The 72089-nt window shown below is 46.3% G+C and overlaps 2 protein-coding genes across 2 annotated transcripts; both read left to right on the top strand.

The window, feature by feature from the left end:
• The first annotated feature begins 26728 nt into the window (after positions 1 to 26728).
• On the top strand, positions 26729 to 28435 carry LOC136518918 (microtubule-binding protein TANGLED1-like). The gene is made up of 3 exons (XM_066512605.1): positions 26729 to 26922; positions 27024 to 27166; positions 27266 to 28435. Exons 1-3 carry the CDS (start codon positions 26818 to 26820, stop codon positions 28209 to 28211), a joined length of 1194 nt encoding a protein of 397 aa, XP_066368702.1. The 5' UTR covers positions 26729 to 26817; the 3' UTR covers positions 28212 to 28435.
• A 26492-nt stretch (positions 28436 to 54927) lies between these two features.
• LOC136518922 (microtubule-binding protein TANGLED1-like) lies at positions 54928 to 56636 on the top strand. Its single transcript, XM_066512608.1, is given in 4 exon segments — positions 54928 to 55122; positions 55224 to 55366; positions 55466 to 55526; positions 55528 to 56636. Coding segments are annotated over 4 exon segments (1194 nt in total). The 5' UTR covers positions 54928 to 55017; the 3' UTR covers positions 56413 to 56636.
• Positions 56637 to 72089: the final 15453 nt, after the last annotated feature.

The raw sequence follows: 72089 nt of genomic DNA, 5'->3' as shown, positions 1-72089 counted from the left end.
GCAATCAATCAAAGTTCATGAGCTTGCTCTCCCTACTTGTGTGCTTCTCTTGTCTAACAATTTTGATCCATCTCTTTTCTCCAATGTTGCTCCCTCTTTGTCCATGTCCATGTCCAACCTATATTTCTTTGAGCTTTCAATTTTCCCAAAGCTTTTATCTCTCCCCCTTGTTCAATCTCAATCTCAAAGCTATCATATCTTTGTACAATCTCTCCCCCTTTGTCATCAATTTCCATAAAAGGTGTGCTTCTCATTGATGCAAAGGTATGCATTTTGGGTAGATGGTTGAGGCTTGAATCTTGCATTTTTATAGACATTACTTGATTGTTGGAATGATGCCACTTGAAGATACCACTTGTAACTTGTACTACTTGTATCTTGTGTAGGACTTCTTGAGATACCACATATAGGATCTTTGATCTTGATATCAATTTGTGGTACATGTGCCCCTATGTGATAGCATGGGTCATCCATTTGATACACTTGAGCTCTTATAGGTGAGGGATGCATTCTTCATTTGATGATCACTTACAGTTGAGGATCACTTGTGGAACCATCATCTTGCATGGTTAATATTATGTGTAGATGTGATACCACTTGAAAGAATCTTCTAGTATGGAACCACTTGTTGGATTTTTCAATAAAAATTATTTCTTGAACATTTGCAATCTTTATGAGTGCCACTTATAGGATATCACTTGTGAGTTGATCTAGACATCATTGTGAATTTGATGAAATACTTGAGTCTAGATACCATTTGAAACAAACAAATTAGATATCCATTTGCATTATTGTCTTGTGCTTGTACTCTTGTTATTGATCATGAGCATCTAAGTTGACTTGATCTAAATTGATTTGCCTAAGCTTCCAAGTCCAGTTTGAACCAATGACAAGCTTCTTCACACCTCTTACAAGGGTTATCTTGCCAATATTGTACTTGTCACTTGTTAGCAATCCAAATTAAATCAAGTACTTGGGTTCACTAGCTCATTTACAAATTCATATACTAACCACTAGATCAATCAATCATTCAAGCAATAGTGGTAGGCTATGAATTTAAAACTTTTATTTGTTATGCATGATCCTATGAAGTATGTACTATATGCATTAATCGCATACTAGTAAGGGATGAAATGATCACGCACATTACAATGATACCTTTGCTATGTTGGAGTAGAGAATAGTCATATAGATTCTAATTTATTACTCCAATAGCAATGTGAAGTCCAATTTTAAGGTTCGTGGAGACCAATAGACACCATTTTGAATTCCATTCTTCACCCATATTAAATAAATACCACTTATGATCAAGTGCACTTTCTTGTTGTGGTTGGCTTGCTTCATCTTTTGATCAATTCTTGCATGAGAGCATCAATGTGAGAGTACCACTTGAAATATCATGATTAGCTCTCTTTTGGGTGTTGCTTGCTTTTCTTGATCAACCCTCAGTTGGGCACATTGAGGTAAGGTGACCCCAAGTGCGGCACTTGAAGCACTTCACATGCTTGAGCCTCTCTTCTTCTTTTATCTTCTTGAGCTTCTCAATGTTAGGGCAATCATTTGCAAGGTGTCCCGCTTCATGACACCGGTAGCACATGATATGAGAGAGCTTTTTTTGTTGTAGCTTCTTCATCTTTCTTTCTCTTTTTATTTCGCCCTTTGTCATCTTCTTCTTGAAGCCAAGGCCACACTTGTCACCATAGTTTCTTTGAGTCTTCAACATGTGCTTAAAGGTGACTTTTGAGTTGTAGCACCTCTCTAACTTGTTGCTCAATTTCTTCACTTCATTTTTGAGCTCATTGTTCTCCTTTAAAAGGTTAGTCTCATAAGACATAGAAGTATAACAAGCATCTATTTATGAAGAATATGGCATTTCTAATAAATCATCACAAGAGGTGGATACATGCTTCTTGCCTACATCACAAGGGTTAGCAACAATATGTGATTGATCAATTGAGATGAGGAGATCTCCTGCCTAGATACAACCACATTAGCAACTTTTGATTCACAGGTGAATCAATCCTTTACCATGATTGTATTGGATACATTTGATGAATTGACGCTGCACCATGATGTGTGTTCATTGTCATTTTTAGAAATACATATATGGATCAAAAAGAGTGTTAAAGACACATGGAAGGCATGGAGGATCAAAGAAGTTGATTGGGGGCCAAGTACAAGTATTTCCAACGTCCTCCACCAGGACACCACGTCACTTTTGGTCTAAGGAAAGAAATAGATCAAATCCAACACGTTTTAGGGCTGGATTCGGACTCTAGGATAGCTCCAACTTGTGATGTTCACCACGGTCGCATACGGACTCTGTTTTGGGCGTTCAAGTACTCCATGGAATCCTTATGAAGTCTACTTTCATATGGATTTGGACTCAGATCTATATCTTGTCTGAGGCGGCCGCAATGATCAAATTACTATCGAGAGGTTTTCTATCAAAGGTGTTGCGTCGCCTTATTTTGGCCCGATGGGCCATGTATCAAGTCGGGTCCATCAGGGGCGTGTCCTAGGGTTGGAGCATGATCCCAACACCCTAGTGGTCATCCTTCCACCTTCATATACCCCTTAGCTGCCACTAAGAACAGTTGGATTTTGTTTTGTTGAAAGTTTAGCCATTGCTACTTCCTTGTAGACGCATGTGTTGACTAGACTATCCGTTCTACTTGATTCAGAACCCCAACTTTATGAGTTTAGATTGGTTTTTCACCTCCATATTTGCAATTGAGTTGCTTGTTCTACATGTTCTTGCTTGTTTTACTTGTTCTTGCTTATTCCTCGATTGCTTACAGGAATTACCCTAGTGGTTTGGTTGATCGTGCTCCACAAGATCACGATGGCCATTGGAGGCGATGTATCGGTTGCTAAGGCACAGCATCCTTTGATGGCTGTAGTCGGGTCGTGAACGTCATCTCCATCCCCAAATCGAGTTATCCACCTTCTCTCATCGAAAGATCAGGATTCACCCTAGCGGGTTCATATTAGTTGGTATCAGAGCAAGGTTTATCGGTGAGAGACTTCGAATCCTTCGCTATTTTTAATTTTTCCTATAGTCCAGAAAAGCAAAAAAAATAGTAGATTAGTTTACCCACAATCCTATAAACCCTTTGAGCTTAATACTATTATGCTTAGTTAGGGCTTATTGAATGAACGGTTGCATCGTCGTGTCAAGTTGCTGGTCTTAGCGTCTAGTCGTTTAGAGTTTCGAGTTCTAGTCACGTTTGTGTCACCATCGTAGATTTGAGTTTATTTGTTTCTCTCCATGAATCAGAGTGGATTTCCAAATTCCTTTGTTTTGTTTACCACCATTACCCTAGCCACATCCTTGGAGGTTTCATCAACGTCCATACTTCCATCTCCAAAAAGGAAATCCAACAAGTTCAAAATAGAATTCGATTCGGAGTCCTCTTTTATCCTAAAAAGAAAAGCACCATATTTCCTTTGTCAGGAGATGTCCTCATCAATGAGCTCTCACTAGTTTTAGTTTTCCATTAGAAATCTCCTTAGTGAGAAAAGCATGGTCTTGTACCAAGTTATCATGAGCAACACTAAGTTCCTCATAAGTCAATTTTAGCTCCTCATATGAACAAGTAGTAACATAAAGTAGATGCTTTTGTTGTTCACATGTGTTCTTTAGAAAAGAGTTTTTAATTTTCAATTTCTCGATTTTAGCCATCTCTTTTTCTAAAGCTTTGATCATGCAACCATATCTATCTAGAAGCTCCTCATATAAATCAAGATCAATCACATTTGCATTAGATACCTTAGTGTCTCCTTGTGACATAAAGCAATGTGATGTAGTTGGAGAGCTTGAAACATCACTCTCATACCCCGAGCATGATCCATCATTATCACCATCAAGTGTGCATGGAGTAGCATCATTATTAGCATCACTTGTAGCATTATCATCAATCTTGTCAAGTGATCTTGTGGTATGATCATCATCATCACTTGACCATGAGGTGGAGCAATCTTCCACAATCACCAAGTCGTGGTCATGCTCAACACACTCATGCGCCTCCTTCTAGGGCTCATCATTATCAGAGATCATCCCATACTTCTCATTGAGATAACTCTAGATCTCATGGGTGGTCTTTATGTCAATGATCTCTCCAAATATGCTATCATCCAAAGATCTATACATAATGTCAATTGCTTGGGTGTCGAGATCTAGGCATTTATCTTGTGCTTGAGTTAGATTATTTTCATCCAACACATGAGAAAAGCCTACATCTACCATCCACCACATTTTAGGACAAATAAACTTAAAATTGCATATCATCCAATTTTTCTATAATGCAAAGTGTGTGCCATCAAAAATATGTGGACAATCAACATCTAGCCCATAAGTCACCATCCTCTTGGGTCGGTGAAGACTACAAATGAGAGACCTAGCTCCGATACCACTTAAAAGAATCTAGATGGCGACTAGAGGGGGGGTGAATAGTCATTATTAAAATCTAATCGCGCCGGCTAACTGAAACAAATGTGGAATTATAACAATCGATCTAGCCGAGACTATATCCCTCTATCAATGTTCTCTAGCACCTTGCAAAGATTCTAATTAAGCAACAAAGGTGCCGGGCTAGTGATGAGCCCATGGCTCCTCAATTTATTAGAGCTGGAGATGATCCATATTATTTAACCATGAAATTTGGTGCATTATCCTTTGATGTGAAGGGAAGATATATGATAAAAAAATATGCCCAGCAAGTACGTGTTTATTGGTGCTAACATACGTGAGGAAGTCAAGAAGTATGCTGCTACTTTGATGGGAAAGCATGTTGAGGCACTTTCAGATTATGGCTAGATTAAGTAACGTGACTACAGGCTACTGGATTATTTATTATTTCATTTAAGTACTTAGTCCGGCCAGATTGTTTTATCAGTCATAGTCTGGTTGATTACGGTTAGGTCTCCTAGTGTGTTCAGACGGGCCTGGTTGGGTCTCAGTCGTAGGTTGGTGGGTGACCTATGAGCCATATATCCTAGGGCCATGGCTCTTGTAAAGTTTAGATTGGATTTTATTCGTGGAGTTATTTCCCGTTGAGCCGCCGCTCATGAAACCCTAGAAGTTTACCGTTCCGGATCCCTGCGAGGATTTGTGTTGGTGTGTGCCCAAGGATTGATCCTTGGACTCGTGCTGGAATTGATTCAATTCCCCATCTTCTGATCGTGGTTCGTCGTGGCCGCGGGTGGAAGGATTATCCTAGGGTTTGGATTGCAACATCTCTTGTAAGCCTATCCCTTTATTATTAATAATACTGCTGCTCGTGTTTGTTTGGCTGAAGGAATTATTTGGATTATTTGTGCTACTCAGTCGTTACTGTTATTGTCCAATTCATCATATATATGTATACGTACTTCTTGAGTTGAGTCAGTATTGGACTCTTGTTCCATCTTTTGTGATTGGGATTATATTGGCTCTGTGAAACATTACTGCTGGCTGTTAGGATTTGACTGATCTAGTCACGAGGCACACTTCTAATTTAATTGGTGTTGATATATCTGATTTGAGGACGACCTACTTGTACTCTGTAACTTGCGGACTACCTATGCTAGCTTAACAGAGATTGTTGCAGCGACCTGTTCATACAAAAATTTAGATTGTATTAATTATTAATTTCTTGCACCATGAAAGACTGGGCAATTATTTGGATAGCGTAGGCGTGTCTACATCAATTGGTATCAGCTTCTAGGTTGCTCACTGTGCATTTGGATTTTCTTTTTCAATGGCTGATTTGAAATTACTCAAGAAAGTTAAATCTTTGCCAAAGCTATCTCTAGCATCTAGTCACCTAGAGTATTTTGATTAGGAAGAAAGTCTGTAGGATTTCTTCTAGGGTTGTCCACTCCAACAGTCAAAGATATATTATGCAGAAAAGACTTTAGCTAACGATGTTTTTTATTGGTGGATTAACTATGACAAACAATTTCCTTATTGGACATAGAGCGATATAAAGGTTGTGCTACAACGCCTATTTCGTTCTCCATTTTGGTCAAGGAAAATGGTAGATGAAGTGTATGGTTCCAAATCTCTAACCACCAAGCCAATTGATAGTTCTAAGAAACTGAAGAAAGTAGATTCTCAGTTGTTGCGGAAGGCTGTAGTGCCCGAACCGACAGTTATGCATGGGAGTGCTGATCTTTCTTCTACATCGGGGTTGTTTCCTAGTGCTTCTTCTTGTGATACTCAGTCTGAGCATAAAATTGATGATACAAATGATGGATTATCTATGATGGCAACTCAAATACATAGTGATGGTACTGTTACCACCGTGAAGGGGCAACGCTCCAGCATATTTAAGTCGGAATGCCCAATTAAGGATAAGGTATGCAAACTAATTATTGACGGTGGCAATTTCACTAATGTCATTAGCTCAGATGTTGTTCATGCTTTGTCTTTATCTACGTGGAGGCTTCCAACGCCGCGTTATATGCAGTGGATGAATCAAAGTGGTACACTAAAAATTACTCATAAGCTAGAGTTAAATTTTCAGTTGGAACATATATTGATACTGTGGATTGTGATGTTGCACCATTGACTGCATATCATTTGTTGTGGTTATGTGGGTCGACCATGGCAATTGACTGCATATCACCATTGATACTGTGGACTGTGGGTCGACCATGGCAATTTTATCTTGATGCTACTCATGGTGGTTGTTCTAATACTTATTCGTTTGTGCACAAGGGAGTTAATCATGTGTTCAAACCAATTCCTGAGAGTGCTATTAAGGCTAAGGTATTTGCTACTTCAAAAATGAAGAAAAAGGTTGCTGAAATTATCTCAAAGCCGAGGACGGCTTTGCTCCTAAAGGAAGAGAATGATGTGACTGTAAGTGCTAGAATTAATGCATCTAGGAATTTATGCAAGGATCCTAAAATTGTGGCTGGTAATCCTAAAATCCCTAGTAAGGGAGAAGAAGATATTGTGATGATTAATTATCTAGATAATGCTTCTAAAAGTTATTGCAATGGGTCTAAAATAGCAAAGACCGTTGCTAATAAATCGTCTTTGCAGTCTGGCTTTCTATCTACTTTTGAGAAGCTTGAAGGTGGGAAGAATGATGAAAATATAATCACTGCTGAAATGAGGAAGACACTTATGAATAATCCAAAGCCGAGGACGGCTTTGTTTCAAGGTGGAGAGGATGATGAGCCCATGGCTCCTCAATTTATTAGAGCTGGAGATGATCCATATTATTTAACCATGAAATTTGGTGCATTATCCTTTGATGTGAAGGGAAGATATATGATGAAAAATATGCCCAGCAAGTACGTGTTTATTGGTGCTAACATATGTGAGGAAGTCAAGAAGTATGCTGCTACTTTGATGGGAAAGCATGTTGAGGCGCTTTCAGATTATGGCTAGATTAAGTAACATGACTACAAGCTGCTGGATTATTTATTATTTCATTTAAGTACTTAGTTCGGCCAGATTGTTTTATCAGTCATAGTCTGGTTGATTACGGCCAGGTCTCCTAGTGTGTCTAGACGGGCCTAGTTGGGTCTCAGTCGTAGGTTGGTGGGTGGCCTACGATATCCTAGGGCCGTGGCTCTTGTAAAGTTTAGATTGGATTTTATTCGTGGAGTTATTTCTCGTCGAGCCACCGCTCGTGAAACCCTAGAGGTTTACCATTCTAGATCCCTGCAAGGATTTGTGTTGGTGTGTGCTCGAGGATTGATCCTTGGACTCATGCTGGAATTGATTCAATTCCCCATCTTCTGATCATGGTTCGTCGTGGCCGCGGGTGGAAGGATTATCCTAGGGTTTGGATTGCAACATCTCTTGTAAGCCGATCCCTTTATTATTAATAATAAAGCTGCTCGTGTTTGTTTGTGTAACACCCAAAAATTTTTACCACAAATTAGCAATTAATCCTTAGCATTCATTACATTTTCTAGGTATTCTTAACTTAGGCCAAATAATAAATATTGAATAAATAAAATAAACTATAAGTTTAGAAACATGTTTGTTGCATTCATGCCGAATCATTTGGGTTTTGATTGAGTGTAGGGCTAGAAGATTTGAAATTTGTATTCAAAACTTATTTGAATTTTGATAAACATTTGATTTGAAAAAAAAAAAAAAAAAAAAAAAAGAAAGTCACCTTCTGGCCCAGCTAGCCCGGCCTTCTTCTCCCTCCCCCTTTCCCGGCCTGCCCTGCCTGGCGCGGCCCACTCGGTGGCTGCCCCGCGCGGCCCGGGTTGCCGGCCCACCAGCGCAGCCAGCTCGCACGCGGCCCAGCTGGCCACCCTCGTCGCTCGCCCTCTCCCTTTCTCTCTCGCTGCACTCCGGCCCCACCGGTCAGCGCCCATTCTTCTTTCCTTTCTTCTTCCCCGAGCTTCCTCCCCGGTTCTTTCCTTTCTCCGGCCGCCGTCAGCGCTGCTCGGATGGAAGGCCACCGCCGTCACCCGCACATGGCAGGTGACCAATCCCGCCCGCTCTCCTTCCTTTTCTCTGCGCACAGCCGGCCTATAAAGCCCCAACCGAGCGCCTCCCTCCTCCCTGGACGACCGCCGCTCGAAGCTCACCACTGCCGCCGGCGAACTCCCCCTCCCCGAGCACTATCCTCGTCGCCGAAGCCACCCGGAGACTCGCCTCGACCTCCCGCGCCCGTAGGTACCTCCACTTCGCGATTTTGGCCTCGTTTTCCTCGGATTCCACCTCACCCGCGCTCTCTTTCTCTCTCCAGAGCCCCGCCGCCGTTGACACCTCGTCTGGAGCCGTCCCGATCGCCGCGTTCCCTTCCCGGCGACTCACGGTGAGCCCCTCCACCTTCCCGTGCTCTCAGCTCTCGTTTTGGCGCCCTAGGGAGCCGTAGCCCGAGGTCCCGGCGTGCCGGCCATGGCGCCGCCGGCCTTTCTTTCTTCCCCGGTGAACCATCGCTCGGATCTCACCCTGTGCCGTCCGATCACCAAGGAACGGTCCAGATCAGCTGGTACCGGTTCGGTCCACAGCGGACCGTGGACTCAGTCCACCGTGGCCGCGTCAGCGCCCACGTCAGCGCGCCCACGCCCGCGTGGTGCACCGCACCTATCCTGTGCCGCCACGTGTCGATGAGTCAGCAGCCCGGTCAGCCGTCGGGTCAAACCCCAGTCAACCGAGCGCGTTTTGCAGAAAGGTCCCCGCCTTTTCCAGAAATCAACCCGCGGTCCAGTCCAGTTCAAACTAATTTTTATTTAGTCCTGTTTTTTTTTATTCAAGTCCCTGAAGTTTCCAGAAATAGTAAGCCCGGTCCAGATTTTATTTAAATTCAGATTTTTAATTATTTTAATTCGAAAATAGGTTAGTTTATTTACAGAATTGCCATTACATCTTATTTCATGCATAACTTTCACGTTTTAAGTCCGATTTGAGTGATTCTTTCGCTCATGTGTTCGTAGAAATGTGTAGAACAGATCTGTAAGTTTTTCAACATATATTTTCACTGTTTGGTGTACTGTTCTAATAGAGTTCTATCTTGTATGCATGTAATGATTGGAATGATGCTTGATTGATGATTGGATCACGATTAGAGGGTGAGCCATTCGTGGTGACTGAGGACCCCCAGCAGGATCAGCAGTACTCCCAGGACGACGTTGAGGAAGGCAAGTGTACCAAAGGCCCCTTGTTACCTATGAACTACTACCACTTTCATTCATGCATGTGTTTAATTTGAATTGCCTTTAAGGACGTTACCTAGATGATTCATTGTACCACATATCCTTGATACCTGGGTTTATTGGGTAGGCATTTTGGATAGATGCTGCAGCGCTTAACATGAAGTAATTGTTAAACATATTTAAAGACTATATGCAATGTGATAAAATGGAACTTTTTAGCAACAGATAGGGGGCTGGAGTACGGGGTTGAGTACTCTAGTGCCTCTCCATAAGGACTTTATCCTGAAGCGGCAACCCAGGAGGGACCGTACAACCCCGAGTGTCAAATGGCTCTGACTTTAACCTATTATCTAGGTTGTACTAGCTCGTCTGTGGCTCCAGTAAGGGGTAAGAGGGTATCTTTCCTTTTTCTGTTTGGGTGTGCACCGTGCTGCGATGCCCACGTGTGCCATTCCTTGTAGCTACGATTTGTTAGTGCAACTAGCTAAGGGTTTCATAGTGAAACTCTGCCACACTTCCTGGGAAGAGGTGTAGTGGGTCTCGCGAACCCCGGCATTGGGAATCACGGCTCGGTGGGTAAAGATGTACAATTTCTGCAGAAATAATCAACCTGTTATAACAGCCGTGCTCACGGATACGAGCGGTCTGGATCCTTCGAGATTAGTGGTTACTGTGGATGATGGATGGTTGGGAATTGAGATAAAACTTGATGATACTTAAATACCACTTGGGAATTGGGACTGTTCATTAAAGTAGTAATTCAGGTTGCTAAAAATTGATCAACTAAAATTGCGAACCGCAGTCAAACAGTGTCAAGCCTTTTTGAGCCTCATAGATCCCTTTGTTATACTTGCTAAGCATGGTGAGCTTACACTTGCTTTACATCCAATGAAAATCCCGGATGGGTAACAGATAATGGATATGACGAGTTTCCGGAGGATGTCCAGGACTACTAGGAAGACGTTCACCAGTTGGAGTCCCTGTGGCAGTTGGGCCCGTTATTTCCGCTGTGTTTGTAATAATATTGCCATTGAGCAAACCTTGTATTAACTTTTATGATGAGATATGCGATGTAATAAGTACTTTACTTTGATATTATTGCAATTTGTGATATATGTGTGTGTTTGGACATCCTGGGCGCACATATATGAGTACTTGGTTTTGCTTTGCAAAATTGGGTGCGACAAATTGGTATCAGAGCTATAACTGACTGTAGGACGAACAACCTAGTTAGAAATGGACGTTTCTAGGGTCACATTATCTTTATTTTACTACTTTAATTTGCTATAAAATTTTTGCTTATATTCTGTTCTTTATCTATTGCCAAAATTATTTTGTTCTAATACTCAACCTTTTCATTCTTATAGATGGCTCGTACCAAGCTGACCGCGCGCAAGAGGACCATTCCGATGCCCACCAGGAGGACCAGGTTCACTTTGGGCAAGCGTGTGCCGGCACATCTGGTGGAAGCCCTGAGGAACCTAGAAGAGGAACCACCTGTGGAGGTGCCCATGGGGGAACCTCTGGAGGACATGCTTGAAGACCCGATGGACGAAGAAACAGAAGAGGGGCCTATGTTCGAGGAGCCCATTGAGATAGAAGAGTCTGAGGAGGATCCTATGGAGGAGCAGGAACAGGATGGCCAGGAGGGAGCTGGTGACCCCGACGATGGAGATGACTCTGATGATTCTGATGCTGATGGGGGTGATGATGGTGGAGATGGTGGAGATGGTGGTGATGGTGGAGACGGTGGAAATGGGGGTGATGATAGTGATGATGATCACAATGCACTGTTGGCTCAGGGATGGACCGTGGAGATCCACTACGACATGGAGGGTGATGCCTACTATCACCCCAGGCTACTCGCACTTGTGCAACGCTACCACCCCGGAGGCACTGTTCAGTACAGGACGGAGCATTGGACCCACCCCGACTACCTCGGTTTCTGGGAGACAGAGGTGTACATCCGAGAGGGGACTCGGGTGCGCTACATCCACCGCGCCATCACTGCACGGCTCACACGCGAGGCCGTCATCAGGGACGCAGCTCGACAGGCATTGGTGGTCAACCGCGACCGCCACTTCGACGACATCGCCTGGGAGGACGACCGATATCTTCCCCGCCGTCGGAGCGGACAGTCTACATGCAACATCGCTGCACCACTCGGAGAGGCGAACCTGAGGCTGAGGCCTACCTTGTTGTGCTTGGCTGAGATCAACACCGACTTGGATCAGACCCAGGACGAGCTCGACGTCATGGGAAGGGCCTACCTACAGCTTGCGCGTGAGAACGCTACACTGAAGCAGCAACTAGGAGGTCCAGATGTAGAAGCCCCAGGAGTACCTGCTCAGTCGCCCCCGAGGACCAGAGGAGAGTCTGGAGACCCCAGCACCAGCACCACCGTCGACCCGTACCCATAGGAGAGTCTTAAAAATATGTAATAAGCACGCGTAGCTACGCGAGAGAGTATTTAGTTTCTTTCTTTAAATGGTTGGACAAGTGTTAGTTGCATGGTTGGATGATTATCATTATGAATAATGTTTGATTTGGATCTTTGATATGATTGTGATGACTTGTGGGCATGTCCACGGTCATTTAGTTAAGGTTAAGGTTTAGGAATATTATGAATAAATAGTTGGGATTCATTTTATCATGCTGTCCATTCTTTATCAATCTGAGCAGTCTGTCTTTATCAGTTCATATCTCATAATATAATTGTCCAATGGTCATGAAATTTATATGGAGATAAGTAGACTTCAACATCATTCTTTTGGCTCTGGAATCACCTCAATACCTATTATAAATTGAGAGATACAGCTGTTTTAAGATGAGGTTTATGTGCTGTCAGAATTCTGGAACAGTACTACTTGTCGTCTGTATTTGACAAAGTAAACGTCAGAATCTGGAAAAGTATTCTAAACGAAAGTTGTAGAGAATTTCATAAGCTTTCCAGAAAGGTATACTACGCAATCATATGATAAACAGAGACTGAGATATGCTCGTTTTACAGCACTGCTGCTATCCAACTCGCTGGAAAAATTCAGAACAAATATCTTCTTACATACCCTACATATATCTCTTGTCTACACCTACTCTTGTTACACCAGTATCTTGTAAGAGTTATATGCTTGGACATGTGAGACTTATATGATGCCTCTACAGATGGTGAACACCAGGAGGAACAACCAGGGAGGCGAGGAACTGCCACCACCACCTCCAGTCTCCATGGAGCAGCTGATGATGATGCAGACCCAGTTGCTTCAGCAGATGGCCCAGAACATGCAGAACATGGGGCAAGGGAATGGAAATGCACCCCCTCATGTCAGGGATAAGAGGGGAGAGTTTCTGAAAGGACACCCACCTGTATTCAAGCACTCTGCCGACCCACTTCAGGCTGACGACTGGCTACGTGCCATTGAGAGGCAACTGGAGATTGCCCAATGTGATGATAGGGAGAAAGTTTTGTATGCTTCTGGACAGTTGCAGGGAGCTGCACAGGATTGGTGGGACTCATTCCGCTTCGGCCGCACCGAAGCTAATCCCATCACTTGGGCTGAGTTCCGCAGTGCCTTTCGCACTCATCACGTGCCTGCAGGACTGATGAAGCTGAAGAAGAAGGAGTTCTTGGCTCTCAAGCAGGGGAGCATGACTGTTGCTGAATATCGTGACAAGTTTATACAATTGTCACGGTATGCACCTACTGAGGTAGATGAGGATGGAAAGAGACAGGAGCTATTTATGGAGGGCTTGAATGATGGTCTCCAGTACCAGCTGTTGTCTCACACCTTTGCTAACTTCCAGCAGCTGGTGGACAAGGCTTTAGTGATTGAGAACAAGCGCCGCCAGATGGAGGACAAAAAGAGGAAATTTCAGGGACAACAATCTGGGAGCAACTCTCGCTTCCGTACCAACCCTCAACAAGCTCAACCTCAGCAGCGCTATCAAGGTCAGACCGGTCCCAACCGCAACCAGCAACCTCAGCGTGCACAACAGCAGCAGCAGCAGTTCAAAGCACCAGCTCAGCGCCAGCAGCAGCCCAACAATGTACCAGTAAGGAACAATGCCCCCAATGCTCCGCAGAGGAATGGCGCACCAAAAGCGCCAAATGCAGTTAATGACAACAAGTGCTTCAATTGTGGAGAGCCGGGACATTACTCTAATAGATGCCCCAAGAAGATTAACTCACAGCAGAACTACGTTCGGGGAAAGGTGAACCATGTTACTGCTGAAACAGCTCAAGAGGCACCGGATGTGGTGATCGGTACGTTTCCGGTCAACTCAAACTCAGCTACAGTACTTTTTGATTCTGGTGCTTCGCATTCCTTCATAACATATACATTCATAAAGAAGCATGGTATTCCAGTAAGTGTTATGAAGAAACACATGTTAGTAAGCTCACCTGGTGGGGTAATGAAAGCAGAGTGGATATGCTTAGCTGCTAGCCTCAGCATAAGGGGGGTAGAATTTCAAGCAAATCTTGTAGTCATAAACTCCACCGGTATCGATGTCATCTTGGGTATGGATTGGCTAAGGTTGCAGAAAGCAGTTATTAATTGTGGTAATAGCTCGGTAAATCTTATCACTTCAACTGGGGAAGAAGTGGTGTTTGTGGCAACTCAGTCTGCTACAGAAATCTGTCGGGTTAATCAGTTGGAGGGCACAACTTTAGAAGATATAAGGATAGCAAATGAGTATCCGGATGTCTTTCCCGAGGAATTGCCAGGTATGCCACCCGACCGAGACATCGAGTTTATAATTGAACTTTTACCTGGAACTGCACCCATAGCTAAGAGACCCTATAGAATGGGAGTGAATGAATTAGCAGAACTTAAGAAACAACTAAGGGAATTGCTAGATAAGGGTTATGTTCAACCTAGTTCATCACCATGGGGTGCACCAGTACTGTTTGTAGAAAAGAAGGATGGTACACAAAGGATGTGCATAGACTACAGGTCACTTAATGAAGTCACAATTAAGAACAAGTACCCATTGCCTAGAATTGATGACCTATTTGACCAATTGAAAGGGGCTTGTGTGTTTTCCAAGATTGATCTTCGATCTGGATACCATCAGTTGAGGATAAGGCGTACTGACATCCCCAAGACCGCCTTTGTGACCCGTTATGGACTGTATGAGTTCACAGTTATGTCTTTTGGTCTGACTAATGCACCTGCCTACTTCATGTATTTGATGAACAAAGTATTCATGGAGTACCTTGACAAGTTTGTCGTCGTGTTTATTGATGACATACTAGTGTATTCTAAGAATGAAGAAGAACATGAAGGGCATTTGAGATTGGTATTGCAAAAGCTTAGAGAACATCAACTTTATGCCAAGTTTAGCAAATGTGAGTTCTGGTTAAAAGAAGTATCTTTCCTTGGTCACATAATCTCTAATGGAGGAGTAGCAGTAGATCCCAAGAAGGTTAGAGATGTGTTGAGTTGGAAGCCACCTAAGGATGTTAGTGAGATTCGGAGTTTCCTGGGTATGGCTGGGTATTATAGGAGATTCATCGAGGGATTCTCTAAGTTAGCCAAGCCCATGACTGCGTTGTTGGAGAAGAATGCCAAATTTGTATGGACTAAACAATGCCAGGATAGTTTTGAGGAGTTGAAGAAGAGACTGACTTCTGCTCCAGTGCTCATCTTACCTGATCTCACCAAAAGTTTCTCTATCTATTGTGATGCCTCACGGCAAGGTCTAGGAGGTGTTCTTATGCAAGAAGGTAGAGTTGTTGCCTATGCATCCAGACAGCTGAGAAAACATGAGTTAAATTATCCGACTCATGATCTGGAATTGGCAGCTGTGGTGCATGCTCTTAAGATTTGGAGGCACTACTTGATTGGTCATAAGTGTGAGATTTATACGGACCACAAGAGTCTAAAGTATATATTCACACAGTCAGATCTGAATCTGAGGCAGCGAAGATGGCTCGAGTTAATTAAGGATTATGATTTGGATATTCACTATCACCCGGGAAAGGCTAACGTTGTAGCAGATGCCTTGAGTAGAAGGAGCTATGTGAACGTGGCCTATACGACTCAACTACCTGAAGAGTTGTGTGAGGAGTTCAAATACTTAAATTTGGGTATTGTGGCCAACACCATGGAGTTAGAGGTGGAATCCACTCTGGAACAAGAGATTCGTAAAGGACAGATTGGTGATGAGAGGATCAAGGATATTGCAGAGCGTATAGTGATTGGTAAAGCCCCAGGATTCCATATGGACGATCAAGGGACAGTATGGTTCGGTAAAAGGATTTGTGTGCCAGAAGTGAAATCTATTAGGGAGTCTATCTTGAGGGAAGCTCATGACTCAGCCTATTCCATACACCCAGGAAGTACTAAAATGTATCTTGATCTTAAAGAGAGGTACTGGTGGTATGGACTAAAGAGAGACGTAGCAGAACATGTGGCTATATGTGACACGTGCCAAAGAGTGAAAGCAGAACATCAGAGGCCAGCAGGTTTACTACAGCCTATGAAGATACCCGAGTGGAAATGGGAAGAAGTTGGAATGGACTTTATAGTTGGATTACCCCGTACACAGAAAGGATTTGACTCTATCTGGGTGATTGTTGACCGATTGACAAAAGTGGCCCATTTCATTCCGGTCAAGGTAACTTATTCGAGTGCCAAGTTAGCAGAGTTGTATATGGAAAGGATTGTATGCTTACATGGTGTACCAAAGAAGATTGTTTCAGATAGGGGTACACAGTTCACATCACATTTTTGGCAGAAATTGCATGAATCAATGGATACGAAGTTGAACTTTAGCTCAGCTTACCATCCTCAAACAGATGGACAGACCGAAAGGACAAATCAGATCTTAGAGGATATGCTAAGAGCTTGTGCTCTGCAGTATGGGATAAGTTGGGATAAGAGTTTACCTTATGCCGAATTCTCCTATAATAATAGCTACCAAAAGAGTCTTAGAATGGCACCGTTTGAGGCATTGTATGGCAGAAAGTGCAGAACACCATTGTTTTGGAACCAAACGGGGGAAAGCCAAGTCTTTGGACCAGATGTTTTGCAACTGGCAGAAAAACAAGTGCAAACAATAAGGCAAAACTTAAAGGTTGCCCAGTCTCGACAGAAAAGCTATGCGGACACGAGAAGAAGAGATTTGGAGTTTGAAATCGGTGACTTTGTTTATCTCAAAGTTTCACCCATGAAAGGAGTAAAGAGATTTCATACCAAGGGAAAGTTATCACCTAGGTATGTGGGACCATTCAAGATCATTAACAGGAGAGGAGAAGTTGCTTACCAGCTAGAATTACCAGAGCAGCTCTCAGGTGTTCATGATGTCTTCCATGTGTCGCAACTTAAGAAATGTTTGAGAGTACCTGAGGAACAACTACCCTTGGAAGAACTAGATATCCGAGAGGATCTATCATACAAAGAGTATCCAGTGAGAATCCTGGAAACAGCGGAGAGAATCACAAGGAGCAAAATAATAAGAATGTGCAAGGTTCAGTGGAACAGACACTCAGTGGATGAGGCAACGTGGGAAAGAGAGGAAGATCTGAGAACTGACTATCCCAATCTCTTTGAACCATCCGAATCTCGGGGACGAGATTCATCCTAAGGGGGGTAGGTTTGTAACACCCAAAAATTTTTACCACAAATTAGCAATTAATCCTTAGCATTCATTACATTTTCTAGGTATTCTTAACTTAGGCCAAATAATAAATATTGAATAAATAAAATAAACTATAAGTTTAGAAACATGTTTGTTGCATTCATGCCGAATCATTTGGGTTTTGATTGAGTGTAGGGCTAGAAGATTTGAAATTTGTATTCAAAACTTATTTGAATTTTGATAAACATTTGATTTGAAAAAAAAAAAAAAAAAAAAAAAAAGAAAGTCACCTTCTGGCCCAGCTAGCCCGGCCTTCTTCTCCCTCCCCCTTTCCCGGCCTGCCCTGCCTGGCGCGGCCCACTCGGTGGCTGCCCCGCGCGGCCCGGGTTGCCGGCCCACCAGCGCAGCCAGCTCGCACGCGGCCCAGCTGGCCACCCTCGTCGCTCGCCCTCTCCCTTTCTCTCTCGCTGCACTCCGGCCCCACCGGTCAGCGCCCATTCTTCTTTCCTTTCTTCTTCCCCGAGCTTCCTCCCCGGTTCTTTCCTTTCTCCGGCCGCCGTCAGCGCTGCTCGGATGGAAGGCCACCGCCGTCACCCGCACATGGCAGGTGACCAATCCCGCCCGCTCTCCTTCCTTTTCTCTGCGCACAGCCGGCCTATAAAGCCCCAACCGAGCGCCTCCCTCCTCCCTGGACGACCGCCGCTCGAAGCTCACCACTGCCGCCGGCGAACTCCCCCTCCCCGAGCACTATCCTCGTCGCCGAAGCCACCCGGAGACTCGCCTCGACCTCCCGCGCCCGTAGGTACCTCCACTTCGCGATTTTGGCCTCGTTTTCCTCGGATTCCACCTCACCCGCGCTCTCTTTCTCTCTCCAGAGCCCCGCCGCCGTTGACACCTCGTCTGGAGCCGTCCCGATCGCCGCGTTCCCTTCCCGGCGACTCACGGTGAGCCCCTCCACCTTCCCGTGCTCTCAGCTCTCGTTTTGGCGCCCTAGGGAGCCGTAGCCCGAGGTCCCGGCGTGCCGGCCATGGCGCCGCCGGCCTTTCTTTCTTCCCCGGTGAACCATCGCTCGGATCTCACCCTGTGCCGTCCGATCACCAAGGAACGGTCCAGATCAGCTGGTACCGGTTCGGTCCACAGCGGACCGTGGACTCAGTCCACCGTGGCCGCGTCAGCGCCCACGTCAGCGCGCCCACGCCCGCGTGGTGCACCGCACCTATCCTGTGCCGCCACGTGTCGATGAGTCAGCAGCCCGGTCAGCCGTCGGGTCAAACCCCAGTCAACCGAGCGCGTTTTGCAGAAAGGTCCCCGCCTTTTCCAGAAATCAACCCGCGGTCCAGTCCAGTTCAAACTAATTTTTATTTAGTCCTGTTTTTTTTTATTCAAGTCCCTGAAGTTTCCAGAAATAGTAAGCCCGGTCCAGATTTTATTTAAATTCAGATTTTTAATTATTTTAATTCGAAAATAGGTTAGTTTATTTACAGAATTGCCATTACATCTTATTTCATGCATAACTTTCACGTTTTAAGTCCGATTTGAGTGATTCTTTCGCTCATGTGTTCGTAGAAATGTGTAGAACAGATCTGTAAGTTTTTCAACATATATTTTCACTGTTTGGTGTACTGTTCTAATAGAGTTCTATCTTGTATGCATGTAATGATTGGAATGATGCTTGATTGATGATTGGATCACGATTAGAGGGTGAGCCATTCGTGGTGACTGAGGACCCCCAGCAGGATCAGCAGTACTCCCAGGACGACGTTGAGGAAGGCAAGTGTACCAAAGGCCCCTTGTTACCTATGAACTACTACCACTTTCATTCATGCATGTGTTTAATTTGAATTGCCTTTAAGGACGTTACCTAGATGATTCATTGTACCACATATCCTTGATACCTGGGTTTATTGGGTAGGCATTTTGGATAGATGCTGCAGCGCTTAACATGAAGTAATTGTTAAACATATTTAAAGACTATATGCAATGTGATAAAATGGAACTTTTTAGCAACAGATAGGGGGCTGGAGTACGGGGTTGAGTACTCTAGTGCCTCTCCATAAGGACTTTATCCTGAAGCGGCAACCCAGGAGGGACCGTACAACCCCGAGTGTCAAATGGCTCTGACTTTAACCTATTATCTAGGTTGTACTAGCTCGTCTGTGGCTCCAGTAAGGGGTAAGAGGGTATCTTTCCTTTTTCTGTTTGGGTGTGCACCGTGCTGCGATGCCCACGTGTGCCATTCCTTGTAGCTACGATTTGTTAGTGCAACTAGCTAAGGGTTTCATAGTGAAACTCTGCCACACTTCCTGGGAAGAGGTGTAGTGGGTCTCGCGAACCCCGGCATTGGGAATCACGGCTCGGTGGGTAAAGATGTACAATTTCTGCAGAAATAATCAACCTGTTATAACAGCCGTGCTCACGGATACGAGCGGTCTGGATCCTTCGAGATTAGTGGTTACTGTGGATGATGGATGGTTGGGAATTGAGATAAAACTTGATGATACTTAAATACCACTTGGGAATTGGGACTGTTCATTAAAGTAGTAATTCAGGTTGCTAAAAATTGATCAACTAAAATTGCGAACCGCAGTCAAACAGTGTCAAGCCTTTTTGAGCCTCATAGATCCCTTTGTTATACTTGCTAAGCATGGTGAGCTTACACTTGCTTTACATCCAATGAAAATCCCGGATGGGTAACAGATAATGGATATGACGAGTTTCCGGAGGATGTCCAGGACTACTAGGAAGACGTTCACCAGTTGGAGTCCCTGTGGCAGTTGGGCCCGTTATTTCCGCTGTGTTTGTAATAATATTGCCATTGAGCAAACCTTGTATTAACTTTTATGATGAGATATGCGATGTAATAAGTACTTTACTTTGATATTATTGCAATTTGTGATATATGTGTGTGTTTGGACATCCTGGGCGCACATATATGAGTACTTGGTTTTGCTTTGCAAAATTGGGTGCGACAGTTTGGCCGAAGGAATTATTTGGATTATTTGTGCTACTCAGTCGTTACTGTTATTGTCCAATTCATCATATATATGTATACGTACTTCTTGAGTTGAGTCAGTATTGGACTCTTGTTGCATCTTTTGTGATTGGGATTATATCGGCTTCGTGAAACATTACTGCTGGCTGTTAGGATTTGACTGATCTAGTCACGAGGCACACTTCTAATTTAATTGGTGTTGATATATCTGATTTGAGGACGACCTGCTTGTACTCTGTAACTTGCGGACTACCTGTGCTAGCTTAACAGAGATTGTTGCAGCCACCTGTTCATACAAAAAATCAGATTATATTAATTATTAATTTCTTGCACCGTGAAAGACTGGGCAATTATTTGGACAGCGTAGGTGTGTCTATATCAGCTAGCCAGAGCTCACCTAACCAATTCTAGAAGCAAGGTCACACGAACCTATGTCACTAGTACTTTACGCAACGGGGAGCTTCTACACATGCTAGTAAGCAAAAGCACAAAGCCAACTAAGCTCACTAGCAATGCTCAATAACAAGGCAACCGATGTCAAATTAGAGAGCACAAATACTTAGCTACGCAAACTAAGCAATGTGACTAATAAGGTTACACAAATCAAAATAGTCAGGTAAGGGAGCTACTTCTATGCTACACAAGCAAGAAGGTAACTAGTGAGCTACACAAACAAACTAATTACAAGAGCAACTACACAAGCATAATATATATGAAAGTAATTATAAACTTGTGTAACGAGGATGCAAACCAATGGGAAGAACAAAGTTGACACAGTGATTTTTCTCCCAAAGTTCACGTGCTTGCCAACACGCTAGTCCTCGTTGTGTCGACCGCTCACTTGGTGGTTCGGTGGCTAATTGGCATCACCCGCTAAGCCCGCACGTCGGGCACCACAAGAACCTACCCTAAAAGTGAGGGTAGCTCAATGACACGCTTTACTAGAGTTGCTCTTCACGACTCCCGTAGGGTGAGCACAATGCCCCTCACAAAGCTCTTCTCTGGAGCACCGCACAAGCTTCTTGCGGGCTTCGACGGAGACCACCACCAAGCCATCTAGGAGGTGGCAACCTCCAAGAGTAACAAGCACCACCGGCTTGCAACTCAATCACCTAGTGTCACTCGATGTAATCTCACAATGCAACGCACTAGAATCACACTCACTCGCAATCGATTTGCACTCTTGTAAGCACAAGTGAGTTAGAGGGTATCCAAGCACTCCTACACAAGCCACATAGGCGTGAGGGTGCTCAGCAACTAGCCCAAGGCTGGCCACACACTCCTTTTATAGCCCCAAGGGCTAAAATAGCCATTACCCCTTCACTGGGCAAAACGCGCACTGACTAGACGCGTAGGTTATAACGACCGGACACGCAGGTCGTAGAGTCCGGTCACTAGGATGATGCCACGCATCCTTTCCTTTCGAAGCCGACCTTTGGGCTTCAACGGCTAGCCCCCACGTGCGCATACTCTTGACCAGACGCGCCTCGGTCCAACGACTGGACACGCCAAGGCCGAGTCCGGTTACCAACACATTTCTACACAAATGACCGGACTCACTTTTCTCCTACGACCGGACTTGACTCTCCCAGCGTCCGGTCACTTACAGAGAGATTTCAGAGATGTTTTCAGCGACCGAACGTGTCCGGTCATCACTGACCGGACTCTTCATGCGTCTGGTCACTTCTAGACATGCTAAAAACACCGACCGGACGCTGTGACCGGACTCGTAGGCGCTGACCGGACGCGCAGGTCGCAGAGTCGGGTCATAGACCTTTCAGCGCTAAAACAGCTATAACTCTTAGCTCTGAACTCCGATTTCGATGATCTTGGACATTTTGGAAAGCTTACTCAGAAGGCTACACATCCCACATGCATACTTGATCCAAATCATAATGGATCAAAATAGTATTCCAATCCAAGGACCATCCTATAGTTCGGAGTACACCAACAAATCTTTTTCTGTTCTCTAAGTTGATTTACAACAACTCTAACTTCTTCTCCTTTGCGAATGTGCCAACACCACCAAGTGTGCACCAATATGTGTATGTGTGTTAGCTTTTCACAAACATTTTCCAAAGGATTAGTCGCTTAACTTGCCACGCCACTCGATCCTAGCGATGATGTAAAGTTAGATCACTCAAGTGGCACTAGATGATTGATATGCAAACAAGTTTGCCCCTCTTGATAGTACGGCCATCTATCCTAAACCCGGTCATCAACTTATCTACACACTTATGACCAGTGAAATTAAATACCCTAGGTTATACCTTTGCCTTGCGCATTTCATTTTATCTCCTCCAACATTGATGCAACACATGCACCAACACGATCAACAATGATATAATCCACTTCATATCATCACGTGATCATATTGGTTCATTGATTTTGACTTCGCTTGCTTTTTCACTGTTGCCTTCGTCCATCGACGCCATGTCTTGCTCAAGCTTCACCGCCACGCGGTCCATCGCTCTAAAGCCTCAGACTTGCCCTTCATGCTTGCAACCGGTCTATCAAGCTAAGTCTTGTCTTGATCTTCTCCACCTTGATCACATGACTCAATGTTATGTCTCATTTGCAATGAGCTAATTCATCATCACATGTGTGAGCTTTGCAACATCTCTAAGCCATTTTCACCTTCATGGCATATGCTGCTCACACACATGTACCTGTGGACTAATCACCTGTGTATCTCACATAAACATAATTAGTTTACCTAGATTGTCACTCAATTACCAAAACCACACAAGGACCTTTCACATATCCCTGCCTGGTCTCCATTTTTCCTTTTATCATTTTATCATGAGTGATAATAATATAGTAACAACAATAATATATTTCCTATCTCTCGCGAGTGACAGGCAATCACTCGACTTCTACCGGAGTCCTATAGCATAGCAATCTACACGATCCTATCATACTAGTAAGACTCATAGGATATATATATGCAAGTGAGTTTCATTCAACTCCTTAAAACTTAATTCACAAATATAATTTAAAGTGCAAAAAAGTAGGGGTTATACACCGGGGCTTGCCTGGGTAAGATATATACTAAAAAGTTAGTATCCCATCTTCATGACATGATTCCTGGCATCATCTTTTCTGCTACTCCAGTTGATTCCATTGATCCACCATCGTTCCTATTATGAGATGCAATGTGATGCAGAGATGATGCAACCGTTAATTAACAAGGAAACAACAATTTTTAAAACAGAGTACATACTATGAACTAACAAGCTAGCTCTAACGACTAATGTACTGATCTATGTATCAACATCGTCAAGAAAGGTGCCATTTCCCAACAAGTGTTTTAGTTATACAATTCCCAGGTGTTTCTTTATTTCATTCTATCGATTTAATCTTTATTCTAAATAGAGCATCATTATCAATCTAGCAAACTAATTATTCTGGAGCTACAAAAATTACAGTGAGCAGCTAACAATATTAGGAATTTACTGTAAAATTTTCAGAGTCAACACTATCACCATTTTCTCACAAAAATTCCCACAAGTTCACATTTTAACAATATTAAATATTTTAAAATAATTAGAGCAACCCTAAAAACATCACCAACTAGATGAATCAATTACGCTAATTGATAGATCATGATTTTAGGAACTCAACGAAATTTGTTCCATAATTTTTGGATTCCTAAATGATTTTATATTTAAATAACAAAATCAGCTCATAATTTATTTTAGGAAATCTTCAACAATTCATTGGAAAAAGAAAATAGCACCACGGCCCACGACCAACGAGCTGGCTCGGTCCGTAGGCTCACGCGCGACATGCTGGCCAGGCGTGGCCCAGCGACGGCGGTAACGGCGCGGACGGCCCACGCGGACACGCGGCCCAGGCGCACAGTGCGCGCACGCGACCCAGGCGCGTGCGACACAAGGCCGGCCTAGGCGGGACGCCGGACAGGCCGCGGCCGCGGAGGCGTAGGGCGAGTGGCCCAACAGACCGGCCCACGCGGCGTGGCCCAGGCATGGGCGCGCATTTTGCAGAAAGACCCCGCGTTTTTCTCTATTCAACCCGAGATCCACAAGCATTATGATGCACTATTCATTAGGGTCACGCAATTTACACCTAGAACCCTATATTAGTTTCTATTCACACTTTCTCTCCCTCCCGAAAAAGCAGAGCACAGAGCAGAAGAGCACCGGCCGACGGTTAATCTCAGCCGGGGAAGGCATGGCGGCGGCGGGAAGCCCGTCGATGAGGTGCACGGGAGCCCGCACGACCTCGAGCTGGCTGCGGCAAGATCTGAGCCGGGCCCCGGCAGCTTGCCCGCGTGAGCCCTGGTGGCGGTCACGCCGGCTGCGGCGGCACAGGCCAGGCGGGCGGCGGCAATGGAGATGGATCGCGCACGGGGAGGTGCACGGACCACGACTTGGCTCGGCCTGGCTGCGAGTGGACCGAGGCAGAGCACGGCACGTCGGCCACACGCGGGCGTGGCAGGGGGAGGCGCGACACGATGATGGGCAGGCGGGAAGCGCGGCACGGCGAAGCAGAGGAGACACAGCGTGTCTCCCGCGTCGGTGAAGCAGAGTACGGCATGGCAGAGGGGCTCGGCCGGAGAGGGAGGCGTGACCTTGAGTCGGTCCCCAGTGTGGTCGTCCGCGTGGAGGTGCGGCGAGGCGAGGCGGTGCTACGGAGGTGGAGCCCTACGACGGGTAGAGTGCGGTGGGGGAGCGGGGAGAGGATGATTAGCACGCTCTTGAGGTGCGCCCTGGCGGCGGCGGGGGTGGCGGCACGCGGGGCATGGGAGGAGCCACGGGGTGCGAGGAGGAGCGAGGTGAGGCGGAGCCGCGCGTGGGCTTTGGTGAGGGAGGAGAGCGGCGACGAAGTCGTACCGACGCTCAGCCTCGTCGGCCCACACGAGGAGCGGGGAGCTGTGGACTAGCGCGAGGCCACGGGGCACGCGTGCGCTCGTGAGGGACCGACGACGGACAGTGTGGCCACGGCGGAAGAGAAAACAGCAGAGGCAAGCAAGGAGGGGGAAAGAGCTGGCAGCGGCTCGGCAAATCATCCATTAAAGCGCTCCCGAACAAGGACACGAGGGAGCATGCGCATATGGTGCCTACTGCTCTCATCCAGTGCAGCAGGCTGTTGAACATAAAATGAAGGTCGCAGGCTGTTGAACATACTAATAGCCATTTGTTTAATCTTTTCCTGCAGAGTGCATTTGAAATTACATCTTTTGGGTTTGGGTAAGATTGGTTTCGAGGCTAGGAAACATCTTCTGTGGCAAATTTGTAGTCTGTGTGAAGACATTGCTATGACAAACATATGTGCATTACTAATTTGGCCTGAGATCCTGCTTCAGTGACAACTTTGAGGTTGTCGTGCAAGTGTCTGTTGTTTTATTGTTTGGAAAAATTCTACTTATTAACCAATTTCGTTCTTTGTTTTACAGAGCTATTGTCCGATTTATGTGCAGCTATGTCACCCTTCCACTCTATGCCCTTGTATCTAAGGTGAAAACACATTCACATTGCTTGCTGATATTCAATCACAAGCCAACATTGTCATCAGAGTGATAAGTGATATAACTGAATTATTATTTACTTCACTCCATAATAGAATTCAGAACTCAGGAGGGCTGCCACACAACTCTGAGCTAGCATTGGCTTTGCCAAATGCATGTCTCTTGGAATACTAAAGTTGGAGAGGTTTGCTTTCCAGATGGTATAGCCTGATCACAAATGAAGAGAACAATTTTCGCCAAGCAGACAGCGAAGGCTCTGAAGAAATGGCACAAGGCCGTCGTGAAGAAGCAGCACCAGAAGGAACCACGAGAAAAGGAGATAAAAGGGTAGAAAGCTGCTGCCTGGCTAATGCAATCGCCTTAACAGGGATGCAATTAGAATACAATACGTCTCAAATTAGGACTAAATCTCAATCAGAAACCATGATGTTTAGTTGTGCAATACGCTTTTGATGATATACAGTTTTCTTGAAAAATATTACATGTAAGACAAGGTTTAGTTGTGCAATACGCGTTTGATTGGTGATATAAAGTTTTCTTGAAAAATATTTGCCGGTAAGACATCTAACAACATATGGATATGAACCATCTGTCTTGATTTTGATTTGGCTACCTAGAACAATACCAAACATTTTATTATTATTTTTTTGACTTGTGTTGCAACACGCCGGTAAAATCCTTGTATTCTTATAGACAGATAGGGTTACTGCGATTAAAAATCAAGAATTGAACATCGTAGTGCTTGCAATCCGTTCAAATATTGCCTCCCCAAATAGATTTCTTAGTCATAAACTCTATCTGTTATTTTTTATGTCCATAGCAAGGACAAATCACGATTTATCCCCACTGTAACTGCACAAGTCCACCGGGTGACGTAGCGGGCCCAGCTGCTCTTTACTCTAGAGTCTAGGGGGCGCCCGGGCCGGGCCGGGCCGGGCCGGCCTGTTGGTCCCCTCGTCCCGTGATTACTCCCGAGAAGTAGCCGTTGCACCGCCGACCGTTAGCACAGAGCCCCCCGCGGAAATGCGTCGCCCAATCGCTTTCGAACCCCTCCCATTCCAGCTCGTTATGAGCTCCCTTTTTTGACCTTCACCAGCGCCACCTCCTCCCCTTCCACGCGACGACGACGACGACCATGGTGGCGAGGAGCCCCAACGCCAAGCCGGACAGGCAAACGGCGGCAGCCCTCGCCGCGGCTGCCGCGCTCAACCCGGCTCTCGTCAGGGAGACGCTCAAGAAGGTAGGAGCTGACGCTGACTGGAACGGATGCTCGATTCAATTCGTTCGATTTAGTTTTGCGGGGATGTTGACGTGTTTCGGCGGGTGAGTTGGGATCCGCAGGTTGACCGGTGCATGGCGCGGCTGCAGGAGCTGCAGTACACGGTGGCCGGCGGCGCCAAGGTCGTCTCCGGCGTCAGCCTCAGCCCGCGCAGCACGCGCGGGTACCTCCGCACCAGCCTCCGATGCAAGCAGGAGACCGTCAGGCAAGTGTTCTTGTTCTGCTCCACGTCCGAATTCGGTCGATTCGGTCCTAGATTCCTGGGAATTCTCTGTCTCTGACTCTGACTCTTGCCGCGCCGCAGGATGAGGGGCGCCGCGTCGGCGCAGAAGAGGTCCCCGAACGGCAAGTTCGGCGGCGGCGGCAGAGAGGGCGCGCAGTGGCGGCGAATGTCGCTGCCGGCGATGTTGCTCGGCGAGACCGTGCTAGAGATCGTGCAGGCCAGCCAGTTCGCGCGGGACATCGTCACGGCTGCCGGCGCTGCGAATCGGGAGCCCCCGAGGACCCCGAAACCGGTTCCCAGGACCAGGAAGCCTGCGGCGGCGGCGGCGGAGCAGACGCCCCTCCGCGCCCGGCGTGCCCGGGAAAAGCAGAGCCATCGGGGTGGCGCCGCGACGCGCTTCGCCGACGCCGCCACCCCGCCGTCGCGTGGCCGCGTGCGGTCCCGGATCCAGTTCAAGCCCGCGTCGCCGCCGGTGGCCGTCGGCCGGCCGTCGGTGTCCGCCAACCGCGTCTCCCCGAAGAACCGGCCGTGGGCGAAGAAGGCGGTGATGTTCCCGAACCCCGCGTTCCACGCCTCCACCTCCGCCGCCGCAAACACCGACGCGTGCACGACGCCATCGCCTTCCAAGAAGCAGAAGCGGTTCTACAAGACGCGGTCCCCGGTCGTCGTGGCGCGGCAGACGCCGCACAAGTTCCTGGTCAAGTCGCCGCCGAGCGCGCTGGGGTCCAAGCTCAGGATCCACGGGAAGGCCCTGCCGGCGGCGAGGCCCGCCGCCGTGTCGTCACCGCCGCCGCCCGTAAAGGTTCAGGCGTCACCTGCAAAAACCCGGCGCTGCTCGTTCTCGCCGTCAAGGTTGGCGACAAGGCTCGTGTCGCCGATCAAATCGAGGCTGTCGTTGAACAGGAGCCGGGACCGGGAAAGCGGCGTCGGCGTCGGCGTCGGCAGTGGCCCGATGAGCGGGCTGAAGCAGCGGCCGGGTATTAGCTTGACGGTGCGGACGGTGTCGAGCAAGATATCATCGAGGTGATGATCTTTTGTTTGTCTGTTCAGCGTCGTGTGAAGACGAGAGGAGGTACAGATTGCAGAGAAGAGAATTGAGTTGATCTTATTCAGAATAAGATGTTCTCTGCTGCTGCTGGGAAAGCTCCTGTCTTGGGGTGCTAATAACGGTTATCTGTAATTTTTCGTTGATCCTTGGTGATAATACAGGGTGGTCTCCTCGACCGTATAATCGAAAGGCAATAGACTTCAACTGCATTTGTTGTTCAGTCTAGACTTCAGGCTCAAAGTAAATATACAAACTTTCAGAAGATACTGCGCTTGAGTCTTCGAATTTTTGCAAGCCGCAATTTTCAGAAGCTGCACTTCAGGTCCAAGCAGTGCCGATGAGACTTGGACCTTGGAAGCACGGGCTCGTCCGCGGAAGGTCCAGCAGCTGCAGTCAGGCTCTACAAACACGAGCTGGTAAATATGATTTATGACACAGTTTTGAAACAATGTGGTGTCCGAGTACTGATAACTCTTTCTTTTCTTGACATATAAGTTTATTTTTTGAAGAGATAAAATTTCATTTAAAACTTAAATATAGAGTAGAGAAATGGGCCAAGTCTCATTGGAAGTTTTTAGAGTCATTTGGATAGTACAGTTTCTAAAATACGTCCAAGACTCATAAGAGAATAAGCCAGAGCTAGGAATCGAAATATGTCTTGCCTTCTTTGCGAGATTATCAACCACTCTACTTGTGCATCTGCTAATTTTGATGATAGAATGCAGCATGTTCGTCATGATAGCTCTAAAGTCCGGTAGGATTGGCTGCAAAGATCAACGAGACCGGGATTATGGAGGAGGTCCCTCCTGTTCGGTATAGTTGCCAACACTTCAATGTCTGTGATAAAAGATTGGCCTTTGAAGATTTATTGCATAGCAAGTTTAGATAACATCAACAATGTGGACGCTTGTTGCACACATTTGACATTGAACAAACACCTGAAAAAAGATTTCACTGCAAACTCTATGCAACTTCTAAGAAGTGAGAATGAGGATTCTAGTCCCCGTTTGGGTGGCATTTGACCCTTGTTGCACACATTTGACATTTAAGTTGTTCAATTGCTCTGGGCAATCAGATTTGCCCCCCCCCCCCCCCCCCCCCCCCTATATCAGTCGGCAATAGTAGGGCTGTCCTTTTACATTTCTACAATACTGAAAGATTAAACAAGAATGTAGGCATCATCATCTTCAGGTAAAAAGCAAAAACAAAACTGAATCCAACAGAAACCGTATATATGCAACTACGTAGATGGTGTTCACTCCGTATCCGATCCGAACTTGGTGCTTAACAAATATGTAAGTTGTAACATCATTTCATTACATTTACATACATAGGTAACATTGTTTGATTCCGTTTGTTTCCGTTCAGCAGTAGTTCAACTCGAGCAGTGTAGCTTGGGCTCGTGCAGCGTAGGGAGGAGATCAGAAGTACACAGAAGACATCCCGGCCCGGAATGACGGAGAAACAAGGGAAGAGGGCAGCACCAGTTGCCGGCTGGCTCAATTGGGCCACGGCCCAACTAGCGGATGAGAGAGCATTTCCAGAAACATGAGAAAAAAATTAAAACAATTTCTCCTGCACACAGAAAACAAACAAACAGAAACTATTCGAAGCACACAATGCAATAAAATACAACGGCATGAATGCATCAAATATGCTATAATCTATATGGTTGATTCAATTAATTTAGATAATTGCATATTTAACATATCCACTTCAGGTTTATATATTAGAACTTGTGTCATGTGTTTACGCTCTGAAGCTTCCACATAGGGGGGAAAAAGTTATCTAAGGGCTTGTTTGGATGTCGATGTGGAATTTAAACTAACTTTCACACCAACCTATCCTAACACACGCATTGAGGTGGATACACCGACATCTAAACAAGGTCTAAGAGCAACAAGGCCTAAGAGTTACCATAGCAGAGCTTGCTGAATAAAAAGGTAACATGATGTTCTGTAACTAAACAAGGCAACTAACGGCCATGTAGCGTATGAGGACATGGATGACCTCAATCAAGTAAACAAAAAGAGAGAGTAGCATAGTTTTATGCTCAACGAGCCAATGAGATACAGGAGCTGATGAGGACACAGTCAGCGAATAGGAATAAGAGATGCTGAAAGGACCAAGATGCCCAAGAGGGAGGTGAATTAGGCTAATTCTAAATTTCTTTCAATAATTAGGCCCTACACTTAGCCCATTTCACCCCCTAATGCCTAAAATTGTTTCTATTGTTCTACCGCACAAAAATTTTGCATCCTAGATTTCAATTCTACTCTAGCAAGGTAATTCTAAGAATGTAAAGACATGGATTGAGTTGCTTAAATGTAAATGCTCAGAGTAAAGAGAGGGAGAAGAACACGGCGATGTTTTTCTGAGGTATCAGAGAGTCGCCGCTCCCCACTAGTCCTCGTTGGAGCACCCGCGCAAGGGTGTAGCTCCCCTTGATCCACGCAAGAATCAAGTGCTCTCTAGGGGCTGATTCTTCGATATTCCGTCGTGGTGAATCACCCACAACCGCTCACACCATGACTTAGGTCATCCACAAGCTCCGACAGATGATCACCAAGCTTTCAATCACCACCGAGCCATCTAGGTGGTGGTGATCACCAAGAGTAACAAGCACGGACTCTTACTTGACCCAACCAAGCATAATGAGAAGAGTGGATGCACACTTGCTACTATCTATGCACAAATGAGGTTCTTACTCTTGGATTAGCAAATCTCAACAACTCCACTAGGCTCTTGCTCTCCCTTGCTCTCCAAAGTGTTTCCTCAGCTAAACAAATGAGCAAGAGAGCCTCAAAGCACGAGATGGAGGGGTATAAATAGCCCCAAGCCAAGGAACTAGTCGTTACCCTCCAACTCAGCAAAGTCGGGGTCATTGGACAGCAGGGTGGCGCGCCGCCACCCCCTGTCCGGTGCCACCTCAACAGCTAGTTTTGAACTAGCCATTACTAGGCTGGCACCGCCACCCCAGGGGCGTTGACCAAACCCTCAAAACACCCTTCTCTAGAATAAAAAGGCGGTGGCACCGCCACCCCAGGGGCGGTGCCCTGTCTGGTGCCATGAAGGCCTGGGGTACTCTCTGGAAAATAGTGGCTGTGGCACCACCACCCTAGGGGTAGTGCGCTGTCCGATGACACCCTAGAATACCCAACCTCTAGATAAAAGGGGCGGTGGCACCACCACCATGATGGCGGTGACCAGGGCGGTGCACACCGCCCTGTTCGCTGCCATCAGCAGTGCTGCACTCTGTTTCAAATCCTGATTCGAAACGGTTTCTGACTTCTGATGATCTTGGGCTTCCACTGAGCTACCTAGCGTAAGATTTTACAAATGTGCACCACATTCTTCTCACTAGACATGCGTAGGTCAAGCTACCCATCCATGCCCCCTTTATAGTATGGCCAAAGGAAAAACAAAGTCCTACAATTAATCTAAGTGTCTCTCAACGCCAAACGACACTTAGAACTAGTTCGTCCTTAACCTTGTCGTCCATCCTTTGAAAACCGAAATGAATTCCATCGTTAGGGGCATGAATACCATAAGTGCCCAATCAAACACCATTACCATAACCTAACTTATAATGCCTCTACAAAACAGACATTAGTCATGGTAATCTTGTGTAGTCATTAATCACCGAAACCCAACTAGGGTCCTAGATGCTTTCAATCTCCTCCTTTTTGGTGATTGATGACAACACAACCTCGAGTATGTGTATAAGAGAGATTTTAGGTTTTCAACCGCTTGGTTTGCATGAACTTGTGGCAATAAGAGCAAAGGGGTTAGAACAAGTTCATGCATACAAAGTCCACAATATGTACTCAATATATAAGAAATAAGCACGAGTATAAGAAAGTAAATGCTCGTTTAACATCGGAGTATGGCGGAAGCATAGTAAACGGGCAACACAAATGAGACATGATATATAAATATAATGATAAGTCAACATGTCTCACAAGTCATCACACATGCAAGCACACATATAATACAATGCATAGCAGAAAAGTAAACATGCATGCAACAAAATAAGGGAGTAGCAAACAAAGTTATCAAAACCCTCTCACAAGCTCTCCCCCTATCTCACATACTCACTCCCTCTCCCCCTTTGGCATCAAGCACCAAAACCTAAGGGTCCTGAGGTGGGGTAGGAGCAATAGTGCCAGGTGCCGAGGTATGTGGAGGGATCTCGAACTGAGTGTAGTCAACGTCTGAACTGGTGGAGCTCTGAGCTATCTCTCCCTCTGGCTGACCGACAGACTCTGTAGCTAGGAGTGACTGAACTAGAGCTACCACTATTGTCGGTGCAACTTACACTATCACTATAGCTATGACTGGAACCTCTGTGGTGACAAGTGGAGGAGGCTCACTCACGAGAACTGACTGCTGCTGCTGTGGCTTAGACGAGTGAAAGGTCCTTGTGTGGTTTTAATAATTGAGTGACAACCTAGGTGGACTAATTGTGTTTATGTGAGATACATAGGTGATTAGTCCACATGTACGTGTATGTGAGCAACATATGCCATGAAGGTGAAAATGGCTTGGAGATGTTGCAAAGCTCACACATGTGATGATGAAGGAGCTCATTGCACATGAGACATGACATTGAGTCATGTGATCAAGGTGGAGAAGATCAAGACAAGACTTGGCTTGATGGACCAGTTGCAAGCGTAAAGGGCAAGTTAGAGGCTTTGGAGCGATGGACCGCATGGCGGTGAAGCTTAAGCAAGACTTGGCGCCGATGGACGAAGGCAACGGTGAAAAGCAAGTGAAGTCAAGATTGATTAACCAATATGATCATGTGATGATATGAAGTGGATCATATCATTGTTGATTGTGTTGGTGCATGTGTTGCATCGACATTGGAGGAGATGGAATGGAATGTGTAAGGCAAAGGTATAACATAGGGCATTTCATTTCACCAGTCATAGGTGTGTAGAGAAGTTTGTGACCGGGTTTTGGATAGATGGCCATACTATCAAGAGGGGCAAACTTGTTTGCATATCGGTCATCTAGTGCCACTCGAGTGATCTAACTTTGCATCGTCGCTAGGATTGAGTGGCGTGGCAAGTTGAGTGGCTAATCCTTTGGAAAAGATTTGTGAAAATGCTAACACACATACACATGGTGGTGTACACTTGGTGGTGTTGGCACATTTATAAAGGAGATGAAGTTGGAGTTGATGTGGATCAACTCAGCGATGGAACGAAGGTGAGAAGGGTTTGAAACTCCACCGGCGCACTAGACAGAAAAGATAGGGTCTCATAAAGTGCACCGGACTCTGGTCAGGCAGTGACCGGACGTTGGGTTCCAGCGTCCAGTCAGTGATGGCAGACAACGTGTAGGTGTCGGTCATCGATCGGACGCTAGCGCTGGAAGTGACTGGATGCTAACTGTGTGCGTCTGGTTAGGGTGACGTGTAATGACGCAGGCAGAGCAGAGAAGCTAGAAGTGACTAGACGTTGGTGCTGCGTCCGATCGCGACCGACTGGACATGTCTGGTCATGTCTGGTACCTTACTAGAAACGACCAGACGCTGGGGTTGCTGTGTCCGGTCAGTTCAAGCTACTGGGTCCGGTCGACAGATGACCGTTGAGATTGGGCAAATAGTATTTGAAGCAGGGGACACGTGGCGTGCATCGCACGACCGAACGCTGAGGTCCAGCGTCCGGTCGATCAGACCGGAGCGTCCGGTCGTCCCGACTTTTGCCCAGTGAAGGGGTAACAGCTCTATTTGTTCGTGGGGTTATAAATAGAAGCCATGGTCGGCCTTGGGCCATTAGCTGAGCACACTAGAGCCTTGGTGGCTTGTGTAGTAGTGCTTGGAAGCCCTCTATCTCACATATACTTGATAGTGATCATTCGATTGTATGAGAGAGAGCGATTCTAGTGCGATTGCATCGTGAGGTTGCATCGAGTGGCACTAGGTGATCGAGTTGCAAGCCGATGGTGCTTGTTACTCTTGGAGGTTGCCACCTCCTCGACGGCTTGGTGGTGGTCTCTGTTGAAGCCCCCAAGAAGCTTGTGCGGTGCTCCGGAGAAGTGCTTTGTGAGGGGCATTGTACTCGCCCCGCGGGAGCCGCGAAGAGCAACTTTAGTAAAGCGTGTCATTGAGCTACCCTTACTCCTAGGGTAGGTTCTTGCAGTGCCCAACATGTGGGCTTAGCGGGTGATGCCAATTAGCCACCGAACCACCAAGTGAGTGGTCGACACAATGGGGACGTAGCGTGTTGGCAAACACGTGAACCTCGGGAGAAAAATTACCGTGTCAACCTTGTTCCTCCCGTTGGTTTGCATCCTCATTACACAAGCTTGTAATTACTTTCATATACATTGTGCTTGTGTAGTTGCTTTTGTAATTAGTTAGCTTGTGTAGCTTACTAGTTACCTTCTTGCTTGTGTAGCATAGAAGTAGCTCCCTTGCATGGCTAATTTGGTTTGTGTAACCTTGTTAGTCACTTTGCTTAGTTTGTGTAGCTAAGTATTTGCGCTCTCTAATTTGGCATTGGTTGCCTTGTTATTGAGCATTGCTAGTGAGCATTAGGTGGCTTTGTGCTTTTGCTTACTAGCATGTGTAGGAGCTCTCTTGTTGCTTAAAGTACTAGTGGCATAGGTTTGTGTGACCTTGCTCCTAGAATTGGTTAGGTGAGCTCTAGCTAGCCTAGCACCTTTGTTGCTTGATTAGTATCTTTGGAAGGTGCTAGAGAACATAGATAGAGGGGTGTAGTCTTGGCTAGACGATCGTTTTAATTCCACACTTGTTTTGGTTAGCCGACGCGATTAACTTTAGAAAATACTATTCACCCCCCCTCTAGTCCGCCATCTCGACCTTACAACAAGGCAACTAAAGAAGGTATCATGTCACCGGTGCCTGTCTGAGGTGGAGCTGTAGGTAACATAGGAGCTAAAGTAGAAGGCACTGCCTGTGAAGACTCTCCCGTGACCTGACTATGTGTGGCTAAGACTGACTGAGAAGTCTAAGCTACTATCATTGCCACGATCACCGACTATGTTTGAGTAGCTATAAGCGGGAGACGCTGAGACACGTAGGTAATCCTCGGATCCACACCTTGAGCTGCTAGAGAAGAGAAGTCAAGTGTAGTGGGGTGGATCGGACACACCTAGGGGTAGCTCTGGCCCTAAAGTACACTGTACTATATAGCTAGGGCCAGTGAAACCTGCTAAACCAGTGCAGGAGTTGCTATCTGGACTGGAGGCGATGGAGGTGAGATGCCGGTTTGTTGCAGAATATGCTCAAAGTAGTGGAAGTGTCGTGCCTCACTAGCAATCATCCACTCCTAGAAGGAATCCTACCGAGCCTGTATGTTCTCAAACAAGGTGAGCATCTGCTGGCCTAGCCTAGCCTGCTCGGTACATACCTCTGCCTCATGTCATGCCTGCTCGGCTATTATCCTCTATATCTCAGCGGTCTATCTTTGCTGCTTAGTGATCATCTACTGAAGTAACACTATTAGAGTAGGGTCTGTCGCTAGAGGAACTGGCGAAGTAGAGCGGGAACCACTAGCCTCATGGTCGTGGGGTCGAGGAGGTGGAGGTGCTTGTGTCAACTCTAGTAGCTTATCCTCACCATCATCATCGTCATTGTGAAAGTCATCTTCATAATCTCCACCAAACTGCTGCTTAGTGTCCCTGACTGACTCGTCCTGAGGGTCCTCTATCTTGGGCTGCTTAATAGGCTCAATCGCTCTATGTCGCTCATTTGTCCCAAGATCAACTAGCCAGTAAATCCCAAAGGCTCCGGCGTGAGTGTCATTAGTCATGACATATTGAGGATGATGGATCAGCCTCTCAATGATATGTGATAGGTAGTGAGCATAGGGAAGCTGATGACAAGCTCTACACCCATCCATCACTATATCCTCAATCTCACAAAGCAAGAAGTCTACAACATCGAACACTATGTGAGAGACTAGTGCCCTAAGAAGCCACTACTGCAGGTGTGTCAAGTCCTCTCTAAAACCAACTCGTGGTAGCAAGGTCTTCATCATCACTGTCTCAAGCACCCGAGCAAGACGAGTCATGTCCCTCAAACTCTGTCTAGAACCCTCATCAAATGGCGAACGAAAGATAGCGGCCACATGGGCTACCGATGGCTATGTCCCGCCATAAGGACGTTGAGGAGGGTTAGTTGTACTATAGCACAAACTGTGTAGTCACACAGGTGTCTCTGGAAACCCATATAGCTGTCTGATCTCACTAGCAAAGATCCTGTGGGTGTCCCCCTCGAACCTGAACTATATGAACTCGTGGCTTGGGTCAACCCAATCTATGACATAGAACACTCTGACCCACTCATCCATGTATAAGCATAATCTACACATCAACGCCTCCAGTCCTAGCAAGTAAGTGATGCGCTGTGAAATCTCATGAGTGCCTACAGCTCTCCTCAAATAGGCCAAGTCCAAGACTCTGTGGGGCCTCAAACCAACTTGCTCAAGCCTCTATGCTCTATAGAATGACTCCTGAATAGTTGTGTTGAACGGTGCTAAAGCATGCTCCTCTCTCTCTGCTAGTAACCACTCCTCAAGCGAGACATTCTGAAAACAATGAACACGTCCGGTTGTGGCTGTGCGAAGCTCAATCAGGCAAGGGTCGTCCTGAACTAGCTCAAGACCCTACTTGTCGTGCTCTCTAAAGTGTCGTCTAGGTGGTACTAGAGGTAAGTCCTCCGTAGGGTCCTTGGGTTGCTCCTGCTAACGCTGACTTGGCATTAGGTGCACAGTGTTGCGTGCATGAGACGACCGATGAGGCTGAGGTGTCTCTATCTGCTAGGGCTCTAACTACGGAGTCTTTGTAGCTAAAGGACCATGATGCAAAGAACCACCCCTGCCACCTCTCACACCTCTGTCATAAGCTGTTGTTGCTGTTAGTGCCTGCTCAACCTCCCAATGCTGTCGCTTCCACTTCTTGGTCTGCTCGATCACCTTCGCCTTGCCCTTGTCCCTCGGCAGACGATGAGGGTCCTGATCATCACCACCCCCTCTAGCAGGGGGTATAGGACTAGTGTTACTGACAAGAACTCTAGCTGTTACTGACAAGAACTCCCCCTGAAACAAACTACTGTCTGACTTTGCTAGAACCACTACCAACAAAGACCACTGCTGCTAACTACCGACACTCCCCCTAGGTCACTGCCATCTGTCACTCAAGAGGCTTGGCCTCTGTTCCATACTCATGGTATTGGCCCCGAGTTTACTGTCACTGACCATTGATCACTACCTCAAGCACTGACACACTACAGCGAATAGAATAGATAGGAATATATATAAGCATCTATATCCTAGAGATAAGTGTGCCCTATCAGAAGCAAAGCAATTGAGGTAAGAAAGGTTCGGCATGGCTTGCTACCTATGAATGGCGATGATACGACAATCAAGCAATAGGAGAGAAGATCATAGGGCCGCACAAGTCACTGCTACAAGGAATGACAGAAGAGAGTGAGCAAAAGGAGAGGTAATGGCATAGAGGCATTTCAACAAATGCCTACAAGGCATGGGAGATGCTCACCAAGGAGGCAACACTGCTGGGTCAAAAGGATGGAGAGGAAGGAATGGACTCTAGCGAGCTATTTAGTGGTGACTATGATGAGCATGACCACCAGGTGATGCTAGGGCTGGCAGAGCCCTCAAGACACGATGGGTGCAGGCAAGTGGTAGTGCTGGAGAGACTCCACATGACCCAGCAATGGCGCAGCACATGTGAGGAGGCATGGCGACCAGAGAAGGCGCTACGATGGTTAGGGCTCTGCAGTGGTGACGAAGGGGTAGCGCGAGTAGGGGCATGAAAGCGTCAGAAGCGAGCAGGGCACGACGTGGAGGAGCAGTGATGAGTGGATGGTGGTGCGGTGGCTGGTGGATGAAAACGCACGGCGGCTAGGGTTTGGAGACAGATCACCAGCGTATGGATATGGCCTTGGCACAATTTGGGAAAAGAGGCATGGGCGCGGGCCAAGAGGGAATAGGAAAAGAGAGAAAAGGCGACTAAAGGTACGGGCCCATGTGATAGAGTAAAGAACTATGATTTCAAAATGGTCACCGGACTAGAACTGTTGGTCAGGTGGTGACAGCGTCGGTGACAGGGGGTGGTGCACCGCCACGCGCTGTTCGATGTACACTGGTCGAGGCGGTGACAAGGCTGGTTTTGCACAGTTTTTGCTAGCACCACCCTATGCACAGTAGTAGTTCGGTGCCCTCTAGTCTTAAGATTTGAATTTTGTCTTCACCAAACCTGCACCCAACCAAGTCCCAACCACAAAGAGAAGCTACTAAACACCAGTTGGGATTGGTATGAGTCATCCTCGCTCAAACCCTCGATTTTCAAAATAAATTGCCATAGGCTTAGTTATTTTTAAGAAAATAGGCAATAAAAAATGAGGAGACATTATGTGGCCACCACATAGGGGTCATAACCAGTAGGAGCGTTGAAAGCTCCCCCTATTAGTGGATGAACACAGCGGATGCTCAAACTTAACCGAAAAGAAACAGCAAAAGCAACACACATGCATATGTAATGCAAAACTTGAATTTAACTCTAGTTGCTTGTCAAATTTGATCCAAGGTTAAGCTTTTTCACACGCTTTACGGCGGTTATCTTAACCATGTTAGACAAGCCCTAAGTGCATTACTAAAAATTAAACATGTTTTATATTACAATGCAATACAAGGGACAAACAAGCTCATCTTTTAACGAAGTTACTTATGTCAAGCACATTGATCTCATTCCTCAACCGACAAAACGTAGCCTCATCTAGCAGTTTTGTGAAGATATCCGTCAATTCATCCTCGGTCCTTACACCTTCTAGTGATATATCATTTTTAGCAACATGGTCTCTAAGAAAGTGATGACGAATTTCTATGTGCCTAGTACGAGAGTGTTGAACTAGGTTATTAGCAAGTTTTACCGCGCTCTCATTGTCACACAAAATAGGTACCTTTTCTAGAACTACACCATAGTCTAGAAGAGTTTGCTTCATGTAAAGGATTTATGCACAACAAGCACCAACGACAATGTACTCCACATCGGTAGTGGACAAGGCCACACTATTTTGCTTCTTAGAGGTCTAAGACACTAGTGATCTACCAAGCAAATGGCACCCTCCGGATATGCTTTTTCTATCAATTTTGCAACCGGCATAATCCAAATCAGAATAGTCCACTAGTTGGAATCTAGCTCCTTTAGGATACTAAAGACCAATGCTTGGTGTGTGCTTAAGGTACCTAAGTATTCTTTTAATGGAAACCAAGTGAGTCTTCTTAGGATTAGCTTAAAATCTAGCACACATGCACACACTAAACATGATGTCGGGCCTAGATGCGGTCAAGTATAACAAGCTACCAATCATAGAACGGTAGATAGTTTGATCAACCAATTTACCTCCCTCATCTAGGTCGAGATGTCCATTTGATGGCATTGATGTCTTGATTGGCTTACATTCATCCATTTTGAACCTCTTGAGAAGATCCTTGGTATATTTTTCTTGAGAGATGAAAATCCCTTCTCTCATTTGCTTGACTTGAAAACCAACAAAGAATGTAAGCTCTCCAATCATAGACATCTCAAACCCTTTCGACATCAACACACGCGAGGCCGTCATCAGGGACGCAGCTCGACAGGCATTGGTGGTTCAACCGCGACCGCACTTCGACGGACATCGCCTGGAGAGGACGACCGATCTCTTCCCCGCCGTCGGAGCGGACAGTCTACATGCAACATCCTGCACCACTCGGAGAGGCAGAACCTGAGGCTGAGGCCTACCTTGTTGTTCTTGGCTGAGATCAACACCGACTTGGATCAGACCCAGGACGAGCTCGACGTCATGGGGAGGGCCTACCTACAGCTTGCGCGTGAGAACGCTACACTGAAGCAGCAACTAGGAGGTCCAGATGTAGAAGCGCCAGGAGTACCTGCTCAGTCGCCCCCGAGGACCAGAGGAGAGTCTGGAGACCCCAGCACCAGCACCACCGTCGACCCGTACCCATAGGAGAGTCTTAAAAATATGTAATAAGCACGCGTAGCTACGCGAGAGAGTATTTAGTTTCTTTCTTTTAATGGTTGGACAAGTGTTAGTTGCATGGTTGGATGATTATCATTATGAATAATGTTTGATTTGGATCTTTGATATGATTGTGATGACTTGTGGGCATGTCCACGGTCATTTAGTTAAGGTTAAGGTTTAGGAATATTATGAATAAATAGTTGGGATTCATTTTATCATGCTGTCCATTCTTTATCAATCTGAGCAGTCTGTCTTTATCAGTTCATATCTCATAATATAATTGTCCAATGGTCATGAAATTTATATGGAGATAAGTAGACTTCAACATCATTCTTTTGGCTCTGGAATCACCTCAATACCTATTATAAATTGAGAGATACAGCTGTTTTAAGATGAGGTTTATGTGCTGTCAGAATTCTGGAACAGTACTACTTGTCGTCTGTATTTGACAAAGTAAACGTCAGAATCTGGAAAAGTATTCTAAACGAAAGTTGTAGAGAATTTCATAAGCTTTCCAGAAAGGTATACTACGCAATCATATGATAAACAGAGACTGAGATATGCTCGTTTTACAGCACTGCTGCTATCCAACTCGCTGGAAAAATTCAGAACAAATATCTTCTTACATACCCTACATATATCTCTTGTCTACACCTACTCTTGTTACACCAGTATCTTGTAAGAGTTATATGCTTGGACATGTGAGACTTATATGATGCCTCTACAGATGGTGAACACCAGGAGGAACAACCAGGGAGGCGAGGAACTGCCACCACCACCTCCAGTCTCCATGGAGCAGCTGATGATGATGCAGACCCAGTTGCTTCAGCAGATGGCCCAGAACATGCAGAACATGGGGCAAGGGAATGGAAATGCACCCCCTCATGTCAGGGATAAGAGGGGAGAGTTTCTGAAAGGACACCCACCTGTATTCAAGCACTCTGCCGACCCACTTCAGGCTGACGACTGGCTACGTGCCATTGAGAGGCAACTGGAGATTGCCCAATGTGATGATAGGGAGAAAGTTTTAGTATGCTTCTGGACAGTTGCAGGGAGCTGCACAGGATTGGTGGGACTCATTCCGCTTCGGCCGCACCGAAGCTAATCCCATCACTTGGGCTGAGTTCCGCAGTGCCTTTCGCACTCATCACGTGCCTGCAGGACTGATGAAGCTGAAGAAGAAGGAGTTCTTGGCTCTCAAGCAGGGGAGCATGACTGTTGCTGAATATCGTGACAAGTTTATACAATTGTCACGGTATGCACCTACTGAGGTAGATGAGGATGGAAAGAGCAGGAGCTATTTATGGAGGGCTTGAATGATGGTCTCCAGTACCAGCTGTTGTCTCATACCTTTGCTAACTTCCAGCAGCTGGTGGACAAGGCTTTAGTGATTGAGAACAAGCGCCGCCAGATGGAGGACAAAAAGAGGAAATTTCAAGGGACAACAATCTGGGAGCAACTCTCGCTTCCGTACCAACCCTCAACAAGCTCAACCTCAGCAGCGCTATCAAGGTCAGACCGGTCCCAACCGCAACCAGCAACCTCAGCGTGCACAACAGCAGCAAGCAGCAGTTCAAAGCACCAGCTCAGCGCCAGCAGCAGCCCAACAATGTACCAGTAAGGAACAATGCCCCCAATGCTCCGCAGAGGAATGGCGCACCAAAAGCGCCAAATGCAGTTAATGACAACAAGTGCTTCAATTGTGGAGAGCCGGGACATTACTCTAATAGATGCCCCAAGAAGATTAACTCACAGCAGAACTACGTTCGGGGAAAGGTGAACCATGTTACTGCTGAAACAGCTCAAGAGGCACCGGATGTGGTGATCGGTACGTTTCCGGTCAACTCAAACTCAGCTACAGTACTTTTTGATTCTGGTGCTTCGCATTCCTTCATAACATATACATTCATAAAGAAGCATGGTATTCCAGTAAGTGTTATGAAGAAACACATGTTAGTAAGCTCACCTGGTGGGGTAATGAAAGCAGAGTGGATATGCTTAGCTGCTAGCCTCAGCATAAGGGGGGTAGAATTTCAAGCAAATCTTGTAGTCATAAACTCCACCGGTATCGATGTCATCTTGGGTATGGATTGGCTAAGGTTGCAGAAAGCAGTTATTAATTGTGGTAATAGCTCGGTAAATCTTATCACTTCAACTGGGGAAGAAGTGGTGTTTGTGGCAACTCAGTCTGCTACAGAAATCTGTCGGGTTAATCAGTTGGAGGGCACAACTTTAGAAGATATAAGGATAGCAAATGAGTATCCGGATGTCTTTCCCGAGGAATTGCCAGGTATGCCACCCTGACCGAGACATCGAGTTTATAATTGAACTTTTACCTGGAACTGCACCCATAGCTAAGAGACCCTATAGAATGGGAGTGAATGAATTAGCAGAACTTAAGAAACAACTAAGGGAATTGCTAGATAAGGGTTATGTTCAACCTAGTTCATCACCATGGGGTGCACCAGTACTGTTTGTAGAAAAGAAGGATGGTACACAAAGGATGTGCATAGACTACAGGTCACTTAATGAAGTCACAATTAAGAACAAGTACCCATTGCCTAGAATTGATGACCTATTTGACCAATTGAAAGGGGCTTGTGTGTTTTCCAAGATTGATCTTCGATCTGGATACCATCAGTTGAGGATAAGGCGTACTGACATCCCCAAGACCGCCTTTGTGACCCGTTATGGACTGTATGAGTTCACAGTTATGTCTTTTGGTCTGACTAATGCACCTGCCTACTTCATGTATTTGATGAACAAAGTATTCATGGAGTACCTTGACAAGTTTGTCGTCGTGTTTATTGATGACATACTAGTGTATTCTAAGAATGAAGAAGAACATGAAGGGCATTTGAGATTGGTATTGCAAAAGCTTAGAGAACATCAACTTTATGCCAAGTTTAGCAAATGTGAGTTCTGGTTAAAAGAAGTATCTTTCCTTGGTCACATAATCTCTAATGGAGGAGTAGCAGTAGATCCCAAGAAGGTTAGAGATGTGTTGAGTTGGAAGCCACCTAAGGATGTTAGTGAGATTCGGAGTTTCCTGGGTATGGCTGGGTATTATAGGAGATTCATCGAGGGATTCTCTAAGTTAGCCAAGCCCATGACTGCGTTGTTGGAGAAGAATGCCAAATTTGTATGGACTAAACAATGCCAGGATAGTTTTGAGGAGTTGAAGAAGAGACTGACTTCTGCTCCAGTGCTCATCTTACCTGATCTCACCAAAAGTTTCTCTATCTATTGTGATGCCTCACGGCAAGGTCTAGGAGGTGTTCTTATGCAAGAAGGTAGAGTTGTTGCCTATGCATCCAGACAGCTGAGAAAACATGAGTTAAATTATCCGACTCATGATCTGGAATTGGCAGCTGTGGTGCATGCTCTTAAGATTTGGAGGCACTACTTGATTGGTCATAAGTGTGAGATTTATACGGACCACAAGAGTCTAAAGTATATATTCACACAGTCAGATCTGAATCTGAGGCAGCGAAGATGGCTCGAGTTAATTAAGGATTATGATTTGGATATTCACTATCACCCGGGAAAGGCTAACGTTGTAGCAGATGCCTTGAGTAGAAGGAGCTATGTGAACGTGGCCTATACGACTCAACTACCTGAAGAGTTGTGTGAGGAGTTCAAATACTTAAATTTGGGTATTGTGGCCAACACCATGGAGTTAGAGGTGGAATCCACTCTGGAACAAGAGATTCGTAAAGGACAGATTGGTGATGAGAGGATCAAGGATATTGCAGAGCGTATAGTGATTGGTAAAGCCCCAGGATTCCATATGGACGATCAAGGGACAGTATGGTTCGGTAAAAGGATTTGTGTGCCAGAAGTGAAAATCTATTAGGGAGTCTATCTTGAGGGAAGCTCATGACTCAGCCTATTCCATACACCCAGGAAGTACTAAAATGTATCTTGATCTTAAAGAGAGGTACTGGTGGTATGGACTAAAGAGAGACGTAGCAGAACATGTGGCTATATGTGACACGTGCCAAAGAGTGAAAGCAGAACATCAGAGGCCAGCAGGTTTACTACAGCCTATGAAGATACCCGAGTGGAAATGGGAAGAAGTTGGAATGGACTTTATAGTTGGATTACCCCGTACACAGAAAGGATTTGACTCTATCTGGGTGATTGTTGACCGATTGACAAAAGTGGCCCATTTCATTCCGGTCAAGGTAACTTATTCGAGTGCCAAGTTAGCAGAGTTGTATATGGAAAGGATTGTATGCTTACATGGTGTACCAAAGAAGATTGTTTCAGATAGGGGTACACAGTTCACATCACATTTTTGGCAGAAATTGCATGAATCAATGGATACGAAGTTGAACTTCAGCTCAGCTTACCATCCTCAAACAGATGGACAGACCGAAAGGACAAATCAGATCTTAGAGGATATGCTAAGAGCTTGTGCTCTGCAGTATGGGATAAGTTGGGATAAGAGTTTACCTTATGCCGAATTCTCCTATAATAATAGCTACCAAAAGAGTCTTAGAATGGCACCGTTTGAGGCATTGTATGGCAGAAAGTGCAGAACACCATTGTTTTGGAACCAAACAGGGGAAAGCCAAGTCTTTGGACCAGATGTTTTGCAACTGGCAGAAAAACAAGTGCAAACAATAAGGCAAAACTTAAAGGTTGCCCAGTCTCGACAGAAAAGCTATGCGGACACGAGAAGAAGAGATTTGGAGTTTGAAATCGGTGACTTTGTTTATCTCAAAGTTTCACCCATGAAAGGAGTAAAGAGATTTCATACCAAGGGAAAGTTATCACCTAGGTATGTGGGACCATTCAAGATCATTAACAGGAGAGGAGAAGTTGCTTACCAGCTAGAATTACCAGAGCAGCTCTCAGGTGTTCATGATGTCTTCCATGTGTCGCAACTTAAGAAATGTTTGAGAGTACCTGAGGAACAACTACCCTTGGAAGAACTAGATATCCGAGAGGATCTATCATACAAAGAGTATCCAGTGAGAATCCTGGAAACAGCGGAGAGAATCACAAGGAGCAAAATAATAAGAATGTGCAAGGTTCAGTGGAACAGACACTCAGTGGATGAGGCAACGTGGGAAAGAGAGGAAGATCTGAGAACTGACTATCCCAATCTCTTTGAACCATCCGAATCTCGGGGACGAGATTCATCCTAAGGGGGGTAGGTTTGTAACACCCAAAAATTTTTACCACAAATTAGCAATTAATCCTTAGCATTCATTACATTTTCTAGGTATTCTTAACTTAGGCCAAATAATAAATATTGAATAAATAAAATAAACTATAAGTTTAGAAACATGTTTGTTGCATTCATGCCGAATCATTTGGGTTTTGATTGAGTGTAGGGCTAGAAGATTTGAAATTTGTATTCAAAACTTATTTGAATTTTGATAAACATTTGATTTGAAAAAAAAAAAAAAAAAAAAAAAGAAAGTCACCTTCTGGCCCAGCTAGCCCGGCCTTCTTCTCCCTCCCCCTTTCCCGGCCTGCCCTGCCTGGCGCGGCCCACTCGGTGGCTGCCCCGCGCGGCCCGGGTTGCCGGCCCACCAGCGCAGCCAGCTCGCACGCGGCCCAGCTGGCCACCCTCGTCGCTCGCCCTCTCCCTTTCTCTCTCGCTGCACTCCGGCCCCACCGGTCAGCGCCCATTCTTCTTTCCTTTCTTCTTCCCCGAGCTTCCTCCCCGGTTCTTTCCTTTCTCCGGCCGCCGTCAGCGCTGCTCGGATGGAAGGCCACCGCCGTCACCCGCACATGGCAGGTGACCAATCCCGCCCGCTCTCCTTCCTTTTCTCTGCGCACAGCCGGCCTATAAAGCCCCAACCGAGCGCCTCCCTCCTCCCTGGACGACCGCCGCTCGAAGCTCACCACTGCCGCCGGCGAACTCCCCCTCCCCGAGCACTATCCTCGTCGCCGAAGCCACCCGGAGACTCGCCTCGACCTCCCGCGCCCGTAGGTACCTCCACTTCGCGATTTTGGCCTCGTTTTCCTCGGATTCCACCTCACCCGCGCTCTCTTTCTCTCTCCAGAGCCCCGCCGCCGTTGACACCTCGTCTGGAGCCGTCCCGATCGCCGCGTTCCCTTCCCGGCGACTCACGGTGAGCCCCTCCACCTTCCCGTGCTCTCAGCTCTCGTTTTGGCGCCCTAGGGAGCCGTAGCCCGAGGTCCCGGCGTGCCGGCCATGGCGCCGCCGGCCTTTCTTTCTTCCCCGGTGAACCATCGCTCGGATCTCACCCTGTGCCGTCCGATCACCAAGGAACGGTCCAGATCAGCTGGTACCGGTTCGGTCCACAGCGGACCGTGGACTCAGTCCACCGTGGCCGCGTCAGCGCCCACGTCAGCGCGCCCACGCCCGCGTGGTGCACCGCACCTATCCTGTGCCGCCACGTGTCGATGAGTCAGCAGCCCGGTCAGCCGTCGGGTCAAACCCCAGTCAACCGAGCGCGTTTTGCAGAAAGGTCCCCGCCTTTTCCAGAAATCAACCCGCGGTCCAGTCCAGTTCAAACTAATTTTTATTTAGTCCTGTTTTTTTTTATTCAAGTCCCTGAAGTTTCCAGAAATAGTAAGCCCGGTCCAGATTTTATTTAAATTCAGATTTTTAATTATTTTAATTCGAAAATAGGTTAGTTTATTTACAGAATTGCCATTACATCTTATTTCATGCATAACTTTCACGTTTTAAGTCCGATTTGAGTGATTCTTTCGCTCATGTGTTCGTAGAAATGTGTAGAACAGATCTGTAAGTTTTTCAACATATATTTTCACTGTTTGGTGTACTGTTCTAATAGAGTTCTATCTTGTATGCATGTAATGATTGGAATGATGCTTGATTGATGATTGGATCACGATTAGAGGGTGAGCCATTCGTGGTGACTGAGGACCCCCAGCAGGATCAGCAGTACTCCCAGGACGACGTTGAGGAAGGCAAGTGTACCAAAGGCCCCTTGTTACCTATGAACTACTACCACTTTCATTCATGCATGTGTTTAATTTGAATTGCCTTTAAGGACGTTACCTAGATGATTCATTGTACCACATATCCTTGATACCTGGGTTTATTGGGTAGGCATTTTGGATAGATGCTGCAGCGCTTAACATGAAGTAATTGTTAAACATATTTAAAGACTATATGCAATGTGATAAAATGGAACTTTTTAGCAACAGATAGGGGGCTGGAGTACGGGGTTGAGTACTCTAGTGCCTCTCCATAAGGACTTTATCCTGAAGCGGCAACCCAGGAGGGACCGTACAACCCCGAGTGTCAAATGGCTCTGACTTTAACCTATTATCTAGGTTGTACTAGCTCGTCTGTGGCTCCAGTAAGGGGTAAGAGGGTATCTTTCCTTTTTCTGTTTGGGTGTGCACCGTGCTGCGATGCCCACGTGTGCCATTCCTTGTAGCTACGATTTGTTAGTGCAACTAGCTAAGGGTTTCATAGTGAAACTCTGCCACACTTCCTGGGAAGAGGTGTAGTGGGTCTCGCGAACCCCGGCATTGGGAATCACGGCTCGGTGGGTAAAGATGTACAATTTCTGCAGAAATAATCAACCTGTTATAACAGCCGTGCTCACGGATACGAGCGGTCTGGATCCTTCGAGATTAGTGGTTACTGTGGATGATGGATGGTTGGGAATTGAGATAAAACTTGATGATACTTAAATACCACTTGGGAATTGGGACTGTTCATTAAAGTAGTAATTCAGGTTGCTAAAAATTGATCAACTAAAATTGCGAACCGCAGTCAAACAGTGTCAAGCCTTTTTGAGCCTCATAGATCCCTTTGTTATACTTGCTAAGCATGGTGAGCTTACACTTGCTTTACATCCAATGAAAATCCCGGATGGGTAACAGATAATGGATATGACGAGTTTCCGGAGGATGTCCAGGACTACTAGGAAGACGTTCACCAGTTGGAGTCCCTGTGGCAGTTGGGCCCGTTATTTCCGCTGTGTTTGTAATAATATTGCCATTGAGCAAACCTTGTATTAACTTTTATGATGAGATATGCGATGTAATAAGTACTTTACTTTGATATTATTGCAATTTGTGATATATGTGTGTGTTTGGACATCCTGGGCGCACATATATGAGTACTTGGTTTTGCTTTGCAAAATTGGGTGCGACAGTTTGGCCGAAGGAATTATTTGGATTATTTGTGCTACTCAGTCGTTACTGTTATTGTCCAATTCATCATATATATGTATACGTACTTCTTGAGTTGAGTCAGTATTGGACTCTTGTTGCATCTTTTGTGATTGGGATTATATCGGCTTCGTGAAACATTACTGCTGGCTGTTAGGATTTGACTGATCTAGTCACGAGGCACACTTCTAATTTAATTGGTGTTGATATATCTGATTTGAGGACGACCTGCTTGTACTCTGTAACTTGCGGACTACCTGTGCTAGCTTAACAGAGATTGTTGCAGCCACCTGTTCATACAAAAAATCAGATTATATTAATTATTAATTTCTTGCACCGTGAAAGACTGGGCAATTATTTGGACAGCGTAGGTGTGTCTATATCAGCTAGCCAGAGCTCACCTAACCAATTCTAGAAGCAAGGTCACACGAACCTATGTCACTAGTACTTTACGCAACGGGGAGCTTCTACACATGCTAGTAAGCAAAAGCACAAAGCCAACTAAGCTCACTAGCAATGCTCAATAACAAGGCAACCGATGTCAAATTAGAGAGCACAAATACTTAGCTACGCAAACTAAGCAATGTGACTAATAAGGTTACACAAATCAAAATAGTCAGGTAAGGGAGCTACTTCTATGCTACACAAGCAAGAAGGTAACTAGTGAGCTACACAAACAAACTAATTACAAGAGCAACTACACAAGCATAATATATATGAAAGTAATTATAAACTTGTGTAACGAGGATGCAAACCAATGGGAAGAACAAAGTTGACACAGTGATTTTTCTCCCAAAGTTCACGTGCTTGCCAACACGCTAGTCCTCGTTGTGTCGACCGCTCACTTGGTGGTTCGGTGGCTAATTGGCATCACCCGCTAAGCCCGCACGTCGGGCACCACAAGAACCTACCCTAAAAGTGAGGGTAGCTCAATGACACGCTTTACTAGAGTTGCTCTTCACGACTCCCGTAGGGTGAGCACAATGCCCCTCACAAAGCTCTTCTCTGGAGCACCGCACAAGCTTCTTGCGGGCTTCGACGGAGACCACCACCAAGCCATCTAGGAGGTGGCAACCTCCAAGAGTAACAAGCACCACCGGCTTGCAACTCAATCACCTAGTGTCACTCGATGTAATCTCACAATGCAACGCACTAGAATCACACTCACTCGCAATCGATTTGCACTCTTGTAAGCACAAGTGAGTTAGAGGGTATCCAAGCACTCCTACACAAGCCACATAGGCGTGAGGGTGCTCAGCAACTAGCCCAAGGCTGGCCACACACTCCTTTTATAGCCCCAAGGGCTAAAATAGCCATTACCCCTTCACTGGGCAAAACGCGCACTGACTAGACGCGTAGGTTATAACGACCGGACACGCAGGTCGTAGAGTCCGGTCACTAGGATGATGCCACGCATCCTTTCCTTTCGAAGCCGACCTTTGGGCTTCAACGGCTAGCCCCCACGTGCGCATACTCTTGACCAGACGCGCCTCGGTCCAACGACTGGACACGCCAAGGCCGAGTCCGGTTACCAACACATTTCTACACAAATGACCGGACTCACTTTTCTCCTACGACCGGACTTGACTCTCCCAGCGTCCGGTCACTTACAGAGAGATTTCAGAGATGTTTTCAGCGACCGAACGTGTCCGGTCATCACTGACCGGACTCTTCATGCGTCTGGTCACTTCTAGACATGCTAAAAACACCGACCGGACGCTGTGACCGGACTCGTAGGCGCTGACCGGACGCGCAGGTCGCAGAGTCGGGTCATAGACCTTTCAGCGCTAAAACAGCTATAACTCTTAGCTCTGAACTCCGATTTCGATGATCTTGGACATTTTGGAAAGCTTACTCAGAAGGCTACACATCCCACATGCATACTTGATCCAAATCATAATGGATCAAAATAGTATTCCAATCCAAGGACCATCCTATAGTTCGGAGTACACCAACAAATCTTTTTCTGTTCTCTAAGTTGATTTACAACAACTCTAACTTCTTCTCCTTTGCGAATGTGCCAACACCACCAAGTGTGCACCAATATGTGTATGTGTGTTAGCTTTTCACAAACATTTTCCAAAGGATTAGTCGCTTAACTTGCCACGCCACTCGATCCTAGCGATGATGTAAAGTTAGATCACTCAAGTGGCACTAGATGATTGATATGCAAACAAGTTTGCCCCTCTTGATAGTACGGCCATCTATCCTAAACCCGGTCATCAACTTATCTACACACTTATGACCAGTGAAATTAAATACCCTAGGTTATACCTTTGCCTTGCGCATTTCATTTTATCTCCTCCAACATTGATGCAACACATGCACCAACACGATCAACAATGATATAATCCACTTCATATCATCACGTGATCATATTGGTTCATTGATTTTGACTTCGCTTGCTTTTTCACTGTTGCCTTCGTCCATCGACGCCATGTCTTGCTCAAGCTTCACCGCCACGCGGTCCATCGCTCTAAAGCCTCAGACTTGCCCTTCATGCTTGCAACCGGTCTATCAAGCTAAGTCTTGTCTTGATCTTCTCCACCTTGATCACATGACTCAATGTTATGTCTCATTTGCAATGAGCTAATTCATCATCACATGTGTGAGCTTTGCAACATCTCTAAGCCATTTTCACCTTCATGGCATATGCTGCTCACACACATGTACCTGTGGACTAATCACCTGTGTATCTCACATAAACATAATTAGTTTACCTAGATTGTCACTCAATTACCAAAACCACACAAGGACCTTTCACATATCCCTGCCTGGTCTCCATTTTTCCTTTTATCATTTTATCATGAGTGATAATAATATAGTAACAACAATAATATATTTCCTATCTCTCGCGAGTGACAGGCAATCACTCGACTTCTACCGGAGTCCTATAGCATAGCAATCTACACGATCCTATCATACTAGTAAGACTCATAGGATATATATATGCAAGTGAGTTTCATTCAACTCCTTAAAACTTAATTCACAAATATAATTTAAAGTGCAAAAAAGTAGGGGTTATACACCGGGGCTTGCCTGGGTAAGATATATACTAAAAAGTTAGTATCCCATCTTCATGACATGATTCCTGGCATCATCTTTTCTGCTACTCCAGTTGATTCCATTGATCCACCATCGTTCCTATTATGAGATGCAATGTGATGCAGAGATGATGCAACCGTTAATTAACAAGGAAACAACAATTTTTAAAACAGAGTACATACTATGAACTAACAAGCTAGCTCTAACGACTAATGTACTGATCTATGTATCAACATCGTCAAGAAAGGTGCCATTTCCCAACAAGTGTTTTAGTTATACAATTCCCAGGTGTTTCTTTATTTCATTCTATCGATTTAATCTTTATTCTAAATAGAGCATCATTATCAATCTAGCAAACTAATTATTCTGGAGCTACAAAAATTACAGTGAGCAGCTAACAATATTAGGAATTTACTGTAAAATTTTCAGAGTCAACACTATCACCATTTTCTCACAAAAATTCCCACAAGTTCACATTTTAACAATATTAAATATTTTAAAATAATTAGAGCAACCCTAAAAACATCACCAACTAGATGAATCAATTACGCTAATTGATAGATCATGATTTTAGGAACTCAACGAAATTTGTTCCATAATTTTTGGATTCCTAAATGATTTTATATTTAAATAACAAAATCAGCTCATAATTTATTTTAGGAAATCTTCAACAATTCATTGGAAAAAGAAAATAGCACCACGGCCCACGACCAACGAGCTGGCTCGGTCCGTAGGCTCACGCGCGACATGCTGGCCAGGCGTGGCCCAGCGACGGCGGTAACGGCGCGGACGGCCCACGCGGACACGCGGCCCAGGCGCACAGTGCGCGCACGCGACCCAGGCGCGTGCGACACAAGGCCGGCCTAGGCGGGACGCCGGACAGGCCGCGGCCGCGGAGGCGTAGGGCGAGTGGCCCAACAGACCGGCCCACGCGGCGTGGCCCAGGCATGGGCGCGCATTTTGCAGAAAGACCCCGCGTTTTTCTCTATTCAACCCGAGATCCACAAGCATTATGATGCACTATTCATTAGGGTCACGCAATTTACACCTAGAACCCTATATTAGTTTCTATTCACACTTTCTCTCCCTCCCGAAAAAGCAGAGCACAGAGCAGAAGAGCACCGGCCGACGGTTAATCTCAGCCGGGGAAGGCATGGCGGCGGCGGGAAGCCCGTCGATGAGGTGCACGGGAGCCCGCACGACCTCGAGCTGGCTGCGGCAAGATCTGAGCCGGGCCCCGGCAGCTTGCCCGCGTGAGCCCTGGTGGCGGTCACGCCGGCTGCGGCGGCACAGGCCAGGCGGGCGGCGGCAATGGAGATGGATCGCGCACGGGGAGGTGCACGGACCACGACTTGGCTCGGCCTGGCTGCGAGTGGACCGAGGCAGAGCACGGCACGTCGGCCACACGCGGGCGTGGCAGGGGGAGGCGCGACACGATGATGGGCAGGCGGGAAGCGCGGCACGGCGAAGCAGAGGAGACACAGCGTGTCTCCCGCGTCGGTGAAGCAGAGTACGGCATGGCAGAGGGGCTCGGCCGGAGAGGGAGGCGTGACCTTGAGTCGGTCCCCAGTGTGGTCGTCCGCGTGGAGGTGCGGCGAGGCGAGGCGGTGCTACGGAGGTGGAGCCCTACGACGGGTAGAGTGCGGTGGGGGAGCGGGGAGAGGATGATTAGCACGCTCTTGAGGTGCGCCCTGGCGGCGGCGGGGGTGGCGGCACGCGGGGCATGGGAGGAGCCACGGGGTGCGAGGAGGAGCGAGGTGAGGCGGAGCCGCGCGTGGGCTTTGGTGAGGGAGGAGAGCGGCGACGAAGTCGTACCGACGCTCAGCCTCGTCGGCCCACACGAGGAGCGGGGAGCTGTGGACTAGCGCGAGGCCACGGGGCACGCGTGCGCTCGTGAGGGACCGACGACGGACAGTGTGGCCACGGCGGAAGAGAAAACAGCAGAGGCAAGCAAGGAGGGGGAAAGAGCTGGCAGCGGCTCGGCAAATCATCCATTAAAGCGCTCCCGAACAAGGACACGAGGGAGCATGCGCATATGGTGCCTACTGCTCTCATCCAGTGCAGCAGGCTGTTGAACATAAAATGAAGGTCGCAGGCTGTTGAACATACTAATAGCCATTTGTTTAATCTTTTCCTGCAGAGTGCATTTGAAATTACATCTTTTGGGTTTGGGTAAGATTGGTTTCGAGGCTAGGAAACATCTTCTGTGGCAAATTTGTAGTCTGTGTGAAGACATTGCTATGACAAACATATGTGCATTACTAATTTGGCCTGAGATCCTGCTTCAGTGACAACTTTGAGGTTGTCGTGCAAGTGTCTGTTGTTTTATTGTTTGGAAAAATTCTACTTATTAACCAATTTCGTTCTTTGTTTTACAGAGCTATTGTCCGATTTATGTGCAGCTATGTCACCCTTCCACTCTATGCCCTTGTATCTAAGGTGAAAACACATTCACATTGCTTGCTGATATTCAATCACAAGCCAACATTGTCATCAGAGTGATAAGTGATATAACTGAATTATTATTTACTTCACTCCATAATAGAATTCAGAACTCAGGAGGGCTGCCACACAACTCTGAGCTAGCATTGGCTTTGCCAAATGCATGTCTCTTGGAATACTAAAGTTGGAGAGGTTTGCTTTCCAGATGGTATAGCCTGATCACAAATGAAGAGAACAATTTTCGCCAAGCAGACAGCGAAGGCTCTGAAGAAATGGCACAAGGCCGTCGTGAAGAAGCAGCACCAGAAGGAACCACGAGAAAAGGAGATAAAAGGGTAGAAAGCTGCTGCCTGGCTAATGCAATCGCCTTAACAGGGATGCAATTAGAATACAATACGTCTCAAATTAGGACTAAATCTCAATCAGAAACCATGATGTTTAGTTGTGCAATACGCTTTTGATGATATACAGTTTTCTTGAAAAATATTACATGTAAGACAAGGTTTAGTTGTGCAATACGCGTTTGATTGGTGATATAAAGTTTTCTTGAAAAATATTTGCCGGTAAGACATCTAACAACATATGGATATGAACCATCTGTCTTGATTTTGATTTGGCTACCTAGAACAATACCAAACATTTTATTATTATTTTTTTGACTTGTGTTGCAACACGCCGGTAAAATCCTTGTATTCTTATAGACAGATAGGGTTACTGCGATTAAAAATCAAGAATTGAACATCGTAGTGCTTGCAATCCGTTCAAATATTGCCTCCCCAAATAGATTTCTTAGTCATAAACTCTATCTGTTATTTTTTATGTCCATAGCAAGGACAAATCACGATTTATCCCCACTGTAACTGCACAAGTCCACCGGGTGACGTAGCGGGCCCAGCTGCTCTTTACTCTAGAGTCTAGGGGGCGCCCGGGCCGGGCCGGGCCGGGCCGGCCTGTTGGTCCCCTCGTCCCGTGATTACTCCCGAGAAGTAGCCGTTGCACCGCCGACCGTTAGCACAGAGCCCCCCGCGGAAATGCGTCGCCCAATCGCTTTCGAACCCCTCCCATTCCAGCTCGTTATGAGCTCCCTTTTTTGACCTTCACCAGCGCCACCTCCTCCCCTTCCACGCGACGACGACGACGACCATGGTGGCGAGGAGCCCCAACGCCAAGCCGGACAGGCAAACGGCGGCAGCCCTCGCCGCGGCTGCCGCGCTCAACCCGGCTCTCGTCAGGGAGACGCTCAAGAAGGTAGGAGCTGACGCTGACTGGAACGGATGCTCGATTCAATTCGTTCGATTTAGTTTTGCGGGGATGTTGACGTGTTTCGGCGGGTGAGTTGGGATCCGCAGGTTGACCGGTGCATGGCGCGGCTGCAGGAGCTGCAGTACACGGTGGCCGGCGGCGCCAAGGTCGTCTCCGGCGTCAGCCTCAGCCCGCGCAGCACGCGCGGGTACCTCCGCACCAGCCTCCGATGCAAGCAGGAGACCGTCAGGCAAGTGTTCTTGTTCTGCTCCACGTCCGAATTCGGTCGATTCGGTCCTAGATTCCTGGGAATTCTCTGTCTCTGACTCTGACTCTTGCCGCGCCGCAGGATGAGGGGCGCCGCGTCGGCGCAGAAGAGGTCCCCGAACGGCAAGTTCGGCGGCGGCGGCAGGAGAGGGCGCGCAGTGGCGGCGAATGTCGCTGCCGGCGATGTTGCTCGGCGAGACCGTGCTAGAGATCGTGCAGGCCAGCCAGTTCGCGCGGGACATCGTCACGGCTGCCGGCGCTGCGAATCGGGAGCCCCCGAGGACCCCGAAACCGGTTCCCAGGACCAGGAAGCCTGCGGCGGCGGCGGCGGAGCAGACGCCCCTCCGCGCCCGGCGTGCCCGGGAAAAGCAGAGCCATCGGGGTGGCGCCGCGACGCGCTTCGCCGACGCCGCCACCCCGCCGTCGCGTGGCCGCGTGCGGTCCCGGATCCAGTTCAAGCCCGCGTCGCCGCCGGTGGCCGTCGGCCGGCCGTCGGTGTCCGCCAACCGCGTCTCCCCGAAGAACCGGCCGTGGGCGAAGAAGGCGGTGATGTTCCCGAACCCCGCGTTCCACGCCTCCACCTCCGCCGCCGCAAACACCGACGCGTGCACGACGCCATCGCCTTCCAAGAAGCAGAAGCGGTTCTACAAGACGCGGTCCCCGGTCGTCGTGGCGCGGCAGACGCCGCACAAGTTCCTGGTCAAGTCGCCGCCGAGCGCGCTGGGGTCCAAGCTCAGGATCCACGGGAAGGCCCTGCCGGCGGCGAGGCCCGCCGCCGTGTCGTCACCGCCGCCGCCCGTAAAGGTTCAGGCGTCACCTGCAAAAACCCGGCGCTGCTCGTTCTCGCCGTCAAGGTTGGCGACAAGGCTCGTGTCGCCGATCAAATCGAGGCTGTCGTTGAACAGGAGCCGGGACCGGGAAAGCGGCGTCGGCGTCGGCGTCGGCAGTGGCCCGATGAGCGGGCTGAAGCAGCGGCCGGGTATTAGCTTGACGGTGCGGACGGTGTCGAGCAAGATATCATCGAGGTGATGATCTTTTGTTTGTCTGTTCAGCGTCGTGTGAAGACGAGAGGAGGTACAGATTGCAGAGAAGAGAATTGAGTTGATCTTATTCAGAATAAGATGTTCTCTGCTGCTGCTGGGAAAGCTCCTGTCTTGGGGTGCTAATAACGGTTATCTGTAATTTTTCGTTGATCCTTGGTGATAATACAGGGTGGTCTCCTCGACCGTATAATCGAAAGGCAATAGACTTCAACTGCATTTGTTGTTCAGTCTAGACTTCAGGCTCAAAGTAAATATACAAACTTTCAGAAGATACTGCGCTTGAGTCTTCGAATTTTTGCAAGCCGCAATTTTCAGAAGCTGCACTTCAGGTCCAAGCAGTGCCGATGAGACTTGGACCTTGGAAGCACGGGCTCGTCCGCGGAAGGTCCAGCAGCTGCAGTCAGGCTCTACAAACACGAGCTGGTAAATATGATTTATGACACAGTTTTGAAACAATGTGGTGTCCGAGTACTGATAACTCTTTCTTTTCTTGACATATAAGTTTATTTTTTGAAGAGATAAAATTTCATTTAAAACTTAAATATAGAGTAGAGAAATGGGCCAAGTCTCATTGGAAGTTTTTAGAGTCATTTGGATAGTACAGTTTCTAAAATACGTCCAAGACTCATAAGAGAATAAGCCAGAGCTAGGAATCGAAATATGTCTTGCCTTCTTTGCGAGATTATCAACCACTCTACTTGTGCATCTGCTAATTTTGATGATAGAATGCAGCATGTTCGTCATGATAGCTCTAAAGTCCGGTAGGATTGGCTGCAAAGATCAACGAGACCGGGATTATGGAGGAGGTCCCTCCTGTTCGGTATAGTTGCCAACACTTCAATGTCTGTGATAAAAGATTGGCCTTTGAAGATTTATTGCATAGCAAGTTTAGATAACACTCAACAATGTGGACGCTTGTTGCACACATTTGACATTGAACAAACACCTGAAAAAAGATTTCACTGCAAACTCTATGCAACTTCTAAGAAGTGAGAATGAGGATTCTAGTCCCCGTTTGGGTGGCATTTGACCCTTGTTGCACACATTTGACATTTAAGTTGTTCAATTGCTCTGGGCAATCAGATTTGCCCCCCCCCCCCCCCCCCCCCCCCCCCCCCCCCCCCCTATATCAGTCGGCAATAGTAGGGCTGTCCTTTTACATTTCTACAATACTGAAAGATTAAACAAGAATGTAGGCATCATCATCTTCAGGTAAAAAGCAAAAACAAAACTGAATCCAACAGAAACCGTATATATGCAACTACGTAGATGGTGTTCACTCCGTATCCGATCCGAACTTGGTGCTTAACAAATATGTAAGTTGTAACATCATTTCATTACATTTACGTACATAGGTAACATTGTTTGATTCCGTTTGTTTCCGTTCAGCAGTAGTTCAACTCGAGCAGTGTAGCTTGGGCTCGTGCAGCGTAGGGAGGAGATCAGAAGTACACAGAAGACATCCCGGCCCGGAATGACGGAGAAACAAGGGAAGAGGGCAGCACCAGTTGCCGGGCTTGCCGCTGGCTCAATTGGGCCACGGCCCAACTAGCGGATGAGAGAGCATTTCCAGAAACATGAGAAAAAAATTAAAACAATTTCTCCTGCACACAGAAAACAAACAAACAGAAACTATTCGAAGCACACAATGCAATAAAATACAACGGCATGAATGCATCAAATATGCTATAATCTATATGGTTGATTCAATTAATTTAGATAATTGCATATTTAACATATCCACTTCAGGTTTATATATTAGAACTTGTGTCATGTGTTTACGCTCTGAAGCTTCCACATAGGGGGGAAAAAGTTATCTAAGGGCTTGTTTGGATGTCGATGTGGAATTTAAACTAACTTTCACACCAACCTATCCTAACACACGCATTGAGGTGGATACACCGACATCTAAACAAGGTCTAAGAGCAACAAGGCCTAAGAGTTACCATAGCAGAGCTTGCTGAATAAAAAGGTAACATGATGTTCTGTAACTAAACAAGGCAACTATCGGCCATGTAGCGTATGAGGACATGGATGACCTCAATCAAGTAAACAAAAAGAGAGAGTAGCATAGTTTTATGCTCAACGAGCCAATGAGATACAGGAGTTGATGAGGACACAGTCAGCGAATAGGAATAAGAGATGCTGAAAGGACCAAGATGCCCAAGAGGGAGGTGAATTAGGCTAATTCTAAATTTCTTTCAATAATTAGGCCCTACACTTAGCCCATTTCACCCCCTAATGCCTAAAATTGTTTCTATTGTTCTACCGCACAAAAATTTTGCATCCTAGATTTCAATTCTACTCTAGCAAGGTAATTCTAAGAATGTAAAGACATGGATTGAGTTGCTTAAATGTAAATGCTCAAAGTAAAGAGAGGGAGAAGAACACGGCGATGTTTTTCTGAGGTATCAGAGAGTCGCCGCTCCCCACTAGTCCTCGTTGGAGCACCCGCGCAAGGGTGTAGCTCCCCTTGATCCCCGCAAGAATCAAGTGCTCTCTAAGGGCTGATTCTTCGATATTTCGTCGTGGTGAATCACCCACAACCGCTCACACCATGACTTAGGGTCATCCACAAGTTCCGACAGATGATCACCAAGCTTTCAATCACCACCGAGCCAGTCTAGGTGGTGGTGATCACCAAGAGTAACAAGCACGGACTCTTACTTGACCCAACCAAGCATAATGAGAAGAGTGGATGCACACTTGCTACTCTCTATGCACAAATGAGGTTCTTACTCTTGGATTAGGCAAATCTCAACAACCCCACTAGGCTCTTGCTCTCCCTTGCTCTCCAAAGTGTTTCCTCAGCTAAACAAATGAGCAAGAGAGCCTCAAAGCACGAGATGGAGGGGTATAAATAGCCCCAAGCCAAGGAACTAGTCGTTACCCTCCAACTCAGCAAAGTCGGGGTCATTGGACAGCAGGGTGGCGCGCCGCCACCCCCTGTCCGGTGCCACCTCAACAGGCTAGTTTTGAACTAGCCGTTACTAGGCTGGCACCGCCACCCCAGGGGCGTTGACCAAACCCTCAAAACACCCTTCTCTAGAATAAAAAGGCGGTGGCACCGCCACCCCAGGGGCGGTGCCCTGTCTGGTGCCATGAAGGCCTGGGGTACTCTCTGGAAAATAGTGGCGGTGGCACCACCACCCTAGGGGTAGTGCGCTGTCCGATGACACCCTAGAATACCCAACCTCTAGATAAAAGGGGCGGTGGCACCACCACCATGATGGCGGTGACCAGGGCGGTGCACACCGCCCTGTTCGCTGCCATCAGCAGTGCTGCACTCTGTTTCAAATTCCTGATTCGAAACTGGTTTCTGACTTCTGATGATCTTGGGCTTCCACTGAGCTACCTAGCGTAAGATTTTACAAATGTGCACCACATTCTTCTCACTAGGACATGCGTAGGTCAAGCTACCCATCCATGCCCCCTTTATAGTATGGCCAAAGGAAAAACAAAGTCCTACAATTAATCTAAGTGTCTCTCAACGCCAAACGACACTTAGAACTAGTCCGTCCTTAACCTTGTCGTCCATCCTTTGAAAACCGAAATGAATTCCATCAGTCAGGGGCATGAATACCATAAGTGCCCAATCAAACACCATTACCATGACCTAACTTATAATGCCTCTACAAAACAGACATTAGTCATGGTAATCTTGTGCTAGTCATTAATCACCGAAACCCAACTAGGGTCCTAGATGCTTTCAATCTCCTCCTTTTTGGTGATTGATGACAACACAACCTCGAGTATGTGTATAAGAGAGATTTTAGGTTTTCAACCGCTTGGTTTGCATGAACTTGTGGCAATAAGAGCAAAGGGGTTAGAACAAGTTCATGCATACAAAGTCCACAATATGTACTCAATATATAAGAAATAAGCACGAGTATAAGAAAGTAAATGCTCGTTTAACATCGGAGTATGGCAGAAGCATAGTAAACGGGCAACACAAATGAGACATGATATATAAATATAATGATAAGTCAACATGTCTCACAAGTCATCACACATGCAAGCACACATATAATACAATGCATAGCAGAAAAGTAAACATGCATGCAACAAAATAAGGGAGTAGCAAACAAAGATATCAAAACCCTCTCACAAGCTCTCCCCCTATCTCACATACTCACTCCCTCTCCCCCTTTGGCATCAAGCACCAAAACCTAAGGGTCCTGAGGTGGGGTAGGAGCAAGTAGTGCCAAGTGCCGAGGTATGTGGAGAGATCTTGAACTGAGTGTAGTCAACGTCTGAACTGGTGGAGCTCTGAGCTGTCTCTCCCTCTAGCTGACCGACAGACTCTGTAGCTAGGAGTGACTGAACTAGGAGCTACCACTATTGTTGGTGCAACTTACACTATCACTATAGCTATGACTGGAACCTCTGTGGTGACAAGTGGAGGAGGCTCACTCATGAGAACTGACTGCTGCTGTTGTGGCTTAGACGAGTGAAAGGTCCTTGTGTGGTTTTGATAATTGAGTGACAACCTAGGTGGACTAATTGTGTTTATGTGAGATACATAGGTGATTAGTCCACATGTATGTGTATGTGAGCAACATATGCCATGAAGATGAAAATGGCTTAGAGATGTTGCAAAGCTCACACATGTGATGATGAAGGAGCTCATTGCACATGAGACATGACATTGAGTCATGTGATCAAGGTGGAGAAGATCAAGACAAGACTTGGCTTGATGGACCAGTTGCAAGTGTAAAGGGCAAGTCAGAGGCTTTGGAGCGATGGACCGCATGGCGGTGAAGCTTAAGCAAGACTTGGCGCCGATGGACGAAGGCAACGGTGAAAAGCAAGTGAAGTCAAGATTGATTAACCAATATGATCATGTGATGATATGAAGTGGATCATATCATTGTTGATTGTGTTGGTGCATGTGTTGCATCGACATTGGAGGAGATGGAATGGAATGCTGTAAGGCAAAGGTATAACATAGGGCATTTCATTTCACCAGTCATAGGTGTGTAGAGAAGTTTGCTGACCGGGTTTTGGATAGATGGCCATACTATCAAGAGGGGCAAACTTGTTTGCATATCGGTCATCTAGTGCCACTCGAGTGATCTAACTTTGCATCGTCGCTAGGATTGAGTGGCGTGGCAAGTTGAGTGGCTAATCCTTTGGAAAAGATTTGTGAAAATGCTAACACACATACACATGGTGGTGTACACTTGGTGGTGTTGGCACATTTATAAAGGAGATGAAGTTGGAGTTGATGTGGATCAACTCAGCGATGGAACGAAGGTGAGAAGGGTTTGAAACTCCACCGGCGCACTAGACAGAAAAGATAGGGTCTCATAAAGTGCACCGGACTCTGGTCAGGCAGTGACTAGACACGTTGGGTTCCAGCGTCCAGTCAGTGATGGTAGACAACGTGTAGGTGTCGGTCATCGATCGGACGCTAGCGCTGGAAGTGACTGGACTGCTAACTGTGTGCGTCTGGTTAGGGTGACTGTGTAATGACGCAGGCAGAGCAGAGAAGCTAGAAGTGACTAGACGTTGGTGCTGCGTCCGATCGCGACCGACCTGGACATGTCTGGTCATGTCTGGTACCTTACTAGAAATGACCAGGACGCTGGGGTTGCTGTGTCCGGTCAGTTCAAGCTACTGCGTCCAGGTCGACAGATGACCGTTGAGATTGGGCGAATAGTATTTGAAGCAGGGGACACAGTGGCGTGCATCGCACGACCGAACGCTGAGGTCCAGCGTCCGGTCGATCAGACCGGAGCGTCCGATCGTCCTGACTTTTGCCCAGTGAAGGGGTAACAGCTCTATTTGTTCGTGGGGTTATAAATAGAAGCCATGGTTGGCCTTGGGCCATTAGCTGAGCACACTAGAGCCTTGGTGGCTTGTGTAGTAGTGCTTGGAAGCCCTCTATCTCACATATACTTGATAGTGATCATTCGATTGTATGAGAGAGAGCGATTCTAGTGCGATTGCATCGTGAGGTTGCATCGAGTGGCACTAGGTGATCGAGTTGCAAGCTGATGGTGCTTGTTACTCTTAGAGGTTGCCACCTCCTCGATGGCTTGGTGGTGGTCTCTGTTGAAGCCCCCAAGAAGCTTGTGCGGTGCTCCGGAGAAGTGCTTTGTGAGGGGCATTGTACTCGCCCCGCGGGAGCCGCGAAGAGCAACTTTAGTAAAGCGTGTCATTGAGCTACCCTTACTCCTAGGGTAGGTTCTTGCAGTGCCCAACATGTGGGCTTAGCGGGTGATGCCAATTAGCCACCGAACCACCAAGTGAGTGGTCGACACAATGGGGACGTAGCGTGTTGGCAAACACGTGAACCTCGGGAGAAAAATTACCGTGTCAACCTTGTTCCTCCCAGTTGGTTTGCATCCTCATTACACAAGCTTGTAATTACTTTCATATACATTGTGCTTGTGTAGTTGCTTTTGTAATTAGTTAGCTTGTGTAGCTTACTAGTTACCTTCTTGCTTGTGTAGCATAGAAGTAGCTCCCTTGCATGGCTAATTTGGTTTGTGTAACCTTGTTAGTCACTTTGCTTAGTTTGTGTAGCTAAGTATTTGCGCTCTCTAATTTGGCATTGGTTGCCTTGTTATTGAGCATTGCTAGTGAGCATTAGGTGGCTTTGTGCTTTTGCTTACTAGCATGTGTAGGAGCTCTCTTGTTGCTTAAAGTACTAGTGGCATAGGTTTGTGTGACCTTGCTCCTAGAATTGGTTAGGTGAGCTCTAGCTAGCCTAGCACCTTTGTTGCTTGATTAGTATCTTTGGAAGGTGCTAGAGAACATAGATAGAGGGGTGTAGTCTTGGCTAGACCGATCGTTTTAATTCCACACTTGTTTTGGTTAGCCGACGCGATTAACTTTAGAAAATACTATTCACCCCCCCTCTAGTCCGCCATCTCGACCTTACAACAAGGCAACTAAAGAAGGTATCATGTCACCGGTGCCTGTCTGAGGTGGAGCTGTAGGTAACATAGGAGCTAAAGTAGAAGGCACTGCCTGTGAAGACTCTCCCGTGACCTGACTATGTGTGGCTAAGACTGACTGAGAAGTCTAAGCTACTATCATTGCCACGATCACCGACTATGTTTGAGTAGCTATAAGCGGGAGACGCTGAGACACGTAGGTAATCCTCGGATCCACACCTTGAGCTGCTAGAGAAGAGAAGTCAAGTGTAGTGGGGTGGATCGGACACACCTAGGGGTAGCTCTGGCCCTAAAGTACACTGTACTATATAGCTAGGGCCAGTGAAACCTGCTAAACCAGTGCAGGAGTTGCTATCTGGACTGGAGGCGATGGAGGTGAGATGCCGGTTTGTTGCAGAATATGCTCAAAGTAGTGGAAGTGTCGTGCCTCACTAGCAATCATCCACTCCTAGAAGGAATCCTACCGAGCCTGTATGTTCTCAAACAAGGTGAGCATCTGCTGGCCTAGCCTAGCCTGCTCGGTACATACCTCTGCCTCATGTCATGCCTGCTCGGCTATTATCCTCTATATCTCAGCGGTCTATCTTTGCTGCTTAGTGATCATCTACTGAAGTAACACTATTAGAGTAGGGTCTGTCGCTAGAGGAACTGGTGAAGTAGAGCGGGAACCACTAGCCTCATGGTTGTGGGGTCGAGGAGGTGGAGGTGCTTGTGTCAACTCTAGTAGCTCATCCTCACCATCATCATCGTCATTGTGAAAGTCATCTTCATAATCTCCACCAAACTGCTGCTTAGTGTCCCTGACTAACTTCGTCCTGAGGGTCCTCTATCTTGGGCTGCTTAATAGGCTCAATCGCTCTATGTCGCTCATTTGTCCCAAGATCAACTGGCCAGTAAATCCCAAAGGCTCCGGCGTGAGTGTCATTAGTCATGACATATTGAGGATGATGGATTAGCCTCTTAATGATATGTGATAGGTAGTGAGCATAGGGAAGCTGATGACAAGCTCTACACCCATCCATCACTATATCCTCAATCTCACAAAGCAAGAAGTCTACAACATCGAACACTATGTGAGAGACTAGTGCCCTAAGAAGCCACTAGCTACAGGTGTGTCAAGTCCTCTCTAAAACCAACTCGTGGTAGCAAGGTCTTCATCATCGCTGTCTCAAGCACCCGAGCAAGACGAGTCATGTCCCTCAAACTCTGTCTAGAACCCTCATCAAACTGGTGAATGAAAGATAGCGGCCACATGGGCTACCGATGGCTATGTCCGGCCATAAGGATGTCGAGGAGGGTTAGTTGTACTATAGCACAAACTGTGTAGTCACACAGGTGTCTCTGGAAACCCATATAGCTGTCTAATCTCACTAGCAAAGATCTTGTGGGTGTCCCCCTCGAACCTGAACTATATGAACTCGTGGCTTGGGTCAACCCAATCTATGACATAGAACACTCTGACCCACTCATCCATGTATAAGCATAATCTACACATCAACACCTCCAGTCCTAGCAAGTAAGTGATGCGCTATGAAATCTCATGAGTGCCTATAGCTCTCCTCAAATAGGCCAAGTCCAAGACTCTGTGGGGCCTCAAACCAACTTGCTCAAGCCTCTATGCTCTATAGAACGACTCCTGAATAGTTGTGCTGAACAGTGCTGAAGCATGCTCCTCTCTCTCTGCTAGTAACCACTCCTCAAGTGAGACATTCTGAAAACAACGAACATGTCCGGTTGTGGCTGTGTGAAGCTCAATTAGGCGAGGGTCGTCCTGAACTAGCTTAAGACCCTGCTTGTCGTGCTCTCTAAAGTGTCGTCTAGGTGGTACTAGAGGTAAGTCCTCCATAGGGTCCTTGGGTTGCTCCTACAAATGCTGACTTGGCATCAGGTGCACAGTGTTGTGTGCATGAGACGACCGATGAGGCTGAGGTGTCTCTATCTGCTAGGGCTCTAACTACGAAGTCTTTGTAGCTGAAGGACCATGATGCAAAGAACCACCCCTTCCACCTCTCACACCTCTATCATAAGCTATTGTTGTTGTTAGTGCCTGCTCAACCTCCCGATGCTGTCGCTTCCACTTCTTGGTCTGCTCGATCACCTTCGCCTTGCCCTTGTCCCTCGGCGGATGATGAGGGTCCTGATTATCACCACCCCCTCTAGCAGGGGGTATAGGACTAGTGTTACTGACAAGAACTCTAGCTGTTACTGACAAGAACTCCCCCTGAAACAAACTACTAGTCTGACTTTGCTAGAACCACTACCAACAAAGACCACCTGCTGCTAACTACCGACACTCCCCCTAGGTCACTGCCATCTGTCACTCAAGAGGCTTGGCCTCTGTTCCATACTCATGGTATTGGCCCCGAGTTTACTGTCACTGACCATTGATCACTACCTCAAGCACTGACACACTACAGCGAATAGAATAGATAGGAATATATATAAGCATCTATATCCTAGAGATAAGTGTGCCCTATCAGAAGCAAAGCAATTGAGGTAAGAAAGGTTCGGCATGGCTTGCTACCTATGAATGGCGATGATACGACAATCAAGCAATAGGAGAGAAGATCATAGGGCCGCACAAGTCACTGCTACAAGGAATGACAGAAGAGAGTGAGCAAAAGGAGAGGTAATGGCATAGAGGCATTTCAACAAATGCCTACAAGGCATGGGAGATGCTCACCAAGGAGGCAACACTGCTGGGTCAAAAGGATGGAGAGGAAGGAACGGACTCTAGCGAGCTATTCAGTGGTGACTATGATGAGCATGACCACCAGGTGATGCTAGGGCTGGCAGAGCCCTCAAGACACAACATGTGCAGGCAAGTGGTAGTGCTAGAGAGACTCCACACAACCCAGCAATGGTGCAGCACATGTGAGGAGGCATGGCGACCAGAGAAGGTGCTACGATGGTTAGGGCTCTACAGTGGTGATGAAGGGGCAGCGCGAGTAGGGGCATGAAAGCGTCAGAAGCGAGCATGGCACGACGTGGAGGAGCAGTCATGAGTGGATGGTGGTGTGGTGGCTGGTGGATGAAAACGCACGGTGGCTAGGGTTTGGAGACAGATCACTGGCATATGGATATGGCCTTGGCACAATTTGGGAAAAGAGGCATGGGCGCGGGCCAAGAGGGAATAGGAAAAGAGAGAAAATGCGGCTAAAGGTACTGGGCCCATGTGATAGAGTAAAGAACTATGATTTCAAAATGGTCACCGGACTAGAACTGTTGGTCAGGTGGTGACAGCGTCAGGTGATAGGGGTAGGTGCACCGCCACGCGCTGTTCGATGTACACTGGTCGAGGCGGTGACAAGGCTGGTTTTGCATAGTTTTTGCTAGCACCACCCTATGCACAGTAGTAGTTCGGTGCCCTCTAGTCTTAATATTTGAATTTTGTCTTCACCAAACCTGCACCCAACCAAGTCCCAACCACAAAGAGAAGCTACTAAACACCAGTTGGGATTGGTATGAGTCATCCTCGCTCAAACCCTCGATTTTCAAAATAAATTGCCATAGGCTTAGTTATTTTTATGAAAATAGGCAATAAAAAATGAGGAGACATTATGTGGCCACCACATAGGGGTCATAACCAGTAGGAGCGTCGAAAGCTCCCCCTATTAGTGGACTGAACACAGCGGATGCTCAAACTTAACCGAAAAGAAACAACAAAAGCAACACACATGCATATGTAATGCAAAACTTGAATTTAACTCTAGTTGCTTGTCAAATTTGATCCAAGGTTAAGCTTTTTCACACGCTTTACGGCGGTTATCTTAACCATGTTAGACAAGCCCTAAGTGCATTACTAAAAATTAAACATGTTTTATATTACAATGCAATACAAGGGACAAACAAGCTCATCTTTTAACGAAGTTACTTATGTCAAGCACATTGATCTCATTCCTCAACCGACAAAACGTAGCCTCATCTAGCAGTTTTGTGAAGATATCCGTCAATTCATCCTCGGTCCTTACACCTTCTAGTGATATATCATTTTTAGCAACATGGTCTCTAAGAAAGTGATGACGAATTTCTATGTGCCTAGTACGAGAGTGTTGAACTTAGGTTATTAGCAAGTTTTACCGCGCTCTCATTGTCACACAAAATAGGTACCTTTTCTAGAACTACACCATAGTCTAGAAGAGTTTGCTTCATGTAAAGGATTTATGCACAACAAGCACCAACGACAATGTACTCCACATCGGTAGTGGACAAGGCCACACTATTTTGCTTCTTAGAGGTCTAAGACACTAGTGATCTACCAAGCAAATGGCACCCTCCGGATATGCTTTTTCTATCAATTTTGCAACCGGCATAATCCAAATCAGAATAGTCAACTAGTTGGAATCTAGCTCCTTTAGGATACTAAAGACCAATGCTTGGTGTGTGCTTAAGGTACCTAAGTATTCTTTTAATGGAAACCAAGTGAGTCTTCTTAGGATTAGCTTAAAATCTAGCACACATGCACACACTAAACATGATGTCGGGCCTAGATGCGGTCAAGTATAACAAGCTACCAATCATAGAACGGTAGATAGTTTGATCAACCAATTTACCTCCCTCATCTAGGTCGAGATGTCCATTTGATGGCATTGATGTCTTGATTGGCTTACATTCATCCATTTTGAACCTCTTGAGAAGATCCTTGGTATATTTTTCTTGAGAGATGAAAATCCCTTCTCTCATTTGCTTGACTTGAAAACCAACAAAGAATGTAAGCTCTCCAATCATAGACATCTCAAACCCTTTCGACATCAATTCATCAAATTCTTTGCAATAGTCTTCATTTGATGAGCCAAATATGATACCTGTTGGTATTTCTGAACGCATATAGAAGTAATCCTCAAGCACACAGAATTACCTGTTGTTATATTTCACCTAGAAGTATTCAGGGTATCATATTTTCCACACGAAACAGAGGTCCTCTTCTAGCTAGTTTAGTCCAAGGACAACACAAGGGTAGAGTTGGTAGAGGTTGAGATGGATTCCTATGGTTTTTGGGTCTAAGGTTAGATAAACTCTACTAGTACTTACTTAATTTGGGCACCGACTTATATTTGGTCTACCTAGCACCTCCGCCATGTAGCTCTAAGCCATACCTAGACATGGGGGATTACAAGGGATAGATAGGGTGAAAGGTCCTAATGGCTAGAGAGGGGTGAATAGCCTATTAAAAATTTCTACAACAACACTTAGGCAAACCGGTTAGTCAAATATGAGGGAAAGCTAATGCTGCGCTAGCCTACTAAAATGCAAGTCACCTACCACAATTCTAGTTGCTATTGTCTCTAGGCATACAAGGGCTAAGTCACTACTCAAAATTAGTGAGCTTTCAAAGACCTAATTACAGAGCCTCACTAACTATACTAGACCGACACTTGCTTGCTCTCAAAACTAGTTACACTAAAGGGCCAAGCTACATTAAGAAAGATAAATACACGGGAAGGATGGAGTGTTATGCCACCGTGTAGAGGAATGAGCCAATCATCAATGGAGCCAATCAATCACAAAGAATGAATGCCAATGAAGACCAATCACCTCAGAATCAACAATGACACAATGATTTTTTATCAAGGTTCACTTGCTTGCCGGCAAGCTAGTCCTTGTTGTGGCGATTCACTCACTTGGAGGTTCATGCGCTAATTGGTATCACAAGCCATGAGCAATCCACTAGAGTATCTTTTGGCTCTCTACCAGGGAAAGGTCAAGAACCCCTCACAATCACCACGATCAAAGTTGTAGACAAGCACCTTCCTCCGCTCGATGATCCTCACTACTTCAAGCCATCTAGGTGGTGGCAACCACCAAGAGTAACAAGTGAATCCTACAGCAAAACACGAACACCAAGTGCCTCTAGATCCAATCACTCAAACAATGCACTTGGATTCTCTCCAATCTCACAAAGATGTTGAATCAATGATGGAGATGAGTGGGAGGGCTTTGGCTAAGCTCACAAGGTTGCTATGTCAATGCAAATGGCCAAGAGAGTGAGCTTGAGCCGGCCATGGGGCTTAAATAGAACCCTCTCAAAATAGAGTCGTTGGCTCTCTACCCACAGCTTTCATGAGGGGACCAGATGCACAGGTTGCGCTAACCAGACGTAGGACCCCAGTGTTTGGTCATGGATCTTCCTCCATGTGTCCCCCAGATTCAACGTCAGCTGCCCAATTCCAACGGTCGATTCTCAGTGCCCTCGCGATTAAGTGATGACCGGACACGCCGGTCACACACATGCACCCCATGGCCATGCATGACCGGATGAGCCGTTTCCTCGCTGTGCCTTAGCGTCAGGTCATTTCAGAGAGCTCCTCGAGTGTCTAAACATCGACTGGATGCATCAGGTGCGCCCTGACCAGATGCACCACCATGTTAGGTCCACACCGCCTCAGCTACGCGCTTGCATCACCATACATCATACATGACCAGACTTGCTAGCTACGCGTCAGGTCACATTTTGACCCTACGTCCGGTCACTGCCCAAGTCACAACCTGAGCGCGCCAAGCCTTTTATAATTGACCCAACTCAGCATAGGTGCGTTCGGTCACTGTTTTTCAGTGACAAACATCTCCTTGACTTCACCAACTTATCCACCCTTGCTTAAATGTGCCAACCACCAAGTGTATCACCTTATGCACGTGTGTTAGCATATTTTCACAAATATTTTCAAGGGTGTTAGCTCTCCACTAGAATCTAAATGCATATGCAATGAGTTAGAGCATCTAGTGGTACTTTGATAACTGCATTTTGATACGAGTTTTACCCCTCTTAATAGTATGACTATCGATCCTAAATGTGATCACACTCGCTAAGTGGTCTCGATCACTAAACCAAAAAGCTCCTATGGATATCACCTTTGCCGTGAGCTTTTCACTTTTCTCTTTCTATCTTTTCCAAGTCCAAGCACTTGATCATCACCATGGTCACACCATCATCATGATCTTCACCATTTGCTTCACCACTTGGAATGTGCCACCTATCTCATAATCACTTTGATAAACTAGGTTAGCACATAGGGTTTCATCAATTCACCAAAATGAAACGAGAGCTTCAATCTCCCCCTTTTGGTAATTGATGACAACACCTTCACAAAGATATGAAATGAAATTCAATTGAATCCATGTTGCTTGCCCAAGCATATTTACCATGTGTAAAAGGATATGGACAAGTTTCATTAACCCCAAATGGTAAGCATTAGCTCCCCCTACATATGTGCTAAGAGTTTGGATTGTAGCCTTGCGCATATGCATGGATTGGAAATGTGGGAGGGCAATGTCTGCTAAATGATGCTAAGGTATAAGAGATGGACCTTGAAGCGTGATATCAATCAGAGTGCACCAAATATACCAACTTAGTACCATTAGTAACTAGGACATACACAAAACAAGAATACCGGTGAGATCAATATTAGAAGCAAGGGTCTAGTTTTCACAATAAGAACACAAGTCTAGTTACTCAACCTATGCATGCTAGTTTTTTATTTCATCATTCAAACCTACAACTAGCATACACCACACAAGCATGGATATTGAAATTTAAAACTTGTGCCATGCAAGAAAACATATGAAATGCACATTCAATTCAACATACAAGTTTATGAGCTTGCTCCCCCTACTTGTGTGCTGCTCAAATTTTTAATTGATCCCTTCCTTTATCATCTATCCCTATGTCAAAGTTCTTCCCCTTTTTCATACTCAACCTTATCTTTGTGCAATTTGTCCCCCTTTGGTCATCAATGACCACAAAGGTTCAATTTTAGATAGGTTAAGATTATCAATGTCAATCAATGAGGTGAGGATCATTTTCCCAAATTTGGTTCAATCTAGAACACTCGCCAAAGGTATTTAACTTGGTTTGATCCAAGGACAAGCTTCTTCACACCTCATTTCAAGGGTTATCTTGTACCATGTTGAGTTAAACACTTATAGCTCATTTTTTAGATCAAACACTAGGTTCACAAGCCCACAAACATGTCATATGCTACCACTAGATCAAGTCAAGCATAGAAGCAATAGTGGTACCATACAAGCATCAATTCATTTGATTTTTAGGAATGAGTCTAAGACATGTGAGGAATGACTAGATGCACTAAACAAGTCCTTAGCAAAGATGTATGCATGCCAATTAACTTTTACCTTTGATTGCTTGAAGGAGAGGCATGCCATATAAGTGGGGGGTGCATCAACACATATTTGAGAAATCCAATATGTTCAACTCATTCCTTAGCTTGCAAAACCTCTTCTCATCTAATGGCTTTGGTGAATATATCAGCAAGTTGATCTTCAGTGCCCACACTCTCAATGCAAATGTCCTCTTTTTGTTGGTGATCTCTAATGAAATGGTGGGGACATCAATGTGCTTTGTTCTGCATGTTGAACCAGATTGTTGGTGAGCTTGATTGCACTCTCATTATCACATAGCAATGGCACTTTCTTGAACTTGATTCCAAAGTCATTCAAGGTGGCCTTCATCTAAAGAATTTGTGCACAACAACTACCAGGCGGATATGTATTCGGCTTTGGCGATTGATAATGCAAACACTATTTTGCTTCTTTGAAGACCATGAAACAAGTGATCTTCTCAACAATTGACATGTGCCTAAGGTGCTCTTCCTTTCAACCTTGCATCTTGTATAATCTGAGTCGGAGTAACCAACTAGCTCAAACTTTGCTCCTTTTGGATACCACAAACTAACATTTTATGTATGCTTCAAGTACCTCAATATTCTCTTTGTAGCCTTCAAATGACTTTCTCTGGTGAGGC

This window comes from Miscanthus floridulus, chromosome 17, assembly GCF_019320115.1.
Source record: "Miscanthus floridulus cultivar M001 chromosome 17, ASM1932011v1, whole genome shotgun sequence".
Taxonomy (NCBI): Eukaryota; Viridiplantae; Streptophyta; class Magnoliopsida; order Poales; family Poaceae; genus Miscanthus; species Miscanthus floridulus.
This window is presented reverse-complemented; position numbering and strand designations above follow the sequence as displayed.

Excerpts from the sequence above, each read along its gene's own strand:
- LOC136518918 (XM_066512605.1), top strand. The coding sequence starts at position 26,818 with ATGGTGGCGAGGAGCCCCAACGCCAAGCCGGACAGGCAAACGGCGGCA. Across the intron at positions 26,923-27,023 it reads TCAGGGAGACGCTCAAGAAG|GTTGACCGGTGCATGGCGCG; the intron begins GTAGGAGCTGAC and ends TGGGATCCGCAG. Across the intron at positions 27,167-27,265 it reads TGCAAGCAGGAGACCGTCAG|GATGAGGGGCGCCGCGTCGG; the intron begins GCAAGTGTTCTT and ends GCCGCGCCGCAG.